Raw genomic sequence first — 72089 nt, forward strand, 5'->3', positions numbered from 1 at the left:
TTCGTCAATATATATATAAGATTCACACGTCAATTATCAAAAACCCTACTAAAAACCTAGTGGGGCATCCAACAATTTGATGTTAGGTAGAAAAATCAATAATCTTTTTTATCGAATGAACGAGATTTCTTCATTCTTATGGTTCGAATTTAGTTTATAGGTGGAAAAATTAATAAATGATCTGATCGAATAAACGAGAATTTTTCATTCTTATGGTTCGAATTTAGTTTGTAGGTGGAAAAATTAATAAATGATTTGATCGAATGAACGAGATTTTTCTATTCTTACATTTTGAATTTAGCTTGCTAGGTGGAAAGATCAATAAATGATTTGATCGAATGAACAAGATTTCTCTATCCTTACATTTTAAATTTAGTTTGTAGGTAGAAAAATTAATAAATGATCTGATCGAATGAACGAGATGTCTCTATCCTTACATTTCGAATTTAAGTTTTGGGGTTAACAATTAGATAGAAAGGCATTCATTGTTTTCTAATGGCCTTACGCGGACCGCGGTGTGATTTTGAATTTATTGGGACTAATGAGTATCGAACACTGAGTGATGATTACATAAATGACGTAGTACGGTAGGTGAAAAAAACATGACGGGCCCACTCTTTTGGATAGACATGAAAAGATCAACCACACGTTTTTTTTAACATATAACATTATTTCAATTTAATCGTGTAATCTTTTTTATATTATCGATCTTGACCAAATCTACTAAACACTGATAATATCTTTTGGATTTATGATTAATTTCTATAGTCAAGCTTCTTTTGCCTCTACATTCATAATATTCAAACACGCGTACTAATATCAATTTCGCCTGAAAATCAAAGTACCCAGTTATCTTATTAGTTTCATGAGTGTTTTTTTTCCATCATACATTAATTTTAATACATTTTTTTTTATAATTATAATTATTTTATATCATATTTAACGGATGCAAAGCACCACATTTTTTACCCTAGATCCGCCCCTGCATTAGACGTTCAATTGACCGCTCTTAGATCATTATGGCTCCTCACATTTAATTGAAATTCGTTCGTCGAAAAATTATAAGGAGGAGGACAATATAAGATATTTCGGTATATCCAGGAAATTAAACTAGGTAATTTCAATTTTTTTTTATATATATAGGAATAATATAATAAGATAAAATCATAAAAATAAAAGACACGGACTGACGTGGATCCTTGCTGTTTTCGTCTTACCAATTATGACTATCTTAACTTAATTTACTACACCCCAAAATATTGGCACTATATATATCCATTTCCAAAAATAAATTTAGTCACATTACAAAATTGTAAGTTTTTTTTTTTTTTTTTAATTCTTATTATATATATGTAGCTCTATTTAGAGAATTATAGATATTATGGTTAGAATTATGGCTAGGAGAACAATGGGTCATCGCATTTTAACGTGCGATAAACCTGAATTTGTGTCGATTTCCGGCGACCCCTTATCGATGAATATTTTGGATACAGTGTTTGGTTTTTTCGACCACGAATCGCCGAGAATTATCGATGTCGATTTTCGTATCGAAAACGAGGAGGATGATGAGGATGAGGAAGAAAATGGAGAATCTGAAAATGTTGAAGGTAATCAATTTTGGGAAACTCAACATAAACTTTTACAAGTAAGTTTAATATATTAATTATTTTCTTATTCTTTTGGTAACTTTCTTTTTCTTTTTAATGAATGTGATTTTGAATCAATGAAACTTCTCAATCCCTATACTTTGTCGGTCGAGCTTGTCGTAGAGAGCCAATTATATCTAGTCATGTGGTTTTCATCTTCAGTATTAGTTTACGCGCTATTATATTATAATGAGTTTTATCTTATGAGTACTCAAAAGATAGCGATTGCAATTTTTCTGGTCAACGACTAACAAAAGAAATGAACTGAATTAAATGTAAAAAAGGAGGCCTTTTGAGTAATTTTTTAGAATTTAGGTCTTGTTAGTCATAATAACTATTATTAATGACTTTATTTCCTTGATTTTCTCCAATCCGTTAAGTCTAATTTGTAAACAACATCATTACACTCATTATTGCATGTTACTTACCATTTATTTTAGTGTGATATTAAGTGATTTTAAAAAAATATATAAATATAGAATTTGAGTCAGAATTATTGTGTTCCGGTGAATCTCATAAGTAGAATTGTAGCTCCATTTAGATTTTACGTACCTAAATGATATTGAATTTGTAATTATTTCTTACATTACTCCTGCGTAGGACGTGTTATTAATCCACTCGTTATATTATCAACATATAGAAGTTAAATGCTATTATTGTTTTTAATTTATACATAATTAATTAAGTGTACTATTTATAATGCAGGGTGTACTATACCGAACTACTACTTTAGAATCACAAATTCGAAGCATTACAAAAGATACAATAAAAGAAGCAAATGGAATTACATGCCGTTGCCGGAGTCCGGCGGATGACGGCTGCCGGGATTGCCTCATGAAGGCGGTTTGCAACCGTCTGCAAATTGTAGGGTTCAACCCTGCAATTTGCAAGTCGAAATGGAAGAACTCTTCAGATATTCCATCAGGTAATTAAGATTTTAAGTTATATGTAGTGATAGTCGATAAAAAATTGAAATTCTTATATAATCAGTCAAAAGAATATCTACATGTCGACATTCTTAAAACGTGAGATTTGTAATCTTTTAATAATAGTGTATAAAATGACAACTTTAATATCTACATCTAGAGCTTTAACTTATTGTATATCAAAATAAATAATTATATCTTTGATAATGACATCCATATAAAAAAAAAAATCTCTTTTAGTGTATGGTAATGAACCAATTATATAGTTTTGATATTTTTAATTCAGATGGAAAATGACTTGTTTAATTTGTGGCTATCCATCAAGGACAAATTGTATGACAAGACCATATCAGACATTTTTTTTTAATTCAATAAAATTAAATTAAACCATACTAGTATTAATATGAGTATTTTTTCTCTCTCTCTATATATATATTAAATCTTGAATATCTTTAATTTAACGATCTTAGTAATCATGTTATATAGGTGAACATACATTCATAGATGTGATCGACTCATCAAATCCTAAAAAAGGAGAAGTAAGAGTTATCATCGAGTTAAATTTTCGAGCAGAGTTTGAGATAGCACGAGCATGTGAAGAATACAATCGATTAGTAAAAAATTTACCAGAAGTATTCGTTGGAAAAATCGAGAGATTACTATCGTTGATCAAGATTTTGTGTGAGGCATCCAAGAAATGCATGAAGGACAAGAAAATGCACATTGGACCGTGGCGTAAACAAAAATACATGCAAGCGAAATGGCTCAAATCGCGCGAGCGTGTGGAGGCGGCCAAGTTGTTGTACTCGTCTGATGTGGACGAGTACCCTAGCCGTCCGCCTACACGGCCAAGGGCTTCCATGCTCACGGTCGATTTGTTGGAGAATTTGCCAAGTTTACCTCTCATCACGGCCGTGGAAGTAGCGTGATAGTGCCAATAGGACCTATTCGGGGATAACACTCCCTATCAAGGATTTTTTTCATAACCAGGCTGTAAATCGAGATTGGGGGAGAAGCTCCATCTGCTACACTATATCCTTTGGTGATTAAGTTTTGTTAATTGATGTTATACAATTGGAAAAAAGTTACTATTATATTGTATTCGATAATTATCTTGATGAAAGGAGTTGTTTCATGAGGTATACCCTAGCAGGGTAATATTATTTTTTATTGAGGATTAAAATTTTACTATGTGTCCTTAACATAAATATAAACCAATATGACCTTCATTAATCAGAATAACATACATATAAACGAATATGAAATCCATCAATCTGGTATAACATATATATATATAAACAAGTATGCCATCTAAATCTGGTATAATATACATATGTATTAACGAGTATGACATTCATCAATTCGGAATAGACTCGAAGGCCCTTACGAGCTCAGTTAATGAGGGGAAAAACAAAATAATATATGTATAAACGAATATGACATCCATCGATCCCATATAACATACATATAAACAAGTATGACATCTAAATTTGGTATAACATATATATATATATATATATATATATATATATATATAAACGAATATGACATCCATCAATTCAGAATAACTCGACGGCCCCTTATGAGCTCAGTAAATGGGTGACAAAAAGGATGCACCAGCCGGGAATCGAACCCGGGTCTGTACCGTGGCAGGGTACTATTCTACCACTAGACCACTGGTGCTCTTTGATTACTTTCATAGAAGTTTAGAAACATAACAAAATATAGTAGAATAAATATGATTTCTCCACACCCTTGATCAGATGTCTCGGGTTCAAATCCTAGGTGGGGGTGGGGGATCCCAATAAGACGATTTTCCCATTAATGAATCTTACAGCGTATAAATTCGAATTAGTCAAGGCTCGATATATCTATACTAAACACCGAACGAGAATAATAAATAGTAGAATAAATATGATTCCTCCATCCTTAACCAGAGATCTCAGCTAATAAGGTGGGTGGGGGAACCTCGGTGTCATCAAAAGAACTTTATACTTCTTTTCTTCTGGTTCATAACGTAATGAATAGTAACAATTCTTTCAAGAGACATCTATAGGTGTGGAAGGAATATTAGTTCTCTCGTACTGGGATTTCAAACTCCAATCGATTGCTCAAGAAACTTTCAAAAGCAAAACAAGCCATTGACCCACTCAAAACAAGTAATGCCCAAGCGATCATAGACTTTATCAAGATTCTCAATACGAAGAAAAGAGTTTTTTCCATCGTCCTTTTGCTCAACGGTATAAAAAACTTCCGCTTCATGGGCAAATAATTTTGTTCCACCAGGACGAGTCATAGAACGACGTCCATAAGCATCCAAAAAATCAATTCCAACACAAGAGAATTAACAAATTTTGGAACGAACTTGAAACACATTAAAGACTTAGCAAAAAGCCACGAAAATATGTCATGGATTATTTCTTGTGGTATTATTCTCCCAATATTCATCTTGAGATGGCTTGTATTAGTATACCTTTTTTTCATGTGTTAATATAGGGTAAATATTTTGCTTTACTTTTTCCTCATAAAACTTTTATACTAGTACGTTGAGAATTTTTTTTTTTTGTTAAGGGAATTTACCATAAAATTAAAAACATAATTTTCTTCTCTGAATAATTATATTAAAAAAAAAGTGGATATAAGAAAATAAAAATGCGGTGAACGTGGATCGAACACGTGACCTTCAGATCTTCAGTCTGACGCTCTCCCAACTGAGCTATCCCCGCAATTGTTTGCATTCTTGGAATATTAATAATATAATTTATGCTACATAAAATTTGTTTATTTTCTACTATATTATTAGTAATTACTACTAAACAGATTGTGATAATAATCCAGCCCAAAAATGGGCCTACTGTTTGAATTGCATGTGTTTTATATGTTTTACTATGATAGTTTGATATCAGTGTGTTTACTTATGCTGAGGGCTTATTGGAAACAACTTCTCTGCATGGTCAGCATAGGATAAACTGCATACGCACCACTCTCTCCGGACCCCATTAGTAGAATTACACTAAGTATGTATGTTATTGGTTTGACATGGGTGTTATGTTTTTTGGTATGAACGTCCTGCCATCGAGGGTCTATCGATTGAAAACAACCTCTTTGCCTTCTCAAGGTAGGAGTAAGGTCGCATAATATACACCACTTTCTCCTGACCTCACTGGTGAAATTACACCGAATATATTGTTGTTGTTATTGGTAAAATATGGTGTCATGTTGTTTAGTCTAAACATCCTACCATCGAGGGTCTATCGATTGAAAACAACCTCTTTGCCTTTTCAAGGTAGGAGTAAGGCAGCATACACACCACCCTCTTCAGACCGCACTGATGAAATTACACCGAATATGTTGTTGTTGTTATTGGTTCTAATATGTTGTCATGTTGTTTAGTCTGAACATCCTACCATCAAGGGCATATAAATATTAATTTGGTCTAGTCGTCCTATCGATTGATAAGGGCCTATATTATTTTCTAGCATGCTTTAAATTGTGAGGGGCCTATATAGTAGTTTGGTCTAGTTGCTTTCATTTTGAATGACATAAATTTAAATGGTACATTTTCATTAACCACAAGGCCAAAATCCGAAATAGTGTCAACAAGTTCATAAATAACAAGGCCTTGGACACCGCGCATAGCGATAGTTTTAGTGCACCGGGCTGCCCTTAAGTTCATAGATAACACGGCCAAAATCGACCGTATACATTAAAGTGAAATAATGTCAACAAGTTCATAGATAACAAGGCCAAAATCGACTGGATACATTAAAGTGAAATAACGTCAACAAGTCCGTAGATAACAAGGCCAAAATTGACCGTATACATTAAAGCGAAATAATGTCAACAAGTTCATAGATGACAAGGCCAAAATCGACCGTATACATTAAAGTGAAATAATGTCAACTAGTTCATAAATAACAAGGCCAAAATCGACCGTATACATTAAAGTGAAATAACGTCAACAAGTTCATAGATAACAAGGCTAAAATCAATCGTATACATTAATGTGAAATAACGTCAACAAGTTCATAGATAACAAGGCTAAAATCGATCGTATACGTTAATGTGAAATAATGTCAACAAGTTCATAGATAACACAAGGAAAACACATCTGTTCTTCTGAAGAATAAGAGATGTAATCAAACTTAAACGATGGTGCCCTGATCAGCTCACGAGCATCTCGACTAATTCCAGATATCTGCTTATCTCGCGCATCAACACAGGTATCGTGTAAGAGATCTATAGAAGCTTGGACGGATTAGAAGAGATCACTTAGTGTTTTTGCCTCGTGAACATGAAACCTCACAGTTCTCGATTCACTTCATTGATCGATCGCTAAGCCACACCCTTGAATGTTCCACAAGTTATAAATACTTAGCCAACCACGGCAACTCCTTGCTGTCTTTAAGTGCAAAAGAAACATCATCACTGCAACAAAAACGCAACGAATCAGGACCAAAGCAACCATTGCAAGAGTTAAGGTAAAAAGGGCAGCCCGATGCACTAAAGATCCCGCATGCGCAGGATCCGGGGAAGGGCTCCACTACACCACAAGGGTGTATTATACGCAGCCTAACCTTGCATTTCTGCCAGAGGTTCTGGCATCAAGTGTTATGGTAACACGAACAAAATACAGGATTAACAGTATGATGAAAGAGCTCCACTTGACAATAATCTCTTCAAAAAGCCAATAATTCAAGAGGCTATTTTTGATCGACTTAAAAGTTAAAACTACCAACATCATACACAGGATCATTAGTAGAATGAAAGGTTTACTACATACGATCTACGGAAAGAGTTGAGAGCTATTCATCCTTAATCCTCTCCGAAACATTTCTTTCCTAATAAAGCCATCCATGGTCTTAACGTTGAAGATCGTCGTATATAAACAGAAGTATAAGCTTTCCTAAGTGAAGATCGTAGTATATAAACAGAAGTATAAGCTTTCCTAAGATGGTTTCTCACAATTAAGATCTTGAATTCAAGTCTTGCAATCATATATAACCAAAACACACTTGGCCCCAAAAAGAAAATCAGGCACGCGTTGAAAACTTTAAGTCGCACAATTCAACGCTTAATAATGTTGAGGAACCCCAATCCAACTTAGCGTAGACTTCCGATAAACAAGGCAAGCATGGACGGCATGGATGAACAGCAAATTACCAATTAAAATTCTCATTAGTCAAAGGATGAGTTTCTTTCTCAAATATCTCGGTAGATGGACCTTTCAAAGAACAAAAAACTTGCCCCAACGTGTTTGGAACTGAGGGGTAGCAGTTATTTTTATCATTAAAAAGTCGTTATCGTTAGCACGTTGGGGGCATGCATGATTATGCATTTTGATTACTCGCGATTAGCTTTTATAACTACATTTAGTTAAAAGAGAAAATTCGGTATAAGGTTTGAATTCAGAGATTCATAAAAGAAGCTTACCTTGGGAAGTTGAGCTGTAACTTTTGCAATTTATGTTTCACTCCAGGCTCACATAGAAGTATTCTGCATTCACCAAGCTTGCATCTGTCACAAAACAAAACAAAACAAAACAAATAACATAAGTAGGATAACTAACGAAATGAAAAAGAATTTCCGGATATGTTGCTCGGGTTCTGAAAAATGCTGCCACACGTGTTGGATCCCCCGAAAATGCAAAACTTTTGGAGGATCCGACACGCACCACGGCATTTTTGAGGAGTCCGAGCAACATAGATTTCCCCTCACCATTCACTGGCATCTTCTTGTTATCGATATCAACAATTAAATCTATTTCACAACATTATGAGAACAGGATAATCAGAACACAGAACTAAGCTGTTACGACGACAGCCAAAGTTATGCTAAGAAATCAGGAATTGCAGCTCACAATATACACACCAACGAAACAAGGATCCGGGACTTCATTAATCCAAGGTTAAGAATTAATTGCTTGATAATTTCAAGAAGTTAAAGAATATTGTGGCTTACCCAACTTTTAAAAGCATATCCCATCCTGGAAATTTTTCGCCATTGCTTGTACAGAGACAGGAAACAGTTACTGCCAACTGCAACGAGAAAATTAGTTTAGGGAGAAAACATTAACAACGACCAATTTAATGTATAGGCCAGAAGATTATAATACGTGTGCAAGAAAGTGTACAATTCAAGCGGAAACACTTTAAGTTGAAAAGCAAAAAAGAATCAATTAATCTGTGTTTTTTAACTACAACAGATACATGATACATCACTAAATCATAAATGCCGCAAGAGGCAGGTGAAAGTAGAAAAGGTAGAAGAGAGGAAACTACCTTGTCAAGGGTGGTCTCGCTCATCCCCGTCTTATGACCCTCATAAACCATAGCTGCCAAGAAGATTTTACTCAGCTTGGAGCTGCTTCTCATCACCTACACGAAACGAAATATTAGACGCAAGCACTATGAAAACAAAATCCTTCATCTGCTACAGCATCACTATGAATCAACAATAGAGGAAAAAAAAGAGCTAGTACTAACATGATTTCACAAAGAAATTATTGGAATTCACATTTTGTACTACGGGATGGTCAGCACAAGTCCTTGATAAAATTCATTTCAAAACTTACGTGCATACAAGGATAGGATATTCCCACTCTTCCTGCAATTAATAGGTTATAATATATTGGAGACATCCATTTGGACACACCTGAAGAACTTTTGGTGAAGCAGATGAGAAAAGTAGCTACAGTAACTTTCTTCAACCTCATACCTTTCTTGTCGTATAGGGTCAAAAACAACTTTTCAGAGATATATACTAAAGTTTGGACAACCCTTAGCAAAATTCCTAGATTCGCTGCTGCTCTCTCGGGCAAATTCTCTATGCTACCTATAGATCTCTTTGACGAACACCTAGATAACACACACCACCAGCCCCCCTGATCAATCCACCTTCATAGCACTCAACCCAAAATATAGATCAGAGACCATGAAAACACACAGAATCTCCTTAAACCACCCAGCTGTTCTATAAGCTCTCCGATCTGCCATTTCCGGTTAAGCAAAATCTGCCCTTCTCTTCACCATCCTTAAGTACTTCCATCTCTCAAAACCATAACTCCACGAATCAGCTAAATAAATTATCCCGTGAGTCAACCTCCAGCGGAACTGATATTCTCGGCCAACAGGGGCCAAATCTAAACAATCAAACCTCCTCACCAGCTCAAGTTACACATCTTTCCCCAAAGTTTCAACAAACTTCGACCGTCCAATCACAGCAAATCAGAGATTTACTACTAGTGGACTGTGTTTGTTCACCGGTGCCCCGCTACTGTGGAAGCCAAAAATCCTTCTTCTCTCTTGGCCAAACTCCACGGTTATCAAAAAAGAAAAATGCTTCTTCGCTCATACCTGAGAAGCTGCGTACATATCCTATATAGAATGACTTCGATCATTTCTCACGTTGTATTGGAAGGTTTTTGTGACTTTTGTCATATCCGCCTTCTTGTAACTTTTGCTTTATATTTATGGATAGGGGTTTATGCCAAACTCAACACCAAGTCTACACTTGGTGGTTTGGTTTAGAAAACAAGCAGCGGAGAAAATTTAACTATTTTTAACATTGGCAAACCCCCCCCCCCCCCGGAAGCGAACACTAACTAGTTTGGGATTGAGAGTAGTGGCGAGACAAAAAAGGGAAGATAAAAAGAAAGTGGACTCTTGGTTATTATCGAACAAGATATGTCCCCATTAACTAATAATGGATATTGAATTACACCACAGGGTTTTCCCCTATTGGACTCACTTGGATATGAGGAGCCTGGAACATTTCCTGAATGGCTGCTTCAACATCTGCCATTCTGACAAGCATTTTACCTGAAAGATACAGCAAACATAGATATATAATCTGTATAAAACCATTAGGGATGTTACAGATGTTCAAAGTCAGAACAAATGTGTATATCCTTCTAATGCAATTACAAGTATTTCTTATTGCCAGTAATGTCTACATTCAAGAATCAGCTCACCTGCTGCAGCAGAATCGGGAATTGGTAGCAATTTCTTAGCACGATAATCTGCAAGTTCTGCAGCTCGCCTACATATTTCTAGTGCACGGCGTGCATCACCTGAAACAGCTGCCACCTGCATTTGTGTAAAGTGGACATTGCTTTAATAATCAACTTAAGTATCACATTCGCAACAGCACACAAGCTCAAGTATCTGACTGGAATGATTAGAATCAACTGACAAAAACAAAGTCCTTGTAGAGATGAACCACAGAAGGACCAACCTTCCTTGAAGCAAATTCAATTGCAGGTTTTTCGAAGGCCTCAATTCCATTGAGACGAGTTAAAATAATTTCTTGAAGCTGCTGATAGTTATAGGGACCAAAGCAAAGTCTTTGAATGCCCATACGACTTGAAATCCTTGGAAGCAACTTCTCCGGAAGATCCATAGTGTTTGCAATACCTGTTGGTGAGAGAAGTTACCATTTTATCTTCACATGTAAGAACTAATACAGAAGGAAGAAAATATTGACAGCAAATTGTGCACATACCTATAACAATCAGTTTGGAATTCGGCTTTGTAGGCCAATCAAGAATGTTATATAAAACCTGGAATTAAAAGAAAAAAGTCATACATAAGCAGTTTGCTGTTTTCGATATTTACTATGGTGGATAAAAGAATGCATCATTTACCGCTTGATTTCTGGTAACCAAGAGATCAAGTTCATCTATAAGTAGAATACAAGGCCGGTTCTCCTCTTTGTTAGATATAGCACCACTGGAAAACCGCTCATTCAAGGAGTGAAGAGCCTTTTTCCAACCGACCCTGTGCCCATTAAGTGCTTCATAAATAACCTGAAATAGTTGAGAGAAACATTTTAGAGAACAAAGATATTTCTGCATCACCAGAGGTTGAACTTCATACTTACACTGTAAATATTCTCGGGCGAAGCCAATTTTAGGCCATTAATCTCCACAAAACAATAAGGTTTGATGCTCCCAGCATCAACTTCACACTTTAAACTCCTCATTACTGCTAATACACTCATTGTCTGCATCATGGTGAAGATAAAAGGAACAAATCAGTAATGTCGGACCAGCATAAACATAGAGAAGATATACTACAGCCTTACGTTATCCGTCAACCGTATTCTCTTAAGCCAATACATACCTTTCCTGTCCCAGGAACACCGTGTATGTAAAGGCATCTACCCAGGCATTGATCATCACATATGGCACCTTTTATGAATGTAGTTATCTCTTCCATTTCTCTGCAAAAGACGCACTTGTTTGTAAGATAAATACCGAGCGAATTGCATGAAGATTAAAGATTGCACCTCAGGAAAGACATACTTAGTCCTACAAGGTAGAGACTTGGGTAACGTTGCCAGCAAAAGGGTTGCTTTTGCTTTCTCAAGTTCAGTAAGCTTGTGAGATCTCACATGTTCTGGTATCTTCTTCACACCTATCTTTTGTAGTCCAAAAAAGCGTCCCTTTCTTGAATTCTGCACTCTTTTACACAAATTACTTAGCTTTCTCCTTTAGGGCAACATGAAGAAGTGAAAAATGAATCTGTCAAGAAACAAGTTGTATACCGCAGCCAATGGATGAGCTGGAGATGGTCTGGCTAATGCATTACTTTGGTTTTCCCATTCATATTCTAAACCATCATCCACGTCAGTGTCTGGATCTTCACAGTAGTTCCAATCCGCGTCGTTCTCAGCTTCATTATCATCCTATCAAATGAGAAGAGAGCTTATAGTTGCAAAATATTTCATCAGTGATGAGCAGCAAAAGGTTCCACAAATATCATCAAAAATTGTTTTAGAACATACCACATCATTATCTTCAATCTCAGAAATGCGCTTGAAACTATGCCAGTGAATGTCATATTCATATTCACAAAGGAAAACATCATCTCCTTCATTTCTCGCCTTCTCAAATTCTTTTGGATACATAACAAAGCAATGCCTGATGACAGATTCCATCTGCAGATAAACCGTAGGCCTTTATTAACAAATATAATGGTTACTTACTCATAACATATTCAATCAGTATCGGACCGCCCAATAAGCTGAGAAATTGAAGCTTAGGCTTCTTTCCGTTGGGTTGAGTCCTATACCACAAAATTGGCTATAACATCCAAACCCAAAAAGCAATCTTTCCACTTTCTCTTGGAGAACTCTATCAAGAACAATACCCAATGGTAGATTAATATATTTGCACCTATCTTTTGCTTTTGGGATGTTACTAATCAACAAGTAAAGGATATTTTCCTCAAGCAGCAAAATAGGTAGCATATAACATCCACAGTGAAAATCATTACATTGTAAAGACAGAAACGAGAATACCACAATATTACCTCAACATCAGCAAAATCATTAGTCCGATAAAGTTCTCTCCTCAAGTTATGTGGCTGTCTTCCTGCATTTGTTTCCTCAGGAATAATATACCAATGTGCCCGGAACCAATAGGTACCATCAACTTCTTTCCATATACTATAACATTGATATCACAATTAACCAAACATCACAACCTTTGACATGCAAAATCCAAGGAACCACAAAAAGTTCTTAAATTTAAGAGAATACTGAAAAACACACCTAAAGTATCTCGGTTTTTTTTAAGTTTCATACCTAAATTATCACCAACTATTTATCAAAACACACGTGAACTATTAATCATTCACTTTTCCTACCTGAACGTTAAGGTATGAAATTCGAACAATTAAAATAATTTAGGTGTGTATTGATAAATAGTTGGTGATAGTCTAGGTATGAAACTCAAAAAACCGAGATACTTTAGGTGTGTTTTTCACCCTTCCCTCTACAATTAACTTACAAAATACAAAGTTCATATACCTCTCAATACGAGCCGCCCACAAATCACTGTCGAGTAACTTCTCCTTCATAGTCCTTACTCGTTTCTTCCCCTTTGGTGGCAGGGGCATTTCCACTACTTTCCCTAACTTTTTCGACTCACAATACAAACAAATCCAATCCCCTTCAGGCACATCCTTTAAAGGTGGCTTCAAACACTTCAAATGAAATCCTCCTAAACATTCATCACATTCAATCATAATCACTCTCCCTGCTGGCTTATAACACACTCTACATTCCTCAACCTCCGGATCCTCATCGTCCGATCCAACATCCTCTCTCCTCTTCACATACACATCATCTCCTACACCAAATTCCCCCCCATCAAAAACCACTTTCTTATAATACACCCTCTTCTTCACACCCCTCGTAACGTATCTTTTCTCAACACCCACATTGTCTTTCCTCCTCCTCTTCGTCTCCGTGGGCCCTGGGGTCGACACGGGGTTTACCTCATTCCCCTTACATTTCCCTCTTTTAACTAAACTAGTCCTACTCCCATTCTTGACCCCATTCTTGGGACTGGAGAACTTCAAAGACTTACGCGATCGATCAGAAGCCGGAGATAATACAGGGGGTGGGGTTTGAGGGGTGGAGGTAAGGCGGAGGGAACGGCGGCGATTAGGGTTTAGGGTTTTAGGGGTTTTAGGGAAAATGGGATCTACTGGAGAAGAATCAAAATTGGGATATGGGTTTTGCTCCTTAACTGGAGTTGTACTAAGGGGTCGCTTCAATTTGTTCGTTGGACACATAGTCTCGATAGAATCCATTCCAATGATTTCAAGAAAAACTCGAAAAAACTAATATTTTTTCGAGATTCTTGGACTGAATTTGCTTCTAATACGAAGATATTGAAGAAATGGGGTGCAAATTTATACTCTCTGTCAATGGGGTTTGGGTATTTTCTTGATCAATGAATGGAAGAAGAAGGGAAAATGGGAGCTAAGATGAGTTGTACGTTGTGCTTATGAGGTTGTACTTGACCGTTAGAAGTAGATGAAGTTTTATGTTTTGTTACTTTGGTCCATATTAGTTTATATTTGGGTTTGAAGAATAGGATATTATGATAGTTAGTTTCTTATATTGCACACATTTGGTCCAATACAAGTTTTTAAAAATAACGAAAAGACAACGAGGTATAGTGTGATTCTATAAGTGAAGTCTAGGATGTGCGCAATCTTATCTAAGGGAGAAACTAGGTAGAGTTAAGGAGGCTCATCTGAACTTCTTTCGATGGAAAATATATCAGTGTCTTTGTCATGTGTTTACTTTTCGTATTTGAATCTTAGTGAAATTTTTGGCTTAGGATGTTGTTCTTGACCATCAAAAGTAGGGGTGTACATAGGTCGGATTGATTTGGTTTTTATTAAAAAAAAACAAATCAATCATGTCGGTTTATTAAAACTATAAACCAAATCAAACCAACATAAAATTGGTTTTTTCGGCTTAGGTTTTAATCGGTTTTTTTGGGTTTTCGGTTTTTTTTTTTTTTTATAATCTTAAGTTTTTACAATTATATTGTGATCGAAGACTAGATCAAATATGTTTTCACTCATGTGCTAATGAAAAACCATAATTAGGAAAAAAGGAGGAGCGGAAAACTCTCTTAAAACTAAAAATTAAAACTAAAAAGTGAGATAAAGAGTGAAAAGTTTAGGTTTTATGTTTATATTGAATTTTCGATCATTTAATTAGCAATTAATGGATAAATATTACAACTTAAAGGCCTAAATTTTTTTCAATATATATCTACATCTACTTTCAAATTATTGAAAATTACTAAAACTAGTTGAAAAAGTATTCAAAAGTAGATTATAATTAATATTTTATGTATAAAAAAGTTAGAATTATATATATATATATATATATATATATATATTATGTCGGTTTGATTCGGGTTTGGTTTGACTTTTTTTTTGTTAACACCAAACCAAATAAAAAATGGTCGGCTTTTTTTTCTAATGTCAAACCAATCAAACCAAACTATAAGTCATTTTTTTTTTCTCGGTTTGGTTTGGTTCGTCAGTTCGGTTTGACTTGACGGTTTGGTCTGTACACCCCTAATCAAAAGTAATTAAATTTTTATGTGTACGTAATATGTAGATATTGAATCCACTTAATTTCTTCGTGTGTTTATAGGAGCTGAGAGGAGTTGTACTTTGTGCTTATGAGGTTGTTTGATCGTTAGATCTATCTTTATTTATGTTTGGGTTTTGTAGAATTGGATATTAGCTCATTTCGAGTCATTTGGTATAAGGAATAAGGAAAATACTTCTCGAGTAAAATGTAAGATTAAATTTATCTTATTTTGGTATGATTAGTTCGGTGACTATTTTATCCTATTGTTTGTACTAAAATGGGGACGGACACACTATCCCATGTGTGAGTGGAATTTCTACCTATCCAATCCGATGTATTAAATACGTATCTTAATGTTTCGAGGTGTCAAATCTTTCCGTCGATGTGAGCTCTTGGGGAAGATCAGCCTATTATCCCTAGAGTAACTTTTATCCGTTGAGCGACGGCCCTTCCACTTGGCACTGTCGGATCACTAAGGCAGACTTTCGTCCCTGCTTGATGGGTGGGTCTTGCAGTCAAGCTCCCTTCTGCCTTTGCACTCGAGGGCCAATCTCTGTCCGCCCTGAGGAAACCTAATAATTCATACACACAGTAGTATGAATGAAACTGAATTTCATCTTATTCACAACCAACATTTCTATGTAGCCATAAGCAAAGACTCAAAATATATACAACAAAAAATTAGACAATTTTGACAATGAAGAACTAACAACAGCTATGATATCCATCTTTCACAGTTCCTAACCCTGCGATTTGATATACCGATAACAGGGAAGGAAAAAAATACGAAAATCTTGCTCAAATCAAAATTTTTGAATTGAAATTAGGATCTTTATTTCCAGCAATGACGACTTTTCTATGACGCTTGGATTTCCTCTCTCTCCCACGCTTCGTGGGAATCTTTTTGAATGGAGTGGTTACGACAGTTGATGTTGAAACAATCGGTGAGGCCTGTCCGGCTTCAAGAATTGCAGCCGGTGGAGGAGGAGGACGAACAACTATACTTGCACGAGGCGGAGTCGAGTGTTCAAGAATGTCTCGATGATACCCCTGCAGATCGAAAAATGAGAATGACAGATAAATGTTCCAGCACTCAACGGAGATATAGTTAGATGCGGTAGAAAATAAGCGTTTGCACAGTGCTATTCAGAATAAACAACAACGATATACCCGGTGTAATCCCACAGTTTGCTATCCAGAACACAGGAAGTAAACAAAGAAAGGTAATCTCGACAAGTAGCTAAAACTGTTACTTCATCTGTTTCATTTTATACGACACTTTTTCTTTTAGTTTATTCCAAAAGAATGACACTTTTCTGTATCTGAAAACGTGTTAAGTTTCCTCTTTTACGCGTAAATGATATGTTCTTATCATACCCATATAGCTGTCTTGGTATGTTCAAGACTACAATTTGTCTTTAGTAAATACCGTTATATAAAATGAAACGGAGGGAAGTATCAAATATGTGGACTAGCGATATCAATTACGTATCTGTCAGCATTACCAGAGGTTTACACTGGTAAAACTGACAAGGCATCAGCGTTAGCCAATAATGAACTTTTAGCGCGGAACTTCAAGTGACCAAGTGCATGAAACCAAATCAAGAAGGTAAAGATATGGTGATCACCTGAATCACAAAGTTACGCCGCTCGCAGTCTAAGAACATATTCACAGTCCAATTTGTCTTTGACATGATCTTATCTCTCACAATGGCAAAGCTTATTTGGTCTCTAGGAGTAAAACGGTCCACTTCATTAAACCAAAGACACGTAAAGAGATTGGAGATTGGAATGTGCTCCCTTAGTATTACACATCCCTCGGGAACATCTGCATAGAAATAGTACATTTACATGGTTATGAAACTGAAACCAGTGACTACACTAGGGTCGTGAGTAGAGACGTAAGAGGAGAAAAACACGAAAAAAGATAAACGACACACTTACCACTTGTAATAGGAAGTTTAGCCCTGGAATAAGGAGTTAGTCCTTCCTTTTTATAAAAATCAATCTGGAAGTCGATGGAAGCATTATCAAACTTCGCGGCAGCCTTATTAGCTTCTGCTTCTATGAAAACATCAAAGCGCTTGTAGTGCCTTGATATTGCAAAGCTAGCATTTTTTCTCCACAAAAACCTGATATCGAAATACTTCAGTCAATCAACTTGTGAAGAACAATAAAAAGAACATTCAACACTTGCAAACTTCTATAAACATTAAACGGCAGGAATTCCCTTAAGCTAGTTACCACTGATAAATAGGTTCAACTCGGTCCTTTCACACACCAGGAATTACAGAGTCGTAAAATAATGAGCTATTTTCATGCACGGAGTTGCTCATCATTGTAAGGTGTTGTAGATTGAAAAATCCTTATCGGAGTACAAGGGGTCAGCCGATTCTAGGAGTGCCTAAATTTGGGGCAGTAATAACCATCTCCATTAATGTAGACTTCAGCGGCATCGATATTCTTCTTTTTTCTTTTGACATGTTGCTTAAGCACGTAAAGGCTACACAAACCCATTTTTCACTTACTAACAAAACAGCATGCAGATGCTACTATGAATAAGAACCACCTCATAACCTATATTGCTCGGACTCTCCTAAAATGTTGCCGTACCCATGTCGGATCCTTCAAATATACACAACTTTTGGAAGATTCGACATGCTCCTGTCGGCATTTTTGAAGACTCCGAGCAACATAGCCCTCCCTGGATACTTATATTCTTCTTATAGTAAACTTTGGTTAGCACTTTGGAAACACGTCCCGAAAACAAGCTTGCATTAAACATTATTTTGTTTTTGTTCTTTCTAAAAGGAGCATAACTTACACCTATAAAATGACCATATGCGTGGCTGTATCGGTAGCACTAAAGTTTAAAGGAGAAACCCAGAAGGGGAAATAGAGGCCAACTATGATTTTTTTGCTTTCGATATAGGACGAGTGGATTAGGTATAAGATGTACCTTTCAAGTATTTGATATGGATCCACAACAAGCTCAAGTTTTCCATCGATCCACAGAGAATAACGAGCATTGGGAAAAAGCCTGTGGAGTAGAAGCTTTGGGACCTGCAGTGGCAACGAATACATGTCAAAGAATCTGCATAATCACTCAGCTAATAATGTGAATGATTTGGTTTTCAAACAGTATATATATGCTTTTCGAGAAAGGTAACGAAAAGGATTCAAACTTCACATATAAGTAGGAAAAGATATCGGCCATCCCATGGACATTGACTAAAGGATAAGGAGGTAGAAAGAGATGCACTCAAGCAGTTCAGCTAACTAGATCGCAGTTGCAAATGTGCGACGAATTTTTCTAATAATCGTAATTCTGCCATGACGAGTTCAAGGTTATCGTGAACTCGTCGCTTTCTTTTAATTGTATTCATTTTCATCAAAATATTTTTCACAAACGCACACTCAATATGATTTTATAAATTTATTTTAAGCAACTCAGAGAACACAAGCTTTAATATATGACTGCATAGATCTAGAAGGTTTAAGAACTCCGATAGTTATCCATGCCTAACATAGCTACTTTGCCGTCTACTTGACAAAAAGATTTCTACTGAATCCGATGTACCATTATGAACATTTACCTTTCCGTTTCGCCTCGGATCATCATAAGGTAGGTTATGAACAACGACAATTCTCCATAAGCCAATTCTCATGCTACTAGTCAGCTCGCTTGAATTTCTCAAAAATGCTTCTGTTTCCTCATCCACAAACATATAGAAGCAGACGTTTTTCTTTGCATATTCGCCGGTTTTCTTTGGTTGCCGTATCAAATCAAAAGCCCCTTATCAAGAAAATACATTGTTTAAAACTTAAGTCCATCAGCTACAAGATGCAAATGTAAAAACGAATGAATTGAAAGATCGATACCAAATATTGCCGATGCCACCACGACACCTCGACAAGATTCCATCTCAAGAAGGTCAGAATCATCAATGTCAAAACCTGTCTGATGTCCAGGCCTGATTCCTCTGACAAAACTGTCAATTCGACGTCAAATTGAAAACCACAAAATACACTAAATTAGAGGATCTTGTGAAAATTGCAATGATCTTTATCACTTCCATCTAACAACAAATCAAGGGAAAAGACGTTCGAAGTTTTTTTTTTTTAAAGAAAAAAGTGGGTGAAGCCCTATGTTCATAAAGTTCCAACGCAGAGAAAATATCATACCCACAATGCACGCTCATTGAATCTCGTATGTCATACGAATCATTCCTCTGCATCAACGAAGGATATCCCCCGAAATTTGAACCTCCGAACTCGGTTTTACTCTGATTTTCTTCATGGATGTAAATCAAATTGCTAACACCAGGAGAAAAGGACGGTACATCAGGCATTAATGCAATAGCTTGTTCGACGGGAAGGTAGCACACCGGACATGCTGGAAAACAACAGACAAATGAGGTTCAGCATCTAGTACTTATATTTCTGACCTTCGAGTATTATGAGACTTTCAGACTTACGCCGGGGTCCAGTCCGCTTCTTATCTGCTGGCGGGGGCGGCAATGTGAAACCTTCACATGGATTTCCAGGAGGAAGAGTGTATCCTTTGAAATATACAGGAGGAGGAGGAGGAGGAGGAGGAGGTGAAGGACGTTGAACAGTTGACACACTTCGGCCAACATTATTTTTTTTTATCGACTCAATACTCCTAAAAATATATTTATGTACAGTTTCTGGCGCAAACATCCTATTACTTTGATCTGCTGCAACTTCACCTGAAAATGAATTGAAAATTTGATCATTGCGGAATGAAAATGTACAAGACGTTCAAGCACCTATATATGGAACAGCCGAGTCAAAATCATTCCCTTAATAACAGAACTAGAAAATTGAATTACGGAGGTTCTCAGTGTGAACTAGACAAAAATCAGGAAATTCTCCTCGTCAAGTAAAAATATCGGAAATACAAGCCAAATTCCATGAAGTTCGACGTAGCTAATATTTACCAAACTAAAACACTATAACCACCAGATAACACCGCATAAGAAACTCTTGAAAGCCCTTATGACAATAACTCTAAGAAATAACAACAATAACGTACCCAGAGTAGTCCCACCGGATAGGATCTGGGGAGGGTGGTGTGTACGCATACCTTACCCCTACCTTGTGAAGGTTAGCGAGGTTTTTTACGGATGAACTTTAAGAAATAACATAAATAAGATTTTCGATTTTGTAGTGCTAGATAAGAAAATTCTCCATCTTAATATTTCCAAAGACATGAACACCAAACTATAGCTAAAACTCTTTTCAGCATAAAATATTTCACATGATCTAGTACGAATTTATGGATACTCCACCGCAAAGTTAATTGCCGGAGCGAAAAGTCCTACCAATATGACAACAACAACAACATACCCGGTGTAATCCCACAAGTAGGGTTTGGGGAGCTATGTTGCTCGGACTCTTCAAAAATGTCAATAGGTGCGTGTTGGATTCGCTAAAACTAGTATATTTTTGGAGAATCCGACATGGGTGCGGTATCAAAAGTGAAGAGTCCGCGCAACTTAACTGGGGAGGGTAGTGTGTAAGCAGACGTCATCCCTACCTTGGAAGGTAGGGTGGTCGTTTCCAACAGAACCTCGCTCAAGGTAAAGCATTACAAAGCAATTCAAAAATAGAAAACAACGGGAGCGAAGAAGCCAAGACAAAACGCTAACGGAAAACCAAACCTTTGCCAACATACAAGACCCACAGAAAAGCTGCAGCAGAAACAACACACAACAGAAACATCCCGACATTCTTTCGAGGAGCGAATTTGCAGATCCAGAGAAACAATCCCTCTTTCTCCTTGAATAACTTTGGAGGTTTTCGCGGAATAGGTGGCGTCGTTTGGATTGGCGATGAACTATTCTGAAATAGCTGTTGCTGTAAAGAACCATAACTTCCTGAAGTACGAAGACCCAATGACCCCGTAGTCATTGTTGTCCTCTCAATCCTAAAATTTCACCTCTCATTGCCCCTCTCCACTCATCCACATCCAATATTTCTGACTTTATCGTCCTAAAGTTTAGATCTTTGTACGAAAATGCACCTCCGAATTTGAAACACTTCAAGAAAATCACCTCGATACACCAGAAAACTTCTCAGTATACGAATCTGGTAATGCCAATCTAACAAAAAATGCACCAAATTTGGAAAAACTTCCCACAAAATCAGCTCAAAAACAGCAGAAACTTCTCACCACACAAATCTAGTAATGCCAGAATAACGAAAAATGCACCAAGTTCACCTCCAAATATGGAAAACCTCAACTAAATCAGCTCAAAAAGACAGAAAACTTCTCCATATACGAATCTGGCAATGCCAATCTAATAGAAAAAACACCAAACTCACCCTCCAAATTCGGAACACTTTCAAGAAAATCAGCTCAACAACACCAGAAACGTCTAACTACACGAATCTGGTAATACCAATCTAACAAAAAAGGCATCAAATTCACCTCCAAATCTTGACACATTTCAACAAAATCAGCTCAAAATTGCCAGAAACTTCTCCTCACTACACGAATCTCGTAATGCCAATCCAATAAAAAATGCACCAAAACCTATCAAAAATTCACTTTATCTTCCTAAAGTTTGAATCTTTTCACTAAATTTCACCTCCAAATGTACAACATTTCACCAAAAACAGCTCAAAAAACACCAGAAACTTCTCACTAAACAAATCTTATAATGTCAATCCAATAAAAATGCATCACATTCACCTCCTAAACTTCAAACACTTCAAGAAAATCAGCTCAAAAACTTTAAAAACTTCTCCTCACTATACGAATTTCGCAATGCCAATCTAACAAAAAATGCACCAAATTCACCTCCAAAATACCAAACACTTCAAGAAAATCAGCTCAAAATGCCAAAAAAAAACTTCCCACTATATGAAATCTGGTAATGCCAATCTAATAATTGACCAAACAATCTCTATAGAGGCAATCAACCATCTGCTGCTTGGTTATCAATCAAACAACAACAACCCCACTTCACCAAAACTATCAATTCATAGTCTTAAACACTACAAATACAAAAAACAGTTCAGCATTTTACAACAAGTAAAGCAAGTACAAACAACCCAAATCAAGAAACAATACAAACTATACATACATATAAGTTTTATATATAAAAAAAAAAAAAAAAGTAGTCCGACACACTAAATATCTCGCTATGTATATATTGTACAACTAACAAAAAAAAGTTTTAAAAAATGACACTGAAATTGAGAAATGATTTTGTATAGGGTATAGTGAAACCTATCAAATCTTAGATCATAGTTGAAGAGTAATTATTATTTTTTGGATATTTTTTTTATCATTTTTATAGGATATTTTATGCAAGATTTTAGTGTTATGTATTTATATTTGTTTCTAATATTATATTATATATGTAGAATATGATATGATAGCATAAGCCATGTGCGCGTGATAACTGGTAGTTGTCAGTACTGTTACAGCTTGTTGTTTAGGTTGTTGTTGCGTGTCATTATCTGTGTTGTTAATTTAAATATAATATTTATTTTAACTATTATTCAAATTTTATTATTTTATAGTGTTAAATTTATAGTTGGGTGATTAAAGATTATATTTTATGTAATGAGATTGAAGTGATTCAATTTAATATAATATTTATTTTAACTATTATTCAAAATTTATTATTTTATAGTGTTAAATTTATAGTTGTGTGATTAAAAAATTATATTTTATGCAACAAGATTGAAGTGATTCGATTTAATATAATATTTATTTTAACTATTATTCAAATTTTATTATTTTATAGTGTTAAATTTATAGTTGGGTGATTAAAAAGTTGTATTTTTATGTAGCGAGATTGAAGTGATTCGATTTAAATATAATATTTATTTTAACTATTATTTAAATTTTATTATTTTATAGTGTTAAATTTATAATTGGGTGATTAAAAATTTGCATTTTATGTAACAAGATTGAAGTGACTCAACTTTTAAATATAATATTTATTTTAATTATTATTCAAATTTTATTGTTTTATAGTGTTAAATTTATAGTTGGGTGATTAAAAAGTTGCATTTTATGTAACAAGATTGAAGTGATTCAATTTAATATCTAATATTTATTTTAATTATTATTCAAATTTTATTATATTATAGTGTTAAATTTATAATTGTGTGATTAAAAAGTTGCATTTTTATGTAGCGAGATTGAAGTGATTCGATTTAAATATAATATTTATTTTAATTATTATTCAAATTTTATTATATTATAGTGTTAAATTTATAGTTGTGTGATTTAGGGCAGCTTATCAGATGGATCGGATGGACTAATACACTTAACGGTTTGGGTTATCGGATATCGAATTTAAAATATATAAATCCACTAGCCAACAAATAAGATTTTGGTTGGTTCGGTAATGGATAAAGAATTATCGGATGGTGCATCGGACCTCCACAATTTAACTACAAAAACAGACAAATGGTAGTACTATATCGTGATAAGGAGAAAGTTCTTCAAACTTTCTATGCAACATGGTTGTGCAGGGACGAGCCTACTGAGTCATTCTACTACTTGCAATTGAAACCTCCAAGAGAAAAGCACGATAGAGCTTTGGTTTTGTTAATTTCGAAACATTTATCAAGAAGAACGACTAGTCACTACGAATACATGATAAATATCTATTCACTATCACCAAAACAGATACAGAGGGAACCCCATAAATCACGATATATTTTAAGAAATGGTTTTCTTTCTAAAAGAAATGAAGATGGCATACCGACAGAAGAACCAAAGCTTAAAGCACTAGCAATCAATTGAAGCCTTTGCTTTGCAAAGCTCTGAAAGTCCAAAGACCGAATATATTATATTACTTTTACTTCTAATAACTTCTCTTTAGTTTTTATTAAGGTTAATTAGTAATGGACTTTAGGTTATTACACTAGAATTCAGATATATTAGGTTTAGAGTTTATATTTTATAATAATATAATATGTATTTTAATTTCTATATATCTAGGTGAAAAAGTATAAGTTTATTAGGTAATTCTTAACGGATTAACGGTTTATCCAATAACGAAATTAAGTAATCCATCCCCAAACCGATAATCCATTAATTAGAAAATTTCAATCTGTTCACCAACCGTTTATCCGATAAGCAAACATCAATAAGCCAATAAGCCAATTTTGCGGTTGGCTAATTGGATACGGTTCGCTTTTGAACAACCCTAGTGTGATTAAATAGTTGGTTTATGTAACGAGATTGAAGTGATTCGATTTAAATATAACATTTATTTTAACTATTATTCAAATTTTATTATACTGTAGTGTTAAATTTATAATTGTGTGATTAAAAAGTTACATTATTTATGTAGCGAGATTGAAGTGATTCGACTTAAATATAATTTAATTTTAATTATTATTCAAATTTTATTATATTATAGTGTTAAATTTATAATTGTGTGATTAAATAGTTGGTTTATGTAACGAGATTGAAGTGATTCGATTTAATATAATATGTACTTTAATTATTATTCAAATTTTATTATATTATAGTCTTAAATTTATAATTTTGAGATTAAAATGTTGCATTTTTTATGTAGCGAGGTTGAAGTGATTCGATTTAAATATAATATTTATTTTAATTATTATTCAAATTTTATTATATTATAGTGTTAAATTTATAGTTGGGTGATTAAAAAGTTATATTTTTATGTAGCGAGATTAAAGTGATTCGATTTAAATATAATATTCATTTTAACTATTATTCAAATTTTATTATTTTATAGTGTTAAATTTTTAGTTGGGTGATTAAAAAGTTGCATTTTATGTAACAAAATTGAAGTGATTCGATTTAATATCTAATATTTATTTTGATTTCTATTCAAATTTTATTATATTATAGTGTTAAATTTATAATCATGTGATTAAAAAGTTGTATTTTTATGTAGCGAGATTGAAGTGATTCGATTTAAATATAATGTTTATTTTAATTATTATTCAAATTTTATTATATTATAGTGTTAAATTTATAGTTGTGTGACTAAATAGTTGGTTTATGTAACGAGATTGAAGTGATAAGATTTAAATATAATATTTATTTTAACAATTATTTAAATTTTATTATATTATAGTGTTAAATTTATAATTGTGTGATTAAAAATTTACATTTTTTTATGTAGCGAGATTGAAGTGATTCGATTTAAATATAATACTTATTTTAATTATTATTCAAATTTTATTAAATTATAGTGTTAAATTTATAGTTGTGTGATTAAATAGTTGGTTTATGTAACGAGATTGAAGTGATTCGATTTAATATAATATTTACTTTAATTATTATTCAAATTTTATTATATTATAGTGTTAAATTTATGATTGGGTGATTAAAAAGTTGCATTTTATGTAACAAGATTGAAGTGATTCGATTTTTAAATATAATATTTATTTAAATTATTATTCAAATTTTATTGTTTTATAGTGTTAAATTTATAGTTGGGTGATTAGTTAGTTGCATTTTTATGTAGCGAGATTGAAGTGATTCGATTTAAATATAATATTTATTTTAACTATTATTCAAATTTTATTATTTTATAGTGTTAAGTTTATAGTTGTGTGATTAAAAAATTATATTTTATGTAACGAGATTGAAGTGATTCGATTTAATATAATATTTATTTTAACTATTATTCAAAGTTACATTTTTTATGTAGAGAGATTGAAGTATTCTATTTAAATATAATATTTATTCTAATTATTATTCAAATTTTATTATATTATAGTGTTAAAGTTATAGTTGTGTGTTTATATAGTTGGTTTATGTAACGAGATTGAAGTGATTCGATTTAAATATAATATTTATTTTAAATATTATTTAAATTTTATTATACTATAGTGTTAAATTTATAATTGTTTGATTAAAAAGTTACATTTTTTATGTAGCGAGATTGAAGTGATTCAATTTAAATATAATATTTATTTTAATTATAATTCAAATTTTATTATATTATGGTGTTAAATTTATAGTTGTGTGATTAAATAGTTGGTTTATGTAACGAGATTGAAGTGATTCGATTTAAATATAATATTTATTTTAAATATTATTTAAATTTTATTATACTATAGTGTTAAATTTATAATTGTTTGATTAAAAAGTTACATTTTTTATGTAGCGAGATTGAAGTGATTCAATTTAAATATAATATTTATTTTAATTATAATTCAAATTTTATTATATTATGGTGTTAAATTTATAGTTGTGTGATTAAATAGTTGGTTTATGTAACGAGATTGAAGTGATTCGATTTAATAGAATATTTACTTTAATTATTATTCAAATTTTATTATATTATAGTGTTAAATTTATAATTGTGTGATTAAAAAGTTGCATTTTTTATGTAGCGAGATTGAAGTGATTCGATTTAAATATAATATTTATTTTAATTATTGTTCAAATTTTATTATATCATAGTGTTAAATTTATAATTGTGTGATTAAAAAATTATATTTTTTATGTGGTGAGATTGAAGTGATTAGATTTAAATATAGTATAGTATTTATTTTAATTATTATTCAAATTTTATTATATTATAGTGTTAAATTTATAGTTGGGTAATTAAAAAGTTGCATTTTATGTAGCGAGAATAAAGTGATTCGGATATGTAAGGACGAATCTAGGAGGGAATAGGAGTGTTCATTTGAACCTCTTCGATAAGAAATTACAACTATATATATAAGGTATTTTTTATTTTTAGGGTATATAGATTTTGAATCTGATGAATACAAGACTAGAGGTTCAAATTCACTTTGAAGGTTCAAGTTCAAATTTTAAGCATTACATTTTTATTTTTATTTTGAATCTTTTAGTGAAAATATTTGCAATAATGCCTAATAAGAAAGTGTGATTGGTCGATAGTTGCAGAGGCCGAGGAACGGTGGGAGTAGGTTGAAGAAGTATTGAGAGATGTGACTAGACGTGACGTGATTTTTCTCAACTTAGTGAGAACATGATTTTAAATAGGAAATATATGGAGATCGCGATTAGGTTAGAAGATAGTTGAGATTTGTTTCATTTGTCCTTGCTCGTTATTTAATACTCCCTCTGTCTCATTTTATGTGACATAATTTGACTCGATACAAAATTTAAGAATAAAGAAAGACTTTTGAAACGTGTGGTCCAAAATAATTCTTTAAAATTTTTGTGGTTTTAAATCAATTAATTAAGAGTAAAAGAGAATTTTAAAATCAAATTATTACAAATTTTGTACTACTAATTATAGTAATATTTTTTTCTTTTATTATATTTTTTTATGATAGCTCACATTGTATCCTACTCTTCTTTTAAATTTATCCTTCAAATTTTTGGCGTTTGACATTATGTAACGACAGAAAATATTCAATATAATCTATTCAAATTTTATATTCATCAAAACAATAGAAAATATAATACAATTACAACATAATACTATGATATAATACTATATGTTATGAAATTATAATTGATAACGATTTTGACATTGCTGTAAACATAATTAACTGCTGTTGGGTGACAGTTTAGCTTATTAATCACATAATTAATGTTGTTTTTTCACTTACACTTTATTTAACTTGAAAGTTAAAGGTATTTATACTAATTTCAGCACTTCTATGTAAATGTGTATTTGTTTATTTATAAACAAATAATTTTAATATTTAAACGTAGGACAAAAAATATAAATTTAAAGTATATTTCTTTGGTAAATATTTGCTCACATCAAGTATTTGCATCGAACAAAATATGTCATTACTTTGATTGTTAAAAAACAAAGCGAGAGTACATATGATTTATTAACTATGATTAATTAATAAACGTGTATGATAGACATATCTCGTATTTATTAATTTGACGTAAATGTGACAATAAATTACCAAGGCCTAAATTGGAAAATGTCACCAAATTTTTCAAACTATTTTTCTGTGTGTCCACATATTGATGAAAAATACCATTATTGACCAATAATTATTATAGCAAAAAGGGAAACTAAATAAATATCTAGAAGAAAATGTGTCCTTTTAAGGGTCCCAATATGTACAATTTAACAAAGGGCAATTTAACTTATTTAATATTTTGAAAATTGTCACAAATAAAATATAAAGGATCGTTTGATTCACGAATAAAGTTATCTTGAAATTAAATTATAATTTAGGACTAATTATCCTATTCATATATATTTAAACGAACAAAAAAATTTGAAAAAGAAAATAATTTTATATTCCTACTAACATTTTAAATGAAAGAAAATAATCCACTAAAAAAATTATATTATTTGTATAAATCTCCCCTTTAAAATCTTTAATATATTATAAATCATGCATGTTTTTATTTAATTCTGACTTGTAGGATTTTCTTTAAAATACACCTTTTTTGAAAAAATATTTCATTTCATGAAGATGAAAAGGTTGATTTATATTCTTTACCGACTACTAATAAGGTCAGCTTCAACTTATCGAGAACATTAAATAAAAAAATATTTGGAGGTTGGAAATTAGAGTAAATGATTAGTAGGTAGACGGGTGTTATCACATTTTATTATTAAATTTTTATTATCATTTGTTGTTTTATTGCTTTGTATTTTTTATTTTATTGTCTTTTTTATTTTCAATTCTGCTTTAAAACTATTTATTTTAACTCGAGTGTCTATCGATTAACTACTTCTCTCTCTCTATATAGGGTAAGATCTGCATCCTCCTCAGATTTCACTCATATAATCACACTAAATATACTACTACTATTATTATTATTATTATTATTATTATTATTATTATTAGATGCATGTATCATCAAAATGTCAAAGGAATTTGGAGAATAGATATTAATATAAATACAAAATAATTTCTTTTTGCCAGCACAAAGATTTGAAAATATAGACAAATATTGGTGGACAGCCAGTTTCAATATTCAAGTTTCTTTTGACTTCTTGAAATATATAGAAATATAAAGTCATTATTCTAATTACTAGTTTTAGGTACAGATGTCTATTTTGGCACTATATATTATTTATTATTGTTATTTATATTATTTCAACAGAAAAGAGTTATATTTGTTTTTTTACTATCAAAAAAAAGTTATATTTTTGATAGTAATTATGTTGTTTCACTTATTATGCTTTCAAATTTCTTTCGAAAAATATGAGTGATGTAGACATTATTTTAACAAATTACAGAAAATGTAAAGTTTAAAATGTGTTTCTTTTTTTCTAAACATTAGAAGAATTTATTTATTTATTTCTATCTGTACTATCCTTCTTTAATATTTTATTATATAAAACTATTTATTTATTAATTAATATTAGTTGAGTTCATTGCATTGAATCATAATCCTTCTGTTTACTTTTTGTTGCTTAGATTTGTAATTATCTTTAAACAATTAATAATTTAATGAAAATCTTTATAAATGCTTTACATCTAATCATCAATACCATCACAAGGTGCAGAGTCCATGCTTGAAATAATTTTTATAATTTTCGATTAATATAAATACTGAGTGTGAGTAAATATTTATTTGTATAAATTTTTCCAATTTAATAAAGTGACTTTCTGTTTTTGACTTGTTTATTATTATTCTGTGGTTACTTATTTTCTAGAAATTCCACCAACTTTTGCAAGTTGAAGTTAACTGTGTGCCAAGCAAGAATGTTTTTTTTTTTTTTTTTTTTTTTTTTGGTTTTTTTTTTTGGGGGGGGGGGGGGGGGGGGGGGGGGAGAGGCAAAAAGTCAAAAAAACATTTTCCATGACTAATTTACTTGGGTTGATTTATGAAATGATCACCCCTCAACTAATATTTTTTTTTTTTTTTTGAGGAAAATGCTCAACCAATAGTTATAAATATTTTAGAAAATTATTATTTTTTTTAACTAAGTAATGAAACTAAGAAGAAAAATGACTTTGCAAAATGATTATTAGTTGAGTAAGCGTGGAGCTCGGAGAATATAATGTAAGGTAGTGAACTATTCCCTTCATTTAAAAAATATTTGAATATATCATAATATTTATGTGATTATAACTAAGATTTTTGATAGTCGACATAAATGCACCATAACATTGGTGTGCATGTAAAACTTTGTAATTAACGGAATGCTCAAGTCAAATTATATCCAAATTTAGAAGAATTTATCATTATTTTTGGAAATGAATAAATAAGAAAATAATATATAAATTCTTTGCCCAATAAAGTGAGTAGAAGAATGGAATATATAGGGTGAAGGGTGAAAAATACATTTAAATTATTTTTATTTTTTGAGTTTTATATCTGAATTAACAGATATGCTAGTTTTCTACCTAAATTAACATCAACCATTTTTTCGTAATACACCTCAACTATTCATTTTTCCTACCTGAACTTTCAGAAAGGAAACTCAAACAATTAACAATTGAGATGTGTTTGATAAATTCGCCTACTTGATAGTTTAGGTACGAAACTCAAAAAGTCAAAATACTTTCAATGTGTTTTTGACAACGCATTAACTTAAATACAATATATTTCACTCCATGCATCAACTATTTTTTGAAATACACCTCAACTACTCACTTTTCCTATCTGATTTTTCAGATACAAAACTCAAACAATTAACAACAGAAGTATGTTTGATAAATAGCCGATGATAATACAACAAACTCATTTACTTGATAGGTTCAGGTACAAAACTCAAAAAATAAAAAAATAAAAAAAGTTTCACATTGTTCTGTTTTTATTTTATTTTAGTTAATTAACCTTGAATTTATTTTTTTAAAAATAAAAATGGGAATTCTCTCATGATTTGTTCAAGAGATGAAATAAACATTTACTTGCATACACAAAAGTGGCTATAAATGTAAGACAACATTTGCTTATGGTGGAGAATCAAAGTTTAAGAAAAGAAAGGCTAGAATTGCAAATGCAAATTGAACATTTCAAAACATTGGAAATAAAATTGTTGAATTGCCTATTTAAGTATGTGGGTAATCAATAAAATAAAGTTAGAAGGCTATTTTAGATGTGAAATTTTATTTAAATTATAATCACCGACAGTGTAAAGAATTTTTATATCGGAAATTGCTTTATTTTTCAGACTATTAATTTTACTTTTGTTATTCGTATAAGCGGCTGAGCTCACGTAGCAGGTGATAGGGAACGATTAATTTCCCTTCCAATACCAGAGCGACTTTATAGACCAGTTTCCTTTATTGAACGATATTTTTGAAAATGATTGATGTAGTTTGGTGTAAATATTAAGTGTAGATATTATAAAAGTATACCAAGATTCCGATGTAAAATTATATGAGTATTACTCATAGCAAAAATAAAAGTATAATCGAACGAAATATAAAATAATAGTATTTTTCATAATTTCAAATGACCAAACAAGCCCTAAAAGTTCTATATGGAACACACAAGTTGAGCCTACTTGACTCAATTTTGTTATGAGCTTGATTGAACTCGACTCCACTAGATTTAACTTAGATTCTATTACAAACTCGATTAGACACTTAACTCCATGACACGTTCATTGAACATGAATGGATTTGACTCCACTCAACTCAACATAAAATTTATTACAAACTCGATTAGACTCGACTCGATTAGAAAATCTCTTTCAGAATCGATTTGATTCGACTCGACTCCACTCCACTCCACTCAATTCAACATAAAATCTATTACAAGCTCGATTAGACTCAACTCGACTAGAAAATCTCTTTTAGAATCGATCTGATTCGATTCGACTTGACTCCACTCAATTCAACATAAACTCTATTACAAACTCGATTAGAGTCGACTCTGACTAGAAAATCTCTTTCAGGATCAATCAGATTCGACTCGACGCCTAGACCTAATTACAAATTGGCATACTTCTTGAGATTCACATGAGCATCTTTGACTTTTTCTGGTAAGGGCATGTTTGTTTTGATAGTAACTCTTGATGTAGAAATCAAAATTCTTTCCCCCAAATTTGACCACAAATTCACTTCCCAAACATGAATTGATTTTCCGAAATTTAGAGGTTTAGCCTCAGCATAAATAATTTCACCAAGATTTGCACTTTTGAGGTGGTGAATACTAAGGTGGACCCCAGCCACCCTTTGAAACCCTGACGCCACACAGGCGCCCATGCTAGCCAGAGACTCAGATATCAGAGCTGAAACCCCACCATGCAACACTTTAAAAGGGTTACAACATTTTTCGGTCACTAAAAAGTGGCCGATGATCATCTGGCGGGAGATTTCTGAAATTTCGAAACCAATTTTATGAAGGGGAGCATCTAAAATTTCATTTTTTGGAATTGATTTTGTTGATGGTTCCATTTTTTTTTCCCTTTTTTCCTTCTCTTTAATTTTCTTTGTGTTCTTGGAAATGATGTTAGAGGATTGGAACTTGACTAATGGATATATATATATAAATTTATTTGTTGGTCTTGATTTGTTTGTACTTTTGCAAAAAATAAATAAAAATAGATAGCTTTAAATTACTTGCCATTTTTATAATTAAGAGCATTTTATTACTTCTTTCTATATAACTTTTAGTAATTACTTCGTCTCTTTTTATTTATCTATTTTCCTATTTTGGGTTGTTTTATAATAACATACTTATTTCTATTCATTTTTTTCTTAGCATTAAATATGATTTATTATCTAATGCATTTTCTAAAACATCAAATTTATTATATTTAAAGTGTAATATGATAAAATTATCTCTATCGTTAATTTCTTAATTTTTGTGTTAATAGAAAGTGGACAGAAAAAATATTAAATACCTACAGTAGGTCAAATTAAGATTTTCAAAGATTAGTTTGGTAAGAGATACCTGTAATTAATTTTTTTTTTTTTAATTAATGTGTCAAGTCGACATAAATCAAGTAATATGAAAGTACAGAAAATATATGATGATGATAATCATATGAACCCACCGTTTGTTGTAATGATAGGAATGTCCAAGTCAGTATTTACGTATATATTTTGATTATTATTAATTTATTTTTTAGCTGATGAAATGGGATAAGATGAAACAAGAAAATAAAGTATTTTCTTTTATTAATCAACTTTATCAAATTGCAAAAAAAAAAAAAAAAAAAAGTATCTTTTAAATTATTCAAAGTAATTGAAGAATTAACAGTCAGTCAATGGACAACAAATGAATATTTTTGTCCTAATGCTCGATCGGTAATCGAAAAATGGTTATCGATTCAAGAAGAGATAAAAAGAATGTAAAATAAAAGTGACTATATATTATGGTGATAATTACGTATTTTCTTAAAAAGAATGTAAAAATTAATTAGATAAATAAAAATGAACGATGAATAAATATGATGGTGAATCATATATATAGAGGTGTACAGACCAAACCGTCAAGTCAAACCAAACTGAAGAACCAAACCAAACCGAGAAAAAAAATCGACTTCTGATTTGGTTTGGTTGGTTTGACGTTTGAAAAAAAAAACACAATTCTTGGTTTGGTTTGGTGTTAACAAAAAAAAAATCAAACCAAACCCAAATCAAACCGACGTAATATATATATTTATTTGGCCCTTTAAGTTGTAATATTTATCCATTAATTGCTAATAAAATGATCCAAAATCCAACATAAACTTAAAACCTAAACTTTTCACTTTTTATCTTATTTTTTAATGTCAAGAGAGTTTTTCGGCTCTGCAATTTTTCATAATTGTGGTTTTTCATTACCACATGAATGAAAACATGCTTGATCTAAACTTCAATCACAATATAATCGTAAAAAATAAAGATTATAAAAAAAAATCGAAAAAAATCGAAAAAACCAAAACACCGAAAGAAACTACTAAAACCTAAACCGAAAAAACCAATTTTATGTTGGTTTGATTTGATTTATAATTTTAATAAACCGACATAATTGATTTGATTTTTTTTCAATAGAAAATCAAACTAACCCGACCTATGTACACCCTAATGGTGATATTGATAATGCCATTGTACATGTTTTGCTTGGTGGTTGGTCAATTTTAAGTGGTGTATTTAAAGTTTCTAATTCTAAAAATGGAACAACATTAACTTATATATTTAGTGCATAGAGTCCCATCTTAGCATGTTATTTATTTATTTTCTTGATTTGTTATTTCATATTTAAGTAATAAAAAGTTATTTACATAATCAATATATATATATATATATATATATATATATATGAACTCTAATTCCCTTTTGGTGGTGGTCATTTTTATATGAAAGAATTTAATTTTGTGCTTTAACGATACAATAACAACGTATCCAATGTAATTCCATGACTGAAGTAGAGAGGAGAGGGTGATGTCTATGTGGTTCGATCTTTATTTTGTGCAGATAGAGAGGATGTTTACAATAGACTCAGCTCGAGTGAACTATATAGCACTCCCTCCGTTCATCTTTACTTGTCCACTTTTCTATTTTAAAATATCCAATAATACTTTCCAATTTATAAAATCAATATATAATTTATATATTTCTACTCATTTTACCCTTAGCATTAAATACGTTTCATTATCTAATGTTTTTCCCGAAAAGTTAAATTTATATTCAACGGATAAAGATCCGATTAATTTGGATTAGCTCGAAAATTTTGTAGCAACAACAACATACCTAGCGTATTCCCACTTTGTGGGAATACGCATGGGGTCTCGACTAACGATAAAACGTTCTATCTATCCATCCCACCGCGATCCTCGGTGTTGTTGTCATTCAATATCATGAAACAACTGAAAAGACAATCAACCATATTTGCTTACACATTAAGACACCCATAATATCAAAGCTTTTACCATAAATCATTCTGTCATTTCAACCTAAGGTGCTCAAACTCTTAAAAAATGTCGACGGGTGTGTGTCCAAAAATAGTGTACTTTTGAAGAATCTGGCACAGGTGCGGCAACATGTTCGGAGAGCCCGAGCAAAGTTTCAGCAGGTATACATTTCGAACCGATACTGTGACATGACATAACATAACATTTCGTGTTGATTCTCAGTAGAAAAAGCAAGCAGTAGAAGTTCAAGGACAGTGACAGCAAGTCGAAGTTTTTAGCAAAAATGCCTCGATATCACATAACGTGCCCATCAAAAACGCGATAGGGTGGGATCTTACGCCAGAGTGAAGACTTTCATCATCATCATCATCATAAGCCTAATAAGGTGAACAGACTACATCGACAAATTCTTGAAAGTGGAACCAGTGCATACCTGACCGATGGGTGATCATAAACGGAACGAGGAATGCTGTAGAGATTTCGAGAAAAGGGGGTCTGGTGAAGTATACATTTAATCTCATTCCCCCATTACAAATAACGGTATTCCCCTGAGAAATCAAATTTGAATTCGAGTTAGCAGTCAGATCTCAAATTTGGTAAAACAGTTCATTCTGCTACGAGCGAACATGCAGGATTCATCGATTACCAAATTACTCACCAGCCGCCATGTCTTGAGAAGTAATCATTATCAAGAGATATAGCAAGTGCAACAGCTACAGCTCTTTCTGATAGGCTTAACGGTCGAGCCACATTCAACTCTTCAATCTACATTGAAAAAGAAATCGAGGAATTATTCCACAACAATTTATGAACGCCCACAACTTGTTGCAACACATGCCATTTTGCATCTCTAGCTCATCTCACGATGTTGTCAACACACTTTCGCATGTAACATCAACCAATAAACTATTCAAGATAAGTTCATTAAGCAATTTTGAGTCTTAACATGGCAGTCTCACCGTTTACCAACTTTTTGGTAAATTAGTTTAATGAAGGTTGTTCGATAGTTACATTTAGACACCATAATTTACCACAATATGAAAAAACAATATACTTTCTAGCACCTCGCGCAATCTAACCACATCACCAAAATAAGGGAGTTTCTCTTTCTTCTTGATCTTCTTTTTTTGATCTTTATTTTTCTTTGCTTATCCTTTTTGGTTGGGTTGAGTGAGGGGTCGGGCAAATGCCTCATGAATACTTGGCAAAAACAAGTGAAGGTTTAAGATGTTAGTACAGGTCCTTTCGCCAATGATGAGTAATTGGGAAATGTAACTTTTAAGGTTTTACGAAGTTAGTACAGGTGCTTTCCACGCTTACGAGTAATCAGGACAAATAAGTGACGGTTTGGATTCAGTAGAGGTGCTTTACCCCTGTAACAGGACATATACTAGAATCTGCATTCCCGAACCGAATCACATACTGGCCAGCATCAGTGAAAATCTGTCGAACAAACAACAAACGTTAGTTCTTTGTCGTTAAAAACGCTGGAAACTGAGGTATTATTTCAGCAGAACCAAAAAAGTTCATAAAAATGTGTTCCGGTCCACCACGAGCTTGCATGTCATTTCAAATCTATTGAAGCCCATTTTCTAAAATATTTTTCAGTTATCCACTGAAATATGATAATGCAGCAGAAGAGACTCAATAGTATTTATAATCGTCATACGACAATGCGAGGGAAATGAGACATAAGAAACAGCTAGAAAATGCAGAATTTTGACCGTAAAGTACGTCCAACTTAAGATGACAATATAAGTTTTGCCTAGAAAGTAGAAAAAAATCAACTTCGTGACAAAGAAACAAAATGCTTTTACTGTTACAGTAGAACCATTCTGATTCATAACCTGAGGAAAATAGCAGTAAACTCTACCAAAACAAAGAAAGAAGAATCACCTCAAAACCAAAACCTCTCCAATCACGATCTATCTGAGCCAGCACATTCCCATCGATGTCCTTCAAAGTAAATGTCCAATTCCACAAGCCAAGATTTTCAACAACAGCAAACTGCTTATTCCTACAACATGTGAGAGACATGTTCTAAGTCATAAAATAAGCTAAAGCATCCCAACATTATTTATCTGACACACAAAGGATGGTAGTCACATTCAAGTCAGAAATGATTCCAGCAGCTAAAGCAACCGAAATCATCACACTTCTGCACAGAATATTGAAGGCTTCAGTGTTTACGGCTCATTTTACACCAAGTCTATAAGGTGTATCAACAGATGAAACAAGAGAGACATGCTTGTCTGAAAGTTTTATTAGATCAATCGAGATGATGATATTGACTGAGAACTCTGCTGAAAGGAAAGGTTTCATCAATTCCTCCTCCCATGTTACATGATTAAATCAATCAATAAACTAAGCAAAAATACTGCTAGCTGCTTTATATCAGAAACTATGACAAGACGATAGAGCTAACAAAGGCAAAAAAGCAGGGGAATCTACAGGTGACGCATTATGCCAGCTATATAAATAAACTAAACATCTATTGCCTAGTATGATTTGGAAGTTCAAGAAGAAAATGTTACCCCGTAACAGGTAAAGCCTAAAGCGTGTTCCCATATTGTCGACCATCCCTCCATTTTATAGAAAAATCAGGAGGTATGATAAATTTCAAGAACTTGATATTACCATGCTGCCCATACCCGCTTAACTCAAACTTTTCTTCTTTCACATTATAGATAGTGAGATTAAAATATGTTGCGCTATACGAACCCAATTAACTTCAATTTACATGTTAAAAAACTTAATCCAACTTAAATCCGCTCTAATCCAATGAACCATGCAAGTTATTCAACCAATCCATAATTCCTTGAATAAATCCATGTTACTGTATCCCCAAAACGGGTCTTCAAACCATACAAACTTTTTCTGATAACTGGTAACATTCACACCATATAACCCTTCGAAACAAGAGATTTGAGGGATAAAGAGATAATTGGTGACTGACATAAATACGTGGAAATATTGTAAAAGAAGATTACCCCAAGTACAAATCATAAATTCTCCTCCAGAGATGCCATCTTCTGTGTACAACACCAACCTCCTGGAAACATTTACATTAAGACCTTAAAACTATTGGAACATATAGCCTAAAATTGACAATTCACGGGAATGGCTTGCATAAATGTGTACTTGTCCATTTATCTCTGCATAAATTGAGCTGTTGATCCACCAAAAGGGCCTCCGAACCTTATTTGACCAGCACAGATAGCTAGATTATAAATTCTGGGTATACATATATTCTGAAACTAGAACTAATTGAATACCTCGATGAACAATACAAAACACTGTTCTGAATTTCTTACCCTGAAGAGCTCATTGCCCAAGCCATCAGTTATGGAAGCCACAAATGGGCGCCTTGTACGAAGCGCCTACAACAAAGAAAAACAACATGTTTAGCTGAAGAGCTAATGAAATTATCAAATTTCAGGTGCACTCTAATAAAAGGAAAAAAAAAAAAAGCATCAGCTTCCTGCCAGTTTATGGTATTAGTTAGCAGACAATTAATGCAACAAGATGCAGCTTCACATGTGAAACCTGTCGCAAATGTAAGGTTCTCCGAACCTCTCTTCATTACAAATGCTTTCTCTCATCTTTTTTTTTTTTGGTTGGTGGGGGGGGGGGGGGGGGGAGAACAAATGTAACCAGCACTGAGCCCTGCTTCAGAAGATAATTAGAGTCCAATTTCCCTACCGCATTCGATCATTGCATCTACATCAAGTCCAATGGTAACGTTGCAGCAGAAAGCTAAAAGAGAAATGCAACTAGTGGTAAGTATGTTTATATTTTTGCCTTCATGAATTCTGTCAGAAAATTCAAACAGGAGTGAAGAAATTGAACTGGAAAAATATCACATTGTGGATCTTATTGGATGTTGTAGCTAATGATCATATTCCTTTTCCACGCAATGGAAATTTAAATTTGGTGAAGACACCTTCTCCGTGATAATATATGGGGGTGCATTATACTAGCCAACAACATGAGAAATACCAACAGTGTAAAGGAATCCTCGTATCATATCTATTCTAATACGTCAGCACCATTCGATATCAATTTCTCATATTAGAAACTCCTATTATTCTACTCTTCCGATGCAAAATTTCTGTCACTTCCCATTTGCAGCCTTCAGCTGTTCAGCATATTCTCTAAAACATTTAAGACAATGACATTGGTCGTCCGTCCAACAAAAGAGGGCGGATATGCATCTGTGGACCAGTCAACCACTCTACCAAAGTGAAAGAAGACCAACTACATAAATGAGGACATGTTTTTGTTGATCTCCATATAACTTATAAATACGCCGCCGCTTTTCAGTATAGAGCTTTCATCTTCAACAAGCTGCAACTAGCATTCTCATATACCCAGACATGATTTCTAGTACTCCAGTGTTGCAGCCCTCACTCTCCAGTTCACTGACGCCAACCGTAAGTTTCTACTACTAGATTACTCACATGTTATGCTTCTCAAAACAACCAACACTTAATACATGCTACTCTCCTCTTAACAAGGGGTATCTGGAATAGGTTCATATAGCTACAGATGCATCATGCAAATTCAATCAGCCATACAGAAATTACAGCTAAAGCACTGAACTGTACCAATCAAGTTAAAACAATCACTTGGCCTCTAGAATCTTTGACCATTCAGAGGAAATAATATTGTCACACCAACTCGTTTGTCCTCCAGATTCATGCAGTTACTAGTCACCCTCCAGTTTTACTTCCTATAAACTAACTTAGCCAATCTGATCCAGCTTAGACTTCCGAATCTCACTTAGCCAACATCGAGACATGGTATGTGACATTCACAAAGTGCATAGTTGATTAAGGATGCATTGCATGCATATTTATCACCTAGAAATCACAATAAAGATATTGATTGACCAAGCCAGTGATGTAAAGCCATGTGAAAACCACGTGCATGATATATGCTCAAAAAGATATGTAATTAGCCTCTCCTCTGCATTACTCTACAGTACTTCCTGATCATTGGGCTACGGACATGCTTTCACAGCCTCATCGAGAACCCAAACGAGCACAGAAACAAAAGTAATATTTTGAGAAAAAGGTTAAATACAACAAAAAAATCAAAAGTAGATAGTAAAAAGAAGAACCAGAAGTACCTGTCTTGCAAGGAGATTACTTTTTTCACGAATAAAACCTACAGGCTAGAAAGACAACATACAAGTAAGAACTAATTTATCAATGAAGGGAATTTTGTTAGATCAAATTGTCTATGTAAGCAGCGAACTGCAGTGTGAGAACTAGAAGGCTTTATAGGTTACCGCTTGTGGGAAGCAGACATCCATAATTGCATATCTGTTTTCCTGTATACAAAAAATCAATCACGAAGCTCTGAAATCAAAGTATATTTACACTGAAGCAAAGTATATTAAGAAAACACTTTTAGAGACATCCAACTCAAAAATAAACGCTTGAAGAGTCCCCCCAATTTATGTGGCGTTGTTCGACTATGCACGGAGTTTTAGAAACAAAAAGAATGACTTTTGAAACTTAAGGTTCAAACAAGCCTTAGACATTTGTGTGGCTATAAATCATCTATTAAGAGTAAAACAGGGATTTTAAACTTAAATTGCTTCTAAATATGGAAAGATGACATTCTTTTTCGGGATAGGCTATAAACTTAGGGGCAGCCCGGTGCACTAAAGCTACCGCTATGCGCGTTGTCTGGAGAAGGGCCCCACCACAAGGGTGTATCGTACGCAGTCTTACCTTGCATTTCTGTCAGAGACTGTTTCCAAGGCTTGAATCCGTGACCTCCTGGTCACATGGAGGCAACTTTACCAGTTACTCCAAGGCTCCCCTTCGGGATAGGCTATAAACTGTGCCACACAAATTGGGTTAGAGGGAGTCTAAAATAAAATTTGAGGGTTTACAACTGAAGTAAATATTTTGTTCTCTTCTCCCTTCAAGCTTTTTGGGTACTCAATAGTGTAGATTGTCGAGGAGTTCAGAGGAACTCAACAAAAATAATGGGCATGGAGCGAAGAGAGTAGATTTATTAGTAAGAGAAATGGGCTTGAAGAAAAATACTGCTCTGATGGTTGAGTTGAAAGACAAACCAAGAGTGAGCGAATACACAAGATAACATATACAGTTGAGCTAAAAATATAGAAAATATGGAGAAGATGGTTGCATCAGACTTCTGAATAAAGGAGTTCCCTAAACTTAAGCTCCAATTCGATATGAAAGAATGTAAGCAGTAGGGGTGGGCGTTCAGTTCAGTTCGGTTCTTCGGTTATTCATAAGTGTGTACCAAATACCGAACCATTTTTTTTCCAAATTCGATTCGGTTAGACTTTTTCTGATCCGGTTCTTCGGTTTTTTCTAATTGATCACTGCATATGCCCGGGGTAATCATGGAAGGGTGACTTTGGCTCAGCAAAGCCTCTGCTGCTATTTAACAGACAGGGATGCCAGTATTTGAGATGAACGTGAGCAATAACCAAAATGACTTTAAAAGATTAGTAATTTAAAACCCCTTGACCAAGCGAATAGATACATAATAATAATTGCTATAGTAATTATAATGTTAATAAGAATAAATTATTTAAGACCTCAAACTTACTTGCTCAAAACCAAGCATGAGATTAGCCCACTCTATATCTCTTGTTATCAGCAAGTTAGATCTTGCAAGAAGAGGTGCAACCTTGACCTGAAAGAAGAAACATGTAGGAAATTCGGTGCTTTTTATAAATTCCAACTATAAACAGATATGAGGGCAGCAATCGTAAATTTTCAGATTGACAACATAGAACATAATGTCTGTTTTTAAACAGGAAAGGTAACGAAATACAATGAAAATTTTCAGCCTAAAATAAGGAGTTCATAAACTACAAAAGAGACGTTTCAGTCATGTCTGTAAAGGAAAATATAGAGTGACTGTGTATCGCATCCCAGACCAAGCAACTTAAAATAAGCCTGTGTAGTTGATCGAAGTGTGAGTTCGGCTCAGAACAAAGCCTCTAGTGCTCACTTACAATCCAGTATTTGAGATGAAGAACTTGAGCACTAACCAAACTGGCCTTAAAAGATAGTAATTTAGAACACTTGACCAAAAGAATATACATAGTTCATTAAGCATGAAAAAAACGTCTTAAAGATAAAATCAACGAGTTGCAAATATGAGGATTTAGAGATTCTGTCTCTCTGAAGGCAGTAAGGTGACTAGAGCACTGAGTAGAGCCAAAGATCTCCCGTAAAGTAAATGCAAAACCATTGCAGTACACACACTTTTTATAATGCATGAGCAATATTAGACACATTATTCATCTGAGCCGTCAATTAGGAAATAAACAACCTAGTCAGATCCTAGAGCACACACTTAACTGCATACATATTCAAATTAAACGAAGCAACAAAGACACAAGCGATTGGCCATTTTGCAGCAAGGATACCAATCAAAGTAATTACTTGGAAATTCAGTTTCATGTTTGGGGGCATATATGTTGAACATAAAAATCTAAAATTTCTTTTAGTGTGAACGGTAGAAGGGTTTGACAACTCTACCTCCTCAAGTGATGATGGCTCCAAAATACCTGTCACAGATTGGCTTGTAGGTGGTTGCTTGAGAATTGGCTTGACTTTGCTGTGAGATGTCTCTTCTGGAATGGAGGCACCTGAGAACCATTTTCCAGACGGAGCTTGGAAAGATGTGTCGAAACCTGTTCCTCTCTGGTCTAGAATATTTCTCAATTTTCTTTTTTGTTTTCTTTCAGATCTTTGTTTCCTTTTGTCAGCAAGCCAAAGCTGCACAAAAAACTCTCTGCTCAAATCAGGACCATCTCCCGACTTCTTCCCGTATTGGCGAGATACAACAACTGCACCTGGTCCTGCCCCTCGGGCAATGCCAGAAACAAATCCAGGTAGCCTAACCCTCCCTGGCATATTTCCTTCAAAGGTCAATTCCTTAAAAAGATTTCCACTTTGATTAAACAAAGACGATAGGTATCTTCTTTGTGATTGTGAGTGGACAAAAGAACTGTTTTCAAAAACAAAAATCCCATTCCAATGCTCATTTGTCACGGAACTTTCTGATGATCTGCACTTGTATTGCTTGGCTAAACAACGAAAACCCTTTCTCCAGCTCATCTGGAGATAAGGTAATCTTAATCAAATACATTATCAATATATATTGAATAAGCATTCTTAAGTAGTAACAACAACAACAACATACCCAGTGTATCCCCACCTAGTGTGGTCTGGGGAGGGTAAAATGTACACAGTCCATACCACTACCTCAGATGAACTAGAAAGGTTGTTTCCGATAGACCCCCGGCTCACGGCTCAGGACAAAAAGACAGTAAACAAAGTCGTAACAAAACATGAAACAAGATAAAATAACAGAAATAAGACACCCACAAAGTAGTACCATACGCTATCTAACCGCAAGCACCCACCTCATCCAACCCTCACTCAACCCTCCTAACTGGAGACTCCAACCTATGTGCAAAGCCCTAGGACTACTAGCAAAGCTACACCAAAGCACACCTTTCTATTGGTTACGACTCACCCATACGCACTAGCCCTATAACCTAATTCGCGTCCTCCATATCTTCCTATCTAGGGTCATGTCAGCTTACTGTAACTGCTCCATGTCATGTCTAATCACCTCCCTCCAATATTTATTCGGCCTACCTCTACTTCGCCTAAAACCATCCAAAGCTAACCTCTCACACCTCCGAACTGGCACATCCGTGCCCCTCCTCATCTCAGCCTCACTTCCCACATCTTCTCCTCCACCAAAGTCACTCCCACCTTATCCCAAATAATCTCATTCCTAACCCTATCTCCCCCGGCAAGTCCACACATCCGACGCAACATCCTCATTTCTGCCACCTTCAACTTATGGACCGGCAAACACTCCGCTTCATACAACATGGACGGACGGATTTCCACTCTATAGAATTTGCCTTTAAGCTTGCGAGGAACTTTCTTGTCACACAAAACTCCCTCTATTTCATCCACCCTGCCCCAATATGGTGAGTAACATCCTCGTCAACCTCTCTATTCCCCTGAATTTCTTAAGTAGTAAAAAAATAGCAAAAAAACAATTTTGGACCTCCCTAAACTATTTATTAGCGCATTTTACTGATATTTATTTGCACTAAACTCTTTTATTTATTTATTTATTTATTAATAAATTTACCTCGTTATTAGCTTATAACCGTCACTAAAATACACTAATAAATGGTCTATTGAGTCACAGGACCCCGCAAAATTCAGGCTCGTTACAACAAATTTCATCAAAGTTTGGATATATTTTGAACCTTTTTCCCTAAGTAGTAACAAGATAGCAAAAATCAATTATTCATCACTCGTAATCACCATTATTTTTTAATTATAGCATTAGTGTAAATGATAATTTTATGTATCAAGAAAATAAAGGAGCTAATTAAGCTCACAAAATGCATACATTTGAACAAAGATGCTATTAAAAAAATGCCTAAATTCGTAAAAAAAATTGATTTGAGAATTTTTTCTCACCTTCGCATAACGAGTCTGAATATCAAAAGTGTTGGTCGTCGAATTTGCTGGAAAAAGGTGAAATTGCTTCTTGGAAGTTACTAGAAAGAAATGGAGGATGAACGGATCGGATAGGGTCGGGTCGGGTCGGGTTGGTGCCCGGTACTGTTTTAGCGAGAATTTTTCCGTATACACTCTTGTTCCCGAGCAAATAAGTTTATATTTTTTCAGAGAGAAAAGAAAATAAATTTTGATAGTTTGGAATTTATTTATAAAAAAATTGATATTTGGCATAATTATTGAAAATTCTGATTTTTAATAGTTTGGAGCTTAATTATAAAAAAAATTAATATTTGACATAATTATTGAAAATTTTGATTTTTGATCTATCGAGATATAGAAAATTTTGTTTTTTGATCTGTGGAAATATAGAAAATTTTGTTTTTTGATCTGTGGAGATATAGAAAATTTTGATATTTTGCATTATTACTGAAAATTTTGATTTTGGTTTGTCGAGATACATAATTAGCTCGTGATACATCCAACAAAGAAATATTTTCTCCTTTGTAAAGATACATAATTAGCTCTTGATAAATTATCTTAGATGTTGGGTCTATCGAAATACATAATATATCCAAACAACATACAGTTTCTTCCTTTATAAAGATATAAAATTAGCTTTCGATATATTTTTCTGATTTTGGATCTGTCGAAAAATATAATCAGCTCATGATACATGCAATGAAGATATATTTTTTTCTTTGTAAAGATACATAATTAACTTTCGATAATTTTTTTCGTTTTGAGTTTGTCGAGTTACATAATACATTCAATAAAGATACAATTTTTCCTTTATAAAGATATATAATTAGTTGTCAATATATTTTTTTTATTTTGAATTTGTCGAAATACATAATTAGCTCGTGATACATACAATGAAGATACATTTTTTTTCTTTGTAAAGATAGATAATTAACTTTCAATATTTTTTTTTATCTGAGTTTGTCGAGATACATAATACATCCAATAAAAATATAATTTTCCTTTATAGAGATATATAATTAGCTTTCAATATATTTTTTTCTAATTTTGGATCTGTCGAAATACATAATTAGCTCGTGATACATACAATGAAGATATATTTTTTTCTCCATTAAACATGCATTGGGAGTGATGTATCATTATTAAGGTTTTGAAATGTAAAAAGGGTAAAAATGAAAAAATATGATAAATTTATGTCTTTGCTTTTTTTTTTTTCTTAACATATGTGCCAAAATCCAACAATTAACTTATTATGGAACGGAGGGAGTAGTTTTGAATTGCAAGCTGAATACTAATCAAGATTAGCTTTTGAGTATTATTTTTGACAGCTTTAGCAACGACTTGTGCAATTAATTGTTGATTATAAAGAAACGGCATATAATACATAAACATACTCTCTAACTTGAGAAAATTGAAGGAAAGATGTCTTTTAAGTCTTGAATGAAGGATTAGTGGCATTGACCAACAGATAGGGTCAAACATCATTAGGAAACTTGATTAAGTTAATTGTGGACTTGATTAATATTTTCAAAACTTTCTAATCTTTTCAAAAATACAAATCAACCCAACCCACACCCCTCTTCAATCCAAATCAACCACTCTCTCCTCTTTCTCTAGCTTCTCTCAACTCTTTCCCAACCAACAGTTCTGCAAAATTTCTCCCTTCAACCCCCGACGACTTCTACCTCCGGCGATAAATAGTGGGGCTTCGAGTTCCTCTCTTTTCTCCCTTCAACCCCCGACGACTTCTACCTCTGACGACAAATAGTTGGGCTTCGAGTTTCCCTCTTCAATTCAATCAACCTGTCTCTCATCCCTCTCTCGACAACTTCTCTCAACTCTCTCCCAACCAACTGCTCTGAAAATTTCTCATTTCAATCCTCGACGACTTCAACATCCGACTACAAATAGTTGGGCTTCGAGTTTCTTTTTGACTTCAACCTTCAATCGATGTGACAGACTTGCTCTCCGGGCCACAACAGCTTCGAATTCTTCATCGTTCTTTTCTTCTTTCATATGTAAAAAATTATGGGCTTTTTAGTTTTGAAGAAAACGAGGAACTTGAGTCAACTTCTCTTATAGTATTTGTTAACAATTTCAATATTTGTTGCACTAATTTAAAATGCAGTCTGAAATGGCCTTTTTATTGTTTGTGTTTATAAAAACAAAACGACAATTTGGTTTGATTTGTTCTGTTCTTGTTCTTGGTAAAAATGGTAAAATTGTTGTTTTTTGTTAAACAAAATTGTGCTACTATTTTTTGTTTCCTCCAACAAATTACCCATCTGGTGCAACATATTAACTATCTGATGTAACAGATTTATTATATGATGCACCAAATTAACCATCTGATGCACCAGAAGAACCAGCAGATTACAATTCTAATGCAACAGATTAATAATATGATGCAACATATTAACTATCTGATGCAACAACTTTAACTTATATTGCAACAGATTAAGCATCAGATAAAAAATCTGATTCAACTAATTAACCATCTGGTACAATGGAAGAACCATCAGATTAATGATCTGATGCAACAGATGAACCTCCTGTTTGATAAAATCCCATCATCTCTTCCTACAGGAAATGTCTAAGACTTGATTTTTCCAACTGATCATTCATCTGCCGCGATAGATGACCCTATGTTGGAAGAAATCTAAACAATATTGACCGTTGATAACTATTCCAACAGATCACTCATGTGTTGCAACAGATATGTGACCTGTTGCATAGACCATTCATCTTTCTCAAAAGATGAGTGATATATTTTGTATTGTCTCAACGGATTACTCAGTCATTGCTGCAGGTTAGTTAACTGCCCTGACAGATCACTCATATGTTGCAACAGATGTGTGATCTGTTGCACAAACCATTCATCTTTCTCAACAGATGAGTGATATATTTTGTATTATCACAATAGATTATTTAACCGTTCCAACAGATCACACATATGTTGCAACAGATGATGTCACAACAGTTGTGTGATCTGTTGAACAGACTATTCATCTGTCTTAAAAGTCCTTCCACCAAAGAGCTGGTCAAAGCCTTTAATATTGATCATTATCCTGTGAGAATGCAGTGCGATGGTGCCATAGATTTAATGAGTGATTTCGTGGTTAAGTCAGCCATGAAAAAATCTTTCGACGCCTTCAGAAAAATACTTCGAGAACAAAAATTGAATGCTTATTTCAGGGACAGTTGCTTTGGGAAATATCTTGATTTGCCGGAGGACAACAATGTTCGTTTCCAAATAAAAATGGTATATGAACTACTTAAGCGTAGGTTTATGTATGAAAATAAAGATAAGATGGATGAGGTGTGGATAAATTACTGTCGCATGCCTGTTTGTTTTGGTTGGAAGGAGTTTGCCATAGTTACTGGACCAAAATGTTATCCTCCTTCTCAAGTTATACCTAATCTAACTCAAAAAAAGCACCCCGCACACCTAAAAAAAGAAAAGACAAGTCGTGTGATCGTGATGACCTGGTGTCTATTGTTGGTCCAAGCTTCAAAAATAAAAATTTGATAGAAGCGTTGAAAGGTAAAGGACTTTCAAAGAATCACAAGTAGTCATTGTGCTTGGTTTGGTTTGTTCATAATATTCTTTGGATGAGAGATGTTAACAACAACATAAGCCTCGGTTTAATAAAGCTCTTCGAGGATCTTGATGCGTTTAACAACTATTCTTGGGGGTATGAAAGCTTCAAAATGACTGTCAAATATTTGTTGACTCCGTTAGCGCCAAAGACAGTCAACTTATATGGCTTCCCATGGGCTTTCATGGTAAATGTTTCTTTCTTCTATTATGACATCATTCACTTTTTTGCACAATAATGGTTTTGATTTATTGGCGTTATTTTATAGGCTTGGGCGTTTGAAGCCATTCCTTATTTGAGACAACAAGTGAACTACCAGGAAGGAGTTTCCTATCCAAGAATCTTGAGATGGTTGTCGGCTAAAACTGATAAAAGTGCAAAAAATTTTCATCTCTTCAACCCCTGAAGGATGCAGTAAGTATAATTATAATTATTTTTTTATTTTAATTAATAATTTTTTAATTATCTAATCATCATTCTAATATATGTAATGATTTATGTTAGATTTTGCATCCTTTGCTAGTTTCGACCAATCGAGAGTTGAAGATGCTATTTTTTGTTACTTTACGGTCTGTACAAATTTTATCAGACCCTAAGGTCATCGACAAAATAAAAATAGAATTTTTTTGAGCAACAATCATTACAAGAAGAATAATTTTGGAGGGTGGGCTTGTTGTTGTTGCTGATGGTCTTAGTGGTGATGGAGCTGTTGGTGGTGGTGGTGGTGCTGCTGTTGGTGCTAATGATGCTCCTCTTACAGTATTTAAAGCAAACCATTATGAGTATGATCATACTAGTTATACAGATTTTGTCGAAACAATGATGTAGTAATTAATGTTATAATGCATTAACTACTTCTGTAAAGGAATTGATATCTAACAGAGGTCTCATTCCGTCAAAGAGGATTTTATTTCCATTCGCTCCATTAGAGATTAGGGCTAAGAGGAGAAGGAGAGTGATTTCCAGGGCATTATCAAGCATCCAAAAAAGTGAAATTGCAACTCCTCTGTCTGTGTGTTGCACTGAGCAACGTACAATGTTCAAAGAAGAGCAACACGAGCTGAAGAAGGTGAATATATTATGTCTTCCAACTGACAAAATAAACAAACACATATCTGTTTAAACAGATGACACATCTGCCGAAAATTATCAAATAGATATACATATCTGTTGCAACAGTTAACTAACCTGTTGCACCAGATACTTTATCTAGTGCAACATATGTCTCGTCTGTTTTAGCAAATCAAACAGCTCTTCATATCGCTTTTATTTGTACCAATAGATGACCTATATACTGCAACAGATGATTCATATGTTGCAATGGATGGTTCATCCGTTGGAAATTATCACACAGGGTTTTCCTCATATAGAAATTTATCCTAACAGTTGATTCATTATTGCAATAGAAATATAATTTATTTGGGATAATTTAAAATGGGAGGAAGACCTGTTTGATTTGCTAGAAGAGATGAGTTATCCTTTTCCGTTTTGTTATATCTCCGTGATTAGCATTGACCAATTCTGACTTTCCAGGTGGATGTAGAATAAGCTACTGCTGAACAACATTGGCAATATGCTACTCTTTTTATAGAAATACGGAGAACAAAAAGCGCAGAAATCGTACGTAAGCGACAATAAAGATCCACGACGAGCAAAGCCGAATTTCATAGCACCGAATGAAGAACAACTTTCCCATACTGAGTAGATCTTTATAGCCTAAGCTTGTCAAATCAAAGCAATCCTTGAAAGTATACTTCAATTGTTGTTGATGTATTTGTTGAGATCTTTACCCATAACAATTTTTTTACATTTCATTTATTCGTTGACTTATTTCAGCTAATTTATGAAGGGTTCAATTTATTTTATTTTATTTACCAATTTTATTTATTCCTTAGATTTGAACTTATTAATTGAAAAGGAATACTAGATTCAAATATTCCAACAGATAATGTATCTGTTGCAACAGACGACACATCTATTAAAAAATCGAACAGATTTAGACATATGTTGCAACAGGTAGGTGATCTATTAGAATTTATCAAACAGGTCTTTCCACTATTGCAACAGATGGACTTTAAATAAAAACATCGAGATAATACAACAGATGACCAACCTATTGCAACAGATAAACTATATGCCAGAACAGGTAAGATAAATGTTACAGCGGATGGAGAATCTGTTGCATTATAAAAATTCAACTTTCGTTGGACATAAAAAATTGTCACTACATGTAAAAAGGTTAAAGTGAATTGAATTGAAATAAAAAAGGCGCAACCCATCGACGGTGTTCAGTTCAAACAACTAAAATAAGATAGGCATCAATTAGACAGTGTTCATTTTAAAGACGTAAAATAAAATAGGCATCAAATGTGTCAATGTCAGTCTAGCACATTTCGCTGACTTGCCGTCACTTGGCCCCCAACGGTCAATTTTTTCTCCCCATTGTCTTACATATTCATCTTCCTCATAAAATTTAACCCTAAATTCCCAAATCTTCTTCTTCATCGTCATCTTCTTTTTTCTATTCAAATTATTTTTTTTTTCCAACTGAGCTTGACAATGTCGAGCGCATCTTCCATTATTTTTTGTGATAAAGATTTTTGATATTGTAAGTGCGGTCATGAAGCTCTGTTAAAGACTTCTTGGACTCAATAAAATTCGAATCGTAGGTTTTTTACTTGAAAGATTTCAAAGGTAATATTTTTTTTATTTAATTAATTGGTTAATTATTGACTTGTAATTGTGTTCTCTTTTTAATAGAAATTGGGTGGATGCGATTATTTTGATTGGTATGAAAAATGACACCCTTCACAAGCAAATCATGTAATCTGAGATTTGTTGAACTAAGTCAAGGCTTCTAGAGAGAAACAAAATTGAGCAAGAAAATACTACATTATTGTCGTTATTGCTACTGGTTTGGTGTTGTTGGGCACATGGATATTCAAGCCTAATTGCTGAAATTTTCATGGTGGTTTGTATATTTGCTACTGGTTTGGTATTGTCGAGCACATGGATATTCAAGCGTAACTGTTGAAAAATATCAAAAAGATTTAGGCATATGTTGTAAAATTTAGGTCATCTGTTAGAAATTATCAAACAGGTCTTCCTACTGCTGCAACAGATTAGACTTAGATTATTAGATTATTCATAGAAATAACATCGCCGTAATGCAACAGATGACCAACCTATTGCAACAGATAAACTATCTGCCAAAATGGATTAAAGATATTTTACAACAGATTTACAATCTAATCTATTGCATTATAAAAAAACTCAACTTTCATCAGAAAAAAATTATTGCCACTACATGTATATGTAATAAAGTGAAGGGTGACTTGAAATTAAAAATTTTCATTTCACAGGCTCTTCTATATACACAGGCTTCAAGCGTTCAGTTAGTACCCCATAAGCCCAGACCTCTTGCAGGTTTGCCACAGCGTTGTCGCATATAAAAGTCATTGGCTCGGCCATTTCTATTTTGGTCAGCAAACATTCGATGTATGCAAAAGCGTGCGAGCCGCTCGCTTTAGCGGCATCATCTTTTGGAATGATCATTGCCCTGTTTCGACCTTCAAAATCCCATGATTTCTTCATCAACACTTCCTTTGAGAAATGATTCATCAGTTTACTCTCCCTCAACAAGATGGGCAACAGCACCATCAGTGGCTCTACGAGGAGAAAAAGATTAAAATCATCGCCGAGAGGTATGTTGGAGTCATAAAAATTGATCTTTCCCTCCTCTAGTAGTATCTCAATAGCCCGATAATGCATGTCGTTCATACTAATGACTGCAAGAATCCTTTTTGCCTCAGTTCAGCTCTTGCCGTGTGGATTTGGCCTGTCCCCTCTAACATATCTTAACTTTCTTCTTCATCTAAGACCAACGTAGGAACTAGGAAATCAAGTCCCACGCCAAGGGCTGATGCCTCTCCATTGAGTTGATCGTACCTATCCTTGATTTTCTTACAAAAGTCGAGGTCCATTATCCTATCGGCAGCGTCATAAGCTTCCCGGTACGTTAATTGCCTTTTCCTCATGAGGTAGCGAGTTATGTCAACATGCTGTGAGATAAGAAGTCAATTTTTAAATAGGTTAGTAATTGTAAAGATGCAACGGATAGTCCATCTGTTGCATAGGGTTCACTGAATCAATAATCCAATGCAACTTATACAACAGATGGATAATAAGTTGCAACAGAACCACTATCAGTTGCACCAGTATACCCAGCTATTGTAACAGAAGTGAAATCTGTTGCGTAGCTTCTTCTTCATGGGGTAGATTAGAAGGGCTAGGTTAGGAAAAGTAAACTTGCCCTGTCCTCGTACGGCATACGCATATCAGTCATAGTCTGGAAGTCTTGGGGGGAAAAAGGAGGCCTGGGGTAATCTGGTGCGCCTGGCTTGGCATTCTTGGCCTGTCGCAGATCCCTCTTCTCTTCGACGCCAATATCTGCGTATATGATCACCTTCTTGACTAGCCCCTGAACTTCAACAGCTTTTGAAGAGGGAGAAATTATAATTTCTTTTGATTTTCGAGCGAAGAGTACGTATCTAATTTCTCTTTTCTTTCTCCTAACCAACGTTGTAGGAGTGTGTGGATCCCTCACCTTCTTAGATGGTATGACACACCTCTTGGATTTGAATTCCTCGATAGCTTTAGAGATAGCCTCTACTTTTTCAAAGAGTTTATCCTATCTTTCCTTGCACTCATCGCATTCGCAACGAGAACATGAGGGTGAAGAGGGGCAAGAGGGACCTGTGTAAAGGTGAAAAAGGGGTGTTTTCAAACATATTTATTCTTTCTTGAGCATCAACATGCTCATCATCACGAGTGGTAGCAACATCAGCATGCCTGCCACTAACACCAACAACTCTACCAGAAGAAGCACACGGATCTACCTTCGTAAAAGGTTGGTCATGAAGAGCCTCAACATTAGGCTGACCTTGCCTAACTGCTCTTCTTATGGCTATTGCTCCAGCCAATTCCTTCTTTATTAATTCCACCGTTATAGTATCAACATGACCTAGAGTAACATAAGAAGTCATCACCGACTCCTCCTCAGCAGGCACGATCCATGGATTCACAACCTATAAAAAAAAGACAGATGTATTTAAATCATAAAATATAATAATTTTCACAGTTGGGCTACATTTAAAAAAAAAGACCCATCTATTGCATAGTTTGCAGTATATGGTTAAAACCTGTTAGAGTCTGGTTCAGAGAAACAGAGCAACACATGGATAATCTAATGCAAATATCAATCATCTGTTGCAACAGCTGCACAAGATGGGTAATCTGTTATGCAACAGATGATTTGTACATCACAATAGATGAATAATATGCTATCAGATTAAACATCTATTGCATAATTTACAGTAGATGGTTAATCTTTTAGGAGTTAGGTTCAGAGAACCAAAGCAACAAATGGGTAATCTGATGCAAGATATACCCCGTCGCAACAGATGTCTCATCTGGTGCATCAGATATAACATTTGTTGCACCAGATATAACATATGTTGCACCAGATATAACATCTGTTCAATATCTTTCTTATTTTTTAGTAGAATTATTTTACTTGAAGAAGACGTATTGCATCATCCGGAGGGTTAAAAAGATCAACCTCCTTAACACTGGTGTTGCTCTTTGCAACCAACCACCTAAACATCCTTGGATGAGAAAACTCAGCTGGGTAATCCATTAACTGCTTTCGGAAGGGAGGAATGACTTCAAATGCCCAAGCCTAAAAAATGTAAACAGGAAGCAAGAAAAAAATCATAATAACTATATTCAATATAAATTAATGGATGAGTAAAATTAGTGATTAATTTTACCATGAAAGCCCAAGGAAAGCCATATAATGTAGTCGTCCCTGAGGATAGCTTTGTCAGTAAATATTGGACAGTCAAGTAGAAGCTGTCATATCCCTAGGGATAATTGTTGAATTTATCAAAATCCTCAGTACGCGCCAACAAATCATCTTCTATGACCTTGTTGACGTCTCTTGCCAATATAACCAAATGGGCAAACCAAACTAAGCATAATTGCTCCCTGTACTGGTCTGGTATGGTTTTATCCTCGAGATCTGTCAACAAATCCGATGCTTTGTAGCCACATCGAGCAATGTCAAACAACCCATCTATTTTTCCCTTGCATTTTCTTGCCTTGATCTTTTTTGTGGGGTGGTGGTCCCTCTGGACGATGGCATCTCAAGCCCGTCACTATGGTAAACTCTTGTAAGACAAAACAAACAGGCATGCCACAGTAGTTGATCCAGATTTCATCCATTTTTTTTCCCTCCTCCGAATCTTTATCATCCCCCGCGTACTTGATCCTACGCTTAAGAAGACCATATGCCATCGTCATAGAGAAATGGATACGAGCAGAGGGGTCCTTATGAAGCTCGAGAAAGCATCCAAGGCAGCTCTTCTTAAAAAGTCCACTTATGTTTTCATGCTTCATAATTTTCATAAAATGTTCAAAATTTCCCCCCATCTGACATTTAAGTACAATTTGACTAGTTAGTTGTTTTCCTTTTGGGTCATTTATTAGCATCGTAACTTGAAACCTGTCAATACTAAAAGTTTTGAAAGGATCATGCTGGGATGTCGATATTAACTCACGCCCCGTCAGTGATCTATTATCATCATGTTGATGATCATCCTCTTTCTCTTTCTGACTCTCCAATTCCTTCTCTTTCTCACTTTCATTTTCTTCATCACCATCTATGAACCCTTGTCCACCTCCCTCAACGTTGTTTTCATATATCTCTTTAGCTTTACTTTTCCTTGACTGAGATTGTTTAGGAAGCTCCTCTGAATCCCTCTGTACTGTAGCCTTTTTTTTTGAATGATCAGACGTTATCCACTTTCACTTTTTTTTCTTTTGGGAGACATATTTTACCTACAAACAAAGAAAAATAAAAATTACATTACAGTTGATGTATGCATAGATTTTAAAAAATACATTACAAACACCACGAATACCGACACATCAACAACCACTACTACAAACACCACCAACCAATGCCAACAAATAAACAAACACCACGAATACTGACACCACCACATACACCACCAACCAATGCCACCACCGGTGCAACCACGATGACCACAAACACCACCAACACCACCAACACCACAAACACCATCCAACTATACCATGACAGTCAACGGAATACTACAACATAAACTAGGGATTTCTCAAATTCTTCCTACGATTTTACCATCAAAACTCAAAATTGTAAATCTATTCTCAAAGATAATACAACTAAAAGTTTTATTTTTCATCAATAACTTAAAAACCCTTATTTTTTTAGAAAAAAAACAAATATAGAGCTCTTCTCGAACTCTGTTGCCTACGAAGAAAACGACTGATACAAGCAATAATGAAGTCAAAAATAACACCTATGTGGTCGAAAATGAGAAGAAAAATGATCTGTTGTAGAGGGTTGAGCAAATTTGTTGAGTAGTTGTTGTTTGTACTGTATTGTTGAGTTAGAATGAGAGAGAGAGAAAGAGCCAGACCTCGAGATTTAAAATGATGAAACATTTTGTATAGGTTGATTCGTATTTTGAAAAAGAATGACAAGTAGTTTTGAAAATGTTAATTTGATCCAAAATGATCTTAATTATTTTTAAAATAATAAAATATATGCGTAATTTTTAACTCTCTAATTATGCAATTGCCAAAAGGGTAATTCAATTGAAATTGTATAAAAACAATCGAAGTTGTAATTGATCGAGTACTCTAGGAGGTGACCCTGTGAAAACTCACCCCTGGTCCTAGATTAATCAATTTAGGTACTATTAGTCTAACATATGAACTCAATTGAAATTGTAAAAAATAAATGTTCAACATGTTGTGTCAGATTTCTCATCTGGTATAAATTATTAATCAGATTAGGTAACAATAGATTACGAATCTGATGTAAATTATCAAACAGATTAAGTCATCTGTTGCGACAGATTACCCATGTGTTGTAAATTATCAAATGGATTGTTATATGTCACCACAGATTACCCATATATTATAAATTATGAAATAGGTGTTGTCATATATTGTAGTTGACCCTATGAGAAGTCACCCCTAGTCCTAGATTAATCGATAGTTTACCCTATGAGAACTCACCCTTAGTCCTAGATTATTCAATTAAAGTATTAGTACCCTATTCCTAGATTAATCAATTAAGATATTAGTCTAATATATGAGGTAGTAAGAATCGGTTCAGCTCAGAGTGATCGATCGTGACTCTGGTCGGGAGGAACGCAGTACCGTTTCATCATGCAATTGACAAAAGACTCAATTGAAGTTATAGGTGATCCTATGAGAACTCACATTCAATTAAGGTATTAGTCTAACATATGAACCCAATTGAATTATATGTAAACAAATGTTCAACCTGTTGCAACAGATGTCTTTTCTGTTGGATCAAATTAAACAGATTATGTAATTTGTTGCAACATATTATACATCTGTTGTAAACTATCAAACAGATTAAGCCATTTATTGTGATAGATCACGAATCTATTGTAAACTATCAAACAGATTAAGTCATCTGTTGCAATAGATTATCCATCTGTTGTAAATTATCAAATAAATTAAGTCATATGTTGTAATAGATTATCCATCTGTTGTAAATTATCAAATAGGCGTTGTCATCTATTGTAGTTGACATTATGAGAACTCACCCCTAGTCATAAATCAATCAATTAAGGTATTAGTTGAACATATAAGGTAGTAAGAATCGATTCGGCTCAGAGTGATCGATCGATGACTCTTGTTGAGAGGAACGCAGTATCGTCTCATCATGCAATTGACAAAAGACTCAATTGAAGTTGTAGTTGACCCTATATTCAATTAGGGTATTAGCACCCTAGTCCTAGATTAATCAATTAAGGTATTAGTCTAACATATGAGGTAGTAAGAATTGGTTCAATTCAAAGTTATCGATCGATGACTCTAGTCGGGAGGAACGCAGTACCGTCTCATCATACAATTGCCAAAAGACTCAATTAAAGTTGTAGTTGACCCTATGAGAACTCATCCCTAGTCCTAGATTATTCAATTAAGGTATTAGTACCCTAGTCCTAGACTAATCAATTAAGGTATTAGTCTAACATATGAGGTAGTAAGAATCAGCTCGGCTCAGAGTGATCGATCGACGATTCTGGTCGGAGGAACGCAGTACCATCTCATCATAAAATTGCCAAAAGACTCAATGAATGTTGTATTTAACCCTATAAAAACTCACATTCAATAAAGGTTTTAGTCTAATAGATGAACTCAATTGAAATTATATATAAACAAATGTTCAACCTGTTGCAACAGATGTCTTTTCTGTTGGATAAAATCAAACAGATTAGGTAATATGTTGCAACATATTACGCATCTGTTGTAAACTATCAAATAGATTACGTCATTTGTTGCGACAAATCACGAATCTGTTGTAAACTATCAAACAGATTAAGTCATCTGTTGCACTTAAATATTCTTAGATCTTTTTTTTATAAAGCAATTTAGGTATTTTCTGTCCGAGATAAAATAGTTAAAATACTAAGGCGGTAAAAAATATTACTCGGTACTACTTGAATAACTCAAAAATCTCCTGAGTAAGTAGTCTTATCTGGTCTTTTCAATGTCACCGTCTCCTCGTGCCCCTCAAAAGTTATTAAGGAATATTTAAAACCCCCCATATCTAGAACTCTCTCTCTTTCGGCCATAAAGTAGTCTAGACTCAACTCATGACTCTTTTTTATTCTTTATTCTCAATTATCATTGTTGTTTCCTTTTTTCCTCTCTTTTCTCTCTTCTTTCGGATGAGGATCCTTTGGGATCTTAACCAATCAATATCTTTTCTCTACTGAACTGGATTTTCTAATCCGTTTGCTTTTTTGACATTGCAGGTATGGTTTAAAGTTGCTCTTTTTATCTCGTCTTTTTCTTTATATGTCATTTAAATTGGATATTTACATCTGTTGCTATTAATGATTTACCCATTACCAATTTGCTATTTATTAAAAAAATTAAAGGAAAGGTGACTTTTAAGTCTTGAATGAACGAACCGTTGTTTTTATTAAAATATGCGAAAAAAGTCATCTGTTGGGAGAACTTAAAAAGCTTTGTTATCAGTATATTTTTTTTATATTTTTTGTTTGGTACTTTGGTGGTGCTGTTGTTGGGGGGGGGTTGTGTTGGAACATGTGATATTTGTGTTGTGGATGGTGTTGGAACATATGGTGTTATTTTGTTTGTTTCTTTGTTATTGATGTTGGTGGTGGTGATGTTGCAACAGTTTCCTCAACTGTTGCAACTGACGAATTAGTTGTTGGAACAGACGAAGCAAATTTTTGAAGAAATCAAACCAGTAGCAAGGCTGGTTTGATTTATTCCAACAGATGGCCCATCTGTTGCAATATGTTATCTATTCTTTGCAAATGATGCCTCATCGGTTGAAAAGATGGGTAATATGTTACATCATATTGGTCATCTGTTGATTCACTAAATTTTGTGTTACCCTTTTGTATTGTTCTTTTTGTTCTTCTCTTGTTTGACATCAAATGTATTTCTCTTGTTTGCAGCTGAAAAAAAGTAAAATTGGATCCACTTTTGCCCGACCAGCATTAAAGGCTAGAGTAAAGATAGGTTCGGAGGAATAAGCTATTTGTAGATGGAACCACTTCATATGTGGGAGGTATGTATTACTGATCAACCTATCATGAAAACACACTTCCAGTACAATGATTTTGTGAATGTTCGTTCTTTACCTATTAGGCATTAGTTCTTCAAACAAGATATGGAATTTTACAGTTAAGATTGTTAGGTTCGAAATGGTAAGGCTGAGGGACCAAGAAGGTGGCGTCGATACCCCGTTACAATTTAATGATGGTTTATGCTCATGTTTTTGTGTCAAGTTTGGGGAAGGGTTCAAGTTTTTGGCGGCAGTGTAAATATCCAATAGCGATTGGACCAGTTTTAATGGCGCAATGGACTTGTTGAAAGGACTTCGAAGCCTTACACTGCAACAAACAATGATGGATCTAATAGAAATTTCCCTGGTCTAAATTTATATGGATGGGTTATTGGAGGAGACTATTATACAACAGAAGGTGTTTGGGAGAAAACCTGTGTGGGAAGAGGGAGATTGAGAAGGCCATATATCATCTCAGTACTTGTTTAAGAGGATACACAGGGTCGGAAGAAAAGTGTAGAGAAATTAGCTTATGAAATTGACATGAAAAATGAAAAAACTGGATGAGATGCGAATGTGAAAGTGTATCAAAAAATGAAAATTCACCAGTCGTTGAAGAATGGTCAAGAGGAATTGAGCTGGTCACTTTGCTAGAGACTGCAACTAGCAAGCGCGGCCTCAATGAAGACCCACAAAATGCAAGACTAGAAATCTAAGGAAGCAGCTTCGCAAGCATGAAAGGTGGTAAGATTGTCGGTCTGAATTGACATGTAGGCTTCAATTTTGACCGACAATCTTACCACCTTCCGTGCTCGCGAAGCTTTTTCCTTGGAGTTCTTTTCCTGCACTTTATAAGAGTCTTCATTGAGGCCACGCTCGCTAGTTGCATTCTCGAGCAAAGTGTTTTGTCCAGCTCCAGTCCTGTTGACCATTCTTTTTTTTTCAATCGACTGACGGATTTTTATATTTTGATACACTTCCACATTTGAAGCTCATCCAGTTTTTTCATTTCTAATGTGAATTTCATTGGCTAATTTTGCTACACTTTCCTTTCTACCCTGTGTTTCCTCTTAAACAAGGTCTGCAATGATATATGGCCTTCTCCACCTCCCCCTTCGTGCATAGGTATTCTCCCAAGCACCTTCTGCTGTAAAAAAGTCTCCTCCACCAATCCATCCATATAAATTTGGACCAGGGGAATTTCTATTGGTTCTATCATTTTTTGCTGCATTGCGAGGCTTTGGAGGCCTTTCAATAAGTCCATTGTGCCATTAAAACCAGTCCAATCACTATTGGATATTTACACTGTCGCTAAAAATTTTAACCCTTCCCCAAACTTGACACAAAAATATGTGCATGAATTGTATTATTAAATTGTAACAGGGTATCGACACCACCGTCTTGGAACCCTTCGACCTTATCAGTTAGCACCTATCAAACTAAACTGTATAATTCAGGATCTTGTTTCAAGGATCAGTGTCTAATCGATAAAAAAATACATTCACAAAATCATTGCACTTTATTTGTGTCTTCACGGTAGCCTGATCAATAATATACATAACTCGCATGCATGAAAATGGGATCCATTGCACGCATCTTATTCTTCCTACCCCATCAGGACATGTCAGTATTGTTTATTCATCTGCACGAATGTGATGACTATTAAAATGGAGGTGTGAAGAGTCATGACTTTTTATCTTAACACATTCAAAATAGCTGATGAATCGAAATCTCCATCTGTTACAACTGACGGATCAGCTGTTGGAAGAAATCAAAACATCTCCTCTAACATATGGTCCATCTGTTGCAATAGATAATCTATATGTTGCAACAAATGGTAAATCTGTTGCGATAGACTTGACTTTTTTTTAATTAATCTGCACGCATGTGATTACTTTTTTCTAAAAATGTTTGTTTCAATTTAGTTTTCCTATTTATAAAATCAAGAGAATTTTATTATATTCTTCCAAGATTACCCCTATTATTAAATAACTACATAAAGTATATTATTTCACATTTGTATATTATTCATATTTATACTTTCTAATCATAATTAATAAGACCAATTTGGTAAAATAATCACCTGATTTATATTTTTATTAATTGGTGTGCCAAGCCCATTGGGTCCAACTAATACGTAACGGAGGGACTATTAAAAAGAGGTGAAGACTTTTTATCTAACACGTTCAAAATAGCTAATGAACCGAATACTCCATCTGTTGAAATTGAAACTGATGAATCAACTGTCAGAAGATATCAAAACATCTCCTCCAACTTATACATACTGTTCATCTATTGCAACAGATAATACATAAGTTGCATCAGATATCTTATTTGTTGCATATACAAACCATCTATTGCAACAGATGGTAAATCTATTTTGACAGCCGTCTGTTGCACATTCAATCCATCCATCTGTTGCAACAGATGCTAAATCTGTTAAAAATACTAGATGATCTGTTGCAACAACTCAATAATAATGGCTTTATCGAGTCTCAAACCGCTATGAAAAGATGAGAAGTAATTAGTGTAAAAGAAAAAATTGTGACTTTTCACAGAAAATAAAATGCCACCAGTTTGAATGTAATTAATACAATGGAGTTGAACAGTCCTGCCTTTTGGCCTGACAAGTCCAGATTATATTATAGGTCTCTCCTTAATCTTCATTCAACTCTATTTATTTCTTGTATTTTTTCCTTTCTTGTGACATCTTCAACCACTTCTCTTCAAAGAGCATATTCCTTTCTCATTGAGGTAAGTTTTTTTCTGGCGTAAATTTACCAGTTGGTCATATACATTGTATTACAGTATGAATATTTTTCTTTATATTTGTCAATTCATGCGTGTTCTAGATATGGCTGATCCTTTTTCAGACATTGCTATTCTACGCGACACATGCGAGAACTTCAAAGGCAGGTTAATGACCTGCAGAGCGAATTTGTCGCTGTAAGAGTGACAATGTTCAGAGAGATGCAGAGGCTGATGAGAGCCCTGCTGCTGCGAGTTGATTGGCTGACTGTCATTAATGATGATGATAATAATTAGAATATGTTTTTTCTTTTAGCGTATGCATTTTAATTTTTTCATATCGGATATATACCTAATGTATTTTATTTTTCATTTAATGAAAAATTTAATTTTAGTTAGACTTTGACATTTTAATTCTTATTCAATTTTCATTCTGTCTTTTCTTCTAATCTAATACATGTTAACATGTCGACGGTTGGAGGCAATGTTGAATCCAGTAGCACTAGCAATTTTGCCTTTTGAGTTCTTTCAACAGATGGACCATGTGTTGGAACCGATTGGTCATCTGTTGGTTTTCAATAGATTATCCATCTGTTTCGATGGATTTTCATCTGTTGGAGGAAAGCATTCCAGTTGTTTGTGCAACTGTTGAGAATAATTGTGGTCTGCTGTATTATTTAGTTCATGTTTTGCTTCATTTTATTGATGCACAAGTTATTTAAAAAAAAAGATATTTTATATATAATAAATGATAACATTAGGTTCACAACAATGAGTTAAATATATAAAAGTCCACAACAAACAAACAAACAACAACACAAGTTTCTGCAATTAAAACGATCATGGTGGATTATGATTCGGGCATGTAGTTCTTTTGTGACCAGCGCACTTACATATGGAGCATTTGTTTATTCTCGATGAAAATGATTCTCCAACTCCATGCCTCCTTTTATATGATTTTCTTCCCGGTTTGATAGTGCTCGGATCAATATATGGAGGAGGTATTAATCTCCCCATAAGCTCTACTGGAACAACCCAAGATTCTTCGGGAGGCACCGGAGTAATATGCCCACTGTATGCCATTTCATATTTCTCCACCGAATAATATTGAGAGGAGTGCTCGTATACTTCAGGTCCATATTTATGGCCGTATTGAGCTCAAAGGGATGCCATAGCATGTGGACAAGGTATTTTGTCCAAGTCAAAAACTCTACACGTACAAGATCTTATTTGAAGATCGACCGTGGCAGCATCACCATGACCGATGATACGAAATTTGTAATCTGCTATTTTATGAGAGAATAACCTATTCCCTAAACTGATGTTCATTGATATTTTCTTTTCGATTTCGAGAACAAATCGGGTTCTTTTTTCTGGGCACTTGAACTGCACACGCCTTTCGTTAAAATAATCGCTAAATTTCTTGCTTATTTTTTCAAACATAGCCTTGATGGGAAATTCTCTTTCATCGCCAAACAATGAAGTCACCGATTCAGCTATGTTTGATGTCATAATATTGTACCTATAGAAAAGAATCACTTAGTACGACATCAAACTAAACTTGTAAATAAAACAAGACATTAAATTCTTAAGAATGTACCTATTTGCTGGACAAAATGCTTGTCTCCATCTCTCGAAACCGACACATGCAAGAAATTGTGCTACCTTGGGATTCACATCCACAATTTGATTGAAATGGTCTAAAAACTCCTCTCTACTATTTGCTTTAGCTACTTTATAAAAAAGGGTGACGACCCTTTCGTTGTGATAGTTGTTTGGAATGTTCTCTCTAAGATGCCTGATGCAACAACTAAAGTAAGCTGAAGTGAAGAAAAGTTAACCCATCTTTGGAATACTTGGATGCATATCCGATACAAAACACAACTCTTCAGTATCTTCGACGCAGCGTCGCAGTTGTTAAAAAAAATTCATAAGAGGCATCATATTCCTTGTCCGCTACACAAAAAGCAATAGGAAAGATGTGATTCTCCGCATCTTGCGCCACCGCCGCTAGCAGAACTCCATTATACCTGTTCCTCAAAAAGGTACCGTTGACGGCTATGCCTTTTCTCAAATGTTGAAAACCTTGAATCCAAGCACCATAGGATACAAAAAAGTACTTGAACCTTTCGTCTTCATCCAGATGCAATGTCGTCTTACTTCCGTGATTTGTGGACTCAATCATATAATGGTAAGCATCCAAGACTTCATACCCATGCTCGAGTGTCCCCCGAACCAGGTCCTTGGCAATCCTCATGGTCGTATATACCTTCAATAACTGACCAGGACACCCAAATTCGTAAGGATTTGATTGGCCATAAGCCTTGTTGAAGGGCCTTTGCCATCAGGGAAACTAGTCCTGAAATATTCACCGAGGACCTTTGCCGTGGCGTGAAGATTTTGGCCCGAGATGTGCTCCGAACCACATGTGTGATGGTTTTCATGTTTATGAATGACGAATTTGTCAGAACTTGCGTACTTCACCTCTCTCAACCACCACTTGCAGTTTAAATTAGCACATTTGAAGCAAAAGATACTGCTCGAATTAATCACCTTCTTTATTCTAAAATCTTTTTTCAAGGAAGAAATAAACAAAGTGTTAGATAGTTCATTCTTGTCCTTGAATGACATTCCAATAAAAAAGTCGGTCCCGTCGTCTTGAAGATTTCTAGATTGTGTCGATTGAGAAGAACTGGACATCGTATTGGTCGTATCAACGGGCGTAGGTGTTTGATCATCATCTGGAATATTCATGTCTAGATCATCCAATCTATCATCAAAGAAGTCTTCTTTTTCTTTTTCTTTTTCTTCTTCTTCTTTTTCTTCTTTTTTTTTTCTTTTTCTTCTTCTTCTTCTTCTATGTTCTGGTTCTCATTCTCTCTCGTCTTTTCAACCATGTACACCCTTAACACTGGCCTGGTTGAATCACTTAGATAAGAACGTAACCAAACTTGATCGGTTATCTTAAAAGGCAGTACCCTCTGTTTTTCAAAGGAGCTGTGCATGTAGCTGATGGAGAATTCTTCCAGTTGACAATTCAGTCCACAAAAGCTGATGATTAAGTTCACAAAATCATCATACGAAACATCACTTTTGACTGTCATAGCTATAGTCTCTAGCATTTCACCCTCCTTCCAATGCCATACATATCGATTACTCTTCTCGACCCATTGACCATGACAATCCACCCCTATTGTTATTAATCCCTCTATTAGTGGTACCTAAATAAAGTCATTTGTTAAAAAAAGTTGATAGTGATTTCATAGTGCCATGAATGAATCCCAACAGATGAATTATCTGTTGCAACAGGTAAGTGATGAGTCTCAACAGACTCTTACCTATTGCGATTCATGTTACGGGTTTGAATATCTGTTGCAATAGATGAATTGCTTGTTGGAATTGATGTTATAACTAAATCACCTTTCAAGCTGATTCCAACAGATGAGTGACAATTGCAACAGATAATTAGCCTGTTGCGACAGATGACTTACCTATTACAATAGGTTATTAATCTGTTGTAACCTATGTTGAAATCGTGTTCAGGTTCTGTTGCAACAGGTAACTAATCTGTTGCAACATATATGTCAAATATTGCAACAAATGACCCATCTGTTTAAACATGAATCCAACATATCAATCTTTCGTTGAAACAGATATCCCATCTGTTGCAACAGATGATTTATCTGTTTAAACAGATGAATTTTATGTTGGATTCATGATTGGGTTCTATCCATTATTGGAAAATAACAACACAATAACAGTTATCCAGATGACAAATTCAACTAAAAATCATAATTTGACTTACCAAAGTCTCCTATGAAGTAATGCCAAAGTGGAAAGTGATGTTAGAAACAAAATTTAACCTAAGAAATTGGTCAAATAGCAATAGTAGCGGTAACAACAACAACAACAAATGATCAACAAGAACAAGATGAAGATGATAATGAAGTAGAAGATGACGATAATGAAGTAGAAGATGATAAATGAAGCAGCAGCAACAATGAACAACAAAAATCGCTAAGAAAGAAAACAATAATGGGTGAGAAGAGAGAGAAAAACATCTTTTTCCCCTCTGTTTTCCGTTATATAGGCTAAAATTTGGATCAAAGTATAAATTTAAAAACTTGTGGGTTATTTTCAAATTTTCTCAACTTTCTTAATCCATAATAAAGTAATTGTCACCTCCACCTAATAATTAAGACTTGTGTCACCTATACCTCATTTTAAAACTTTTTTGTCACCTGTGGCCCTACCCCTCTCTAACTTGATGTCAGATTACGTCCATGACCTTCAATTTGTGCATAAGTAGACACTTAAACTTGTATAAAGTTGAATAAGTAGATACATAAGATGATATGTAGGACAAGAATTGGACATATAGAACACATGTGTCTACTTGTTCAACTTTATACAAGTTTAACTACTTACTTGTGCACACCAAAAGTTGGAGGTCGTAGACGTAATTTGAGGCCAAGTTAAAAGGCACGTTCATGTATTGTGCCCAAAGAAATCTATCATACTATAGTAAGATATTAATATGGATCGATTCATGATGCAAGATTATCTCGATACCCTGTTATACGTGACAACTTACTAACAGTGGTGCGACACATGGGGCACGTATCTTTATCTTCTTACCAAAGGCAAACATAATCAACAAGGGTGAAGAATCACACACATTTCCCTTCTTTTTTTTTTTTTTTTAATTTCCACAATACAAATAGAACAATCATTATTTTTCACTTTAATTTCTCCCTCATAAATACCAATCGCTACTTCACCATTTAATTTAATAACTCATAACCCATCCGTCCGACTCAGGGAGCACGTCACTTTATCTTCAAATTAAGGACAAACACAATCAACATGAAATTCATGAAAAAAAAAAAAGCTGAAGAATCACACACATCTCTCCCTTCTTAATTTCTGCAATACAAATCGAAATCACTGTTTTTCGATTTAATTTTTCTCTCACAAATTTCATTAAATACAGATACTTCACCAATTGAATTTTCTGGCAAACACTGAGATGTTACTATTCCATCGAGAGCATTATTCGAACGTGTACTAGATATATTTTTGTGCAAAATTTTTTAAATTACACAGACCCTTCTTAAGAGATGCCTCTGCTGCACAAATTTATTCATTCTTACGCATAATATATCCTAAAAAATATATTACGTTCTTCATTTATTTTTACCTGTTTATTGTTAACTTGATACACTTCTTAAAAAGAAATGAATAAGATAGACAACTTTACTGTCATTCTTTGAAATAAAATAAATTCAACATAGGATTACAACAACATATCTAGATTACACAAATAAAATTGAAAGAGCATAAAGTATATGCATATCTTATCACTATTCGAGAAGGATTGCATTGAAAAATAGTAATACTTGAAAAGTATAGAAAAATAAATATTTTCAACACAATAGAGAAATAAAAATTTAGCATTGAGTTATTAGAATCCAACTAATTTCTTGGTAAAAAGTATTACTTTACTACTATATATAAGCACCAGTGGGCGGCTGAAAGCAGGCAGTTGGCGGTCGACATGCCTGCTTTCAGCTGCCTGCTTGTTTCATGATTTTACTATATCGTTCCTAATTAATTATTATGTGATATTTACTCATTAAAAAATTAATTATATTTAAAAAATAAAATAGACATTTATAAAGTGAAATAGACATTTATGACATGGTTGTTTTAGCTGTTTCAATTATAATTTTACTATATCACCCATAATTAATTATTATGAGTAATCTAAGTATGTAAAAACAGATAATATATATATTTTTTAAAAAAAGGTAAAATAAACATAAAATGATAAATTAATTTTTAATGTTTTAAATTAATTTAACATCTTATGTGAGGCCCACTTAAAAAAATTTCACAAGTATTTTTTATAGCAATTTTTTTATATCACTTTTACTTAGTTATTATGAGTCATTCAAGAGGTGTCGGTTTCACTATTTCACTCGTGATATTTGGTTTACTCTCAAAATTATATCAGTGTCGCTTAAATTGAAATAGAAAAGAAATATTATAAATTACAATAATTAAAAACTTCCTCAGCCGGGAGTCTATCGGAAACAACCTCTCTATTTCACCTGAGGTAGTAATAAGGTCTGCGTACACCCTACCCCTAGACCCCACTATATGAAAATACACTAGGTATGTTGTTGTTGTTGTACAATAATTAAAAATTTAAATTACTTTTAAAGTCTAAATTCACTATCAATACCACAAAAGTTTGAACAAAAAAAGTATTATAAATTACAATATCAAATAGCTTAAAATAGTAAATTACAATGTCGAAAGAGTATTATAGATTACAATAGTTATCGATCTCATATTAATTAGGATAAAGAGATATTACTTGAAAATTACGTTGAAAGTCGTATAAATCACGCTCATATAATTAACAACTTAAAATAGGTAAAATTATATATAACAAATCTGATTGACTTTCTCAAATATTTCATTAGCATCATATAAACTGAGATAAGAAAATAGTAGCATATAATATCCGAAAAGTAGCACATTGGTCCTATACTGGCACGGGCTCCAATATCTAAACGGAAAAGGCTCAAAAATACTCCTTAACTATCTGAAATAGCTCAAAAATGCCTCTCGTTAGATTTTTGGCTCAAAAATACCCCTCCGTTAAATATTTTGCTCAAAAATACCCCTCCCTCTAACGAAATTCGGAAAAGGATCAAAAATACCCCTGAACTATCTGAAATGGCTCAAAAATACTTCTCTGTTAAATATTTAGCTCAAAAATACCCGTCCCTTTAACAAAATTCCACCAAGCATGCCACCTAGATAAAAAAAACTACGTGACTACGCCACATTATCATCCACACGGGCCCAATACATGTTATTCGCTCTATTTTAATTTATATTTTATGTTGTCGATTATTGTAATCTTAATATTTTTTTAGGTAAGCTGCTCATAATTTCAATCTGTTTTGTACAAATGTAATTCAAAGAGTCAAACAAATTTTTTATAAATTTTATTAAATATATTAAGTAGTTAATTATTGTGATTTATAGTATTTTTTTAACGTAATTTTTAAATATATAACATAATAAAGGGAGATGGTGGGGAGGGGTAACAATACATTGGGGAAATTCTTTTTGATAATATAATACTTATTTATTTTTTTTAATGTTAAGCATCGTACTCTTATAAATACGTGGTATTTTTAATTTGAACGCAATCCTTAAGAAACTATTTATTTCTAGGAGACAAAATTATTTTACTACTTTACGTTTAATAAGTACCTTAAATGAATGTAACTCTTCAGTAGAGTAGTTCGTTGATTATGTAAAACTTCATTATATTTACGGAAGATAAAATTATTAATGACTTCTTGATTATCTAAAATGCTATTTATTAAATGGCAATTTAATTTTTTGATTAGTCATACAGATAAGTAAATAATTCATGTGGGGCCTCAATATCAGAAAATAATACTTTATTGACAGGACAGATAAGTAAATAAATAATATCCATTGATCTTTTTAGTCCAACAGAGAAAAAATATGACCAATATAATACTTGGTACGCCACAATCAAGAACCTATTTTTTTCATATTCCAAAATTGCCCCTTGGTCTCCAAAATCCAAATCGATTTCCTGGTAAACCTTCACCTATTATTCATTTGAATCTCTTCGATTCGAAAAAGCTTATTATAATGACTTGTTTTCTGTTACTTTTCTGTGATTTTTATCTAAATTTTCTTTTTCAAAAATTACCACTTGTCGTTGTTTTCTTCGTTGTTGTTTTAATGTTGCTTTGATTTCTGGGTTTTTGGGAATTGAGAATAATAAAGGAATATGGAAGATGCATAGATAATTTATTATCTAAATTTTCTTTCCTGAAATTATCATTGCGGCAATCTGTAATTTTTTTCTATTGTTTTGATTCCTGGTTTTTTGAGAAATTTAAATTTGATTTCTATCGTTACACAGATGAATTGGATCCTTCATTTGATTTGGAAAAAAGAAAAAAAAAGTTGTAGTAAAAAAGTTGCTTGGAGAATTGGGGAAAATGTATTACTTGAATATTCAGATCATATACTAATTACTGTTTATTTGATCTTTCTTGATTGTTTATTTGATATGGAAAAGGATGAATAGTAAAATTTAAGTTTGGGAATTACAAGAAGTGACTAACATTATTGCGGGGTTTTAATTGCTTGAGATTTACTATGTTAGCAAACTGCTTTGTTTAGTTTTTTTTTTTTTTTTTTTTAATTTATGTTGTTTTCGTGGTGTTTGAGTGATTATGATTTCGGATAGATATTTTTAGTATTATCTTGAATGTTATTGTTGTTGCTGGAATGTTGTGTCGAGTGAGCATTCTTGACTCATGGTTTTTCATGGTTTTGCATTTCTTGAATGTAAGATTACTAATTAGAATGTCAAGTTAGAATATTGCCCCTTTTTTTTATTTATAAACACGTATGAGGTCACTAAAAAAACAAAAATATTAAAGATTGATATATTAGGTGGTAAAAAAAATTTTTACTTTAAAAGTTGTTCAGATTTCACCATTTTATATTTCAAAAGATCACTTGAAAGAATTTGAAGCTACATGTGTTAAACTAACTAAATATTTAAAATTATAAATTAGCTTTTCAAATATTTTATGAAAAATAAAAACTATAAATGACAACGTTTCTATCAATTTAGTGATGTTTTTTTTTTTTTTTTCAAATATTAATTAAAGTGCATATAATTTGATTTTCAAAAAGTAAAATATGACAAATACTTTAAAATAAAAAAGAAGAAAACTTAATAAAAATAAAATAAAAAATTGACCAATTAAAAAGATACATGTGAAATCCTAAAGAAAAGATAGAAGAGCAATAGGAAAAAAATTTAAAGTTATCTTTTATGATTTATTGAAACAAACAAATAAAACAACAAAATTTTAATATAAGAAACAAATTTTAAAAAATAAAAATGAAGGGCAGTCTATAAGAAAATGAATAACTAACCATGTGTAGTCCCCTCATAGATTTAAAGCAACCATGTGTAATTTCCTCATAGGATAAAAACACAATGTGAGGACGACCAAAGTGATCATCCTCACTTATAATATATACTAGATGACTATTTTCGTGCTTTGCATGGGCCTAACGTGAAAATCGACGTGTAATTCTTATATTTGTCTCAAACAATGGAGTTAAAGAACATGAAACTACATAATAATATGACATGACACAACATTATAGACATTTTGAGCTTCAAAATTTGACACTATGCACCATAAGACATGAAATGTAAATATAAATGAACATCGATTTAAAATGATAATTTTTAATATAATAACCATTTTACGGTACTCGCTAAGGAATCAAGTTTTACAAGATAGTTATGTACAATTTTTTAAGACACTGTAATGCATCGTGTAGTCGATTATTTTCATTGTTGATGATAAGATTGAGACCTGTTATGAAAGGTAGAGAAGATGTAGAATTAGTATTCACAGTAAAAGGCACAAATATAAGTAAAACTGTCGTTTTTTTTCTTCATGCAGTATTTTGTTTGATGTATTAAAAATAACATGAATTACATAATTTCTAAATTTTTTATTTTTTTTTATATTATACCCTCAATATATATGTTGATAAGGATGCGAAAAAAATTTTCGAAGGATAATAGTATCTTTAATCATGTTAATACATGCATTAGATCCATTGCATTAGTAATGCCATGAATTTTGAGGTATTAATAATACGCACCTCAATACGCAATAGAGTGTATAACTAATGCAAGCAGCATGCAATTTTTGTTTGGACATTTTTGTAGCCTTTCTTAGTTCCTATCACTTGGAAGTTGAATTTCAAGAAACTAGTTCTTCGTATTATTTGAAATTCAAGAAAATATTCTTATTTGTATTACTTAAAGTTGAATTTCAAGAAAGTAGGAGTTTTCGCCGTATTTATGATAAACTGATTGGTACTTGAAATTCAAGAAAATGTTCTTAGAGTTCGTATTACTTGAAAGTTGAATTTTTCGTCCAGTCGAAGTGTAAAGGTTGAACTTTTACGGTTATTACGAGAATTTCTGTAGCGTTTCTCTCATTCTTGATTGGTATTAAGAATTCCGAGTTCAACTTTACAACATTGTAAAGGTTGAACTTTTACGGTTCTTGGGAGAAATTTCGAGTTCAACTTTACAGCATTGTAAAGGTTGAATTTTTACGGTTCTTGGAAGAATTTCTGTAGCGCTTCTCATTCTTGATTTACAGCATTGTAAAGGTTGAATTTTTACGGTTCTTGGGA

At 33.5% G+C, this 72089-nt stretch overlaps 5 protein-coding genes and 3 non-coding genes across 9 annotated transcripts; 1 reads left to right on the forward strand and 7 right to left on the reverse strand.

The window, feature by feature from the left end:
• Positions 1-1266: 1266 nt before the first annotated feature.
• Positions 1267-3714, forward strand: LOC107868344. Of its 2 annotated transcripts, none has more exons than XM_016715012.2 (3): positions 1267-1645; positions 2352-2571; positions 3059-3714. In XM_016715012.2, the coding sequence occupies exons 1-3, from the start codon at positions 1382-1384 to the stop codon at positions 3499-3501; spliced, it is 927 nt and encodes a 308-aa protein (XP_016570498.1). In that variant the 5' UTR covers positions 1267-1381; the 3' UTR covers positions 3502-3714. The 2 variants fall into 2 exon arrangements, with proteins under 2 accessions (XP_016570498.1, XP_016570499.1); XM_016715013.2 differs by having other exon boundaries at positions 1273-1607.
• A 470-nt stretch (positions 3715-4184) lies between these two features.
• Positions 4185-4255, reverse strand: TRNAG-GCC. Its single transcript has one exon. It is a non-coding gene; the product is annotated as a tRNA-Gly (tRNA).
• Positions 4256-5225: 970 nt separating this feature from the next.
• TRNAF-GAA lies at positions 5226-5298 on the reverse strand. The gene has a single exon. It is a non-coding gene; the product is annotated as a tRNA-Phe (tRNA).
• A 1248-nt stretch (positions 5299-6546) lies between these two features.
• Positions 6547-14439, reverse strand: LOC107868343 (origin of replication complex subunit 1A). The gene is made up of 16 exons (XM_016715011.2): positions 13385-14439; positions 12886-13021; positions 12359-12511; positions 12119-12259; positions 11877-12028; positions 11695-11794; positions 11453-11575; positions 11217-11378; positions 11075-11132; positions 10808-10986; positions 10545-10659; positions 10322-10392; positions 8854-8949; positions 8534-8610; positions 8006-8089; positions 6547-7000 (listed from the first exon to the last, which is right to left on the reverse strand). Exons 1-16 carry the CDS (start codon positions 14170-14172, stop codon positions 6937-6939), a joined length of 2499 nt encoding a protein of 832 aa, XP_016570497.1. The 5' UTR covers positions 14173-14439; the 3' UTR covers positions 6547-6936.
• Positions 12374-12451, reverse strand: LOC124898346. Its single transcript, XR_007055318.1, has one exon. It is a non-coding gene; the product is annotated as a small nucleolar RNA snoR28 (small nucleolar RNA).
• Positions 14440-16078: 1639 nt separating the features above from the next.
• Positions 16079-22889, reverse strand: LOC107868341 (probable hexosyltransferase MUCI70). The gene is made up of 9 exons (XM_016715010.2): positions 21169-22889; positions 19960-20214; positions 19667-19877; positions 19364-19473; positions 19078-19277; positions 18441-18544; positions 17426-17613; positions 17110-17309; positions 16079-16531 (listed from the first exon to the last, which is right to left on the reverse strand). Exons 1-9 carry the CDS (start codon positions 21416-21418, stop codon positions 16280-16282), a joined length of 1770 nt encoding a protein of 589 aa, XP_016570496.1. The 5' UTR covers positions 21419-22889; the 3' UTR covers positions 16079-16279.
• Positions 22890-31794: 8905 nt separating this feature from the next.
• LOC107868340 (1,4-dihydroxy-2-naphthoyl-CoA thioesterase 2) lies at positions 31795-32841 on the reverse strand. Its single transcript, XM_016715009.2, has one exon. The coding sequence runs from the start codon at positions 32768-32770 to the stop codon at positions 32303-32305; it is 468 nt and encodes a 155-aa protein (XP_016570495.1). The 5' UTR covers positions 32771-32841; the 3' UTR covers positions 31795-32302.
• Positions 32842-35208: 2367 nt separating this feature from the next.
• On the reverse strand, positions 35209-44955 carry LOC107868339 (altered inheritance rate of mitochondria protein 25). Its single transcript, XM_016715008.2, has 12 exons — positions 44730-44955; positions 42753-43334; positions 41812-41898; positions 40508-40549; positions 40346-40390; positions 38529-38594; positions 38356-38412; positions 38205-38266; positions 37111-37231; positions 36586-36657; positions 35873-35979; positions 35209-35762 (listed from the first exon to the last, which is right to left on the reverse strand). Exons 2-12 carry the CDS (start codon positions 43332-43334, stop codon positions 35732-35734), a joined length of 1272 nt encoding a protein of 423 aa, XP_016570494.1. The 5' UTR covers positions 44730-44955; the 3' UTR covers positions 35209-35731.
• Between the last annotated feature and the right edge of the window lie 27134 nt (positions 44956-72089).

Source organism: Capsicum annuum, chromosome 4, assembly GCF_002878395.1.
Source record: "Capsicum annuum cultivar UCD-10X-F1 chromosome 4, UCD10Xv1.1, whole genome shotgun sequence".
In the NCBI taxonomy this organism is placed as follows: Eukaryota; Viridiplantae; Streptophyta; class Magnoliopsida; order Solanales; family Solanaceae; genus Capsicum; species Capsicum annuum.

Excerpts from the sequence above, each read along its gene's own strand:
- LOC107868340 (XM_016715009.2), bottom strand. The coding sequence starts at position 32,770 with ATGGAACCATCAACAAAATCAATTCCAAAAAATGAAATTTTAGATGCT.
- LOC107868339 (XM_016715008.2), bottom strand. The coding sequence starts at position 43,334 with ATGAGCTGGAGAAAGGGTTTTCGTTGTTTAGCCAAGCAATACAAGTGC. Across the intron at positions 41,899-42,752 it reads AGCCATCATCACTTGAGGAG|GTCAAGGTTGCACCTCTTCT; the intron begins GTAGAGTTGTCA and ends TTCTTCTTTCAG. Across the intron at positions 37,232-38,204 it reads ATTTATGATTTGTACTTGGG|GAATAAGCAGTTTGCTGTTG; the intron begins GTAATCTTCTTT and ends CACATGTTGTAG.
- LOC107868343 (XM_016715011.2), bottom strand. The coding sequence starts at position 14,172 with ATGGATTCTATCGAGACTATGTGTCCAACGAACAAATTGAAGCGACCC. Across the intron at positions 11,379-11,452 it reads CGCCCGAGAATATTTACAGT|GTTATTTATGAAGCACTTAA; the intron begins GTAAGTATGAAG and ends CAACTATTTCAG. Across the intron at positions 11,133-11,216 it reads TGGTTACCAGAAATCAAGCG|GTTTTATATAACATTCTTGA; the intron begins GTAAATGATGCA and ends TTTTAATTCCAG.
- LOC107868344 (XM_016715012.2), top strand. The coding sequence starts at position 1,382 with ATGGTTAGAATTATGGCTAGGAGAACAATGGGTCATCGCATTTTAACG. Across the intron at positions 1,646-2,351 it reads CTCAACATAAACTTTTACAA|GGTGTACTATACCGAACTAC; the intron begins GTAAGTTTAATA and ends TTTATAATGCAG. Across the intron at positions 2,572-3,058 it reads CTCTTCAGATATTCCATCAG|GTGAACATACATTCATAGAT; the intron begins GTAATTAAGATT and ends CATGTTATATAG.
- LOC107868341 (XM_016715010.2), bottom strand. The coding sequence starts at position 21,418 with ATGACTACGGGGTCATTGGGTCTTCGTACTTCAGGAAGTTATGGTTCT. Across the intron at positions 20,215-21,168 it reads GGTCTTGTATGTTGGCAAAG|GTGAAGTTGCAGCAGATCAA; the intron begins GTTTGGTTTTCC and ends ATTCATTTTCAG. Across the intron at positions 17,614-18,440 it reads CCATATCAAATACTTGAAAG|GTTTTTGTGGAGAAAAAATG; the intron begins GTACATCTTATA and ends TTTCGATATCAG.